This window comes from Equus asinus, chromosome 8 (genome assembly GCF_041296235.1).
Source record: "Equus asinus isolate D_3611 breed Donkey chromosome 8, EquAss-T2T_v2, whole genome shotgun sequence".
Taxonomy (NCBI): Eukaryota; Metazoa; Chordata; class Mammalia; order Perissodactyla; family Equidae; genus Equus; species Equus asinus.
Genome location: NC_091797.1, coordinates 52,940,408 through 53,012,496, shown reverse-complemented (window position 1 = coordinate 53,012,496; position 72,089 = coordinate 52,940,408). Strand labels below are relative to the sequence as shown.

The 72,089-nt window shown below is 39.0% G+C and overlaps 1 long non-coding RNA gene across 1 annotated transcript; it reads left to right on the top strand.

The window, feature by feature from the left end:
* Positions 1-43,735: 43,735 nt before the first annotated feature.
* On the top strand, positions 43,736-70,918 carry LOC139046089 (uncharacterized). The gene is made up of 4 exons (XR_011505642.1): positions 43,736-43,910; positions 48,553-48,674; positions 50,116-50,176; positions 69,705-70,918. It is a non-coding gene; the product is annotated as an uncharacterized lncRNA (long non-coding RNA).
* The last annotated feature ends 1,171 nt before the right edge of the window (positions 70,919-72,089 follow it).

Below are 72,089 nucleotides of genomic sequence, written 5' to 3'. Positions count from 1 at the left end.
ATATAGCAAGGAGCCCTAAAAAATAGAAAGCTTGAGGCCAGCCCCATGGAGTAGTGGTTAAGTTTGGTGTGCTCCGTTTTGGCAGCCCAGGTTTGTGGTTTTGGATACTGGGTGCAGACCTACACCACTCATCAGTCATGCTGTGGCAGCTACCCATATATAAAATAGAGGAAGATTGGCACAGATCTTAGTTCAGGGCCAATCTTCTTCAACACCACCAACAACAAAATAGAAAGCTTAATATTAATAACAGAAGTAAGACAAGGTTGTCAATTATGCCAATATATAAAGAGCAAAACTCATAGAAAGACAAAAGTTCTAGAAACATAAAAAAGAAAATTCAAAAGAATACTGTCCCCAAGAAATACATTTAAAACTAAAGAAAGTTAAAAGTAAAGTTATGGAAATCACAGGTAATTGTAAAATACAAAAATACTTTCCTATTGAATTTGCCTTTGGCTGGGCATGGAGAGGGTAAGGAAGGATGAAAATGTTCTAGCTGGAGTGCAAGAGGAAAGCGTTAATATTAAAGTTCTGATATGTGAATCTAGAAAGCTAAGCTATACTGGTAGGGAAAAGTATTACAATTTTTTAAAATTTCTACCTTTTACATAATGAGAGTTAGGCCTGGTGGGTCAGTTTTACCTTATTGTTGAGGTCTGTAGTAGAAGCCCATGGTAAAGAGAAAGTGAAAAATCAAAATCCCACCTCTTTTAGCTTTCCTGGAAAGGTGAGAAAATGAGCCAGTAATAAAAGGAACCAGTGGTCAGACATGCATCCTGATCAGCTCTTCCCAGGCTCAAGTTTCAGGTTGGGAAGGTATGTTAGATAGGTTAAGAAAGATGCTGATCCCAGATCACTTGACCCACTTGCCTTTTGAGATTGTGGAAAGTGATCATTCACTGGCTGTCCCCACTACAAGACGAGCGTGACCATATCAAGCTAAACTCAGTGGCATCATGTGGTTTGGCAGATAAAGGGCCTCAAGTTAGCTCCACAGGGACTCCTCAGTTGTGGATAAAATAAAGAATCTCTGGTGTGCCCATGGAGAAATGCTAAAGATAGCTAAGAGTGCTATCTGGAGAGCTTGCCAGTGGGGGCTTCTGTGCAGCAGTCCTATACTTTAGCATTGAGGGGCAGATGGTTCAGGCTTGGAGAAGAATGAGAGTCTTAGCCAGAGCACATGGGTTCCTTGGACCACTGAGAACTGAGATAGAGGGTACTCATCAAGAAGAGATAGCTATTGCTCCCTAGACACATTGCTTCAGCTCCAATAGAATAGACAGGAATGAGATCAGCTGAATCTCTGTTCACTAGTTCTGGCTAGTGGCCAGTAAGTATCCACTGATCGCTTGATCCACCCTCAGTCTTTCCTCTACAACCACAGGGATAGGAAAGACACACCACTACCTCAACACTCAGACATCATCTTGGAGAGAAGTAGGAGGGATCTAGTGACCAACCCTCACAGTTTGTGTGAAACTAAGGGGTTTCCCAGGATGCAGGACTTTTAGTGTTGATCACCCTAAGGGGGTGGGCAGAATGCTGAAAGATTAGATATTACTTTCCCATCCAAGCAAGGATTGAGCTACTTAAGGAGACAGATTAAACAGATGCAATGGAATGCTCAATCCAAATTGGGTTAAAATTTAGTCTCTGATCCTCGCCCTCTTCTGCTGTTCTTCAGCGCTGTGAGGTCAGGGCAATTACAGACCAATTTCATTGTACATCTGAATGTAATGAGATATATCATGAGAAAGAAAAACTACCACCACAATAACAAAACTAAATAAATAGCACAACCAAAATATAGTGGAAAAACTTTTGCTTCTGCTTATGAAGGATTAACCAGTACAAAATTTGCTCTCCTGCTATGACAACTAGAAAACCGTACAGATTATATGAAACAACTGTTTTCAGGCATTGGACAACAGGGAGTGCAGAACTGTGATCACGAGAGCAGGGAAACAAATGAGTGAGTCCTGACTGTTGCAGTTTATCACCTGGAGGTAGTTTCCAGGCCTCAGCACAGGTTGGGGAAACCCAAACACAACCAAGCAGGCTTGTTGAGTTAAGAAAGCCAGAGATTGAAATTCTTGGAGGATAAGGCAGCTAAATTTGTGGACAGATACTGGAGGAGACGGAGGGACACACAGAATGAATATGAATGTTCCAGAGATGTGTAGAGAGGACCCCTCAATTTTTTGGCAGAAAAAGTTTGGTAAAGAGCCACCAGAAAGAAGGCTGAAAAATTCCCAGTTCACACAGCTTGGGGAATAGATCACGTTCCCACCTGTCAGAGGGGAGAGGATTTGTAATGAGTGGGCATTGGGTACAGAGCTCAGAAAGGGCTCTCCCTGGCAGTGGGGCTAAATTAGTCCCAGACTAAAAGCTTCTCAGGCCTTGTCCTTACAAAGATTAAAAGCAAGCCTTGAAAGAATCGCAGGGATTTGAAGTTACTCAACTGCATGCCAGAACAAAGTCCCACACTAAATGAATACTGCACAATCCAGCACCCAAAGACATAAAGTTCACAATGTCCTGTATCTGATAAAAATATTAACAGGCATGCAAAGTAGCAGGAAAATATGACCCATAACAAGAATAAAAGATCAATCAATAGAAACAAACTCAGAAATAATAGGGATGCTGAAATCAGCAGATAAGGACCTTAAAGCAGCTATTATATAAATCTTACAAATATGGTCAAAGATGTTAAGGAAAACATGAACATGATGAGGAGAGGAATGAAAGATTTAAAAGGAAGTAAATAAAACTTCTATAAATGGAAAACACCATACCTAAATGGAAACTATAGTGAATAGGAATAACAGCAGATTGGACATTGCAGTGAACTTGGAAACGGAGTAATAGGAACTCATAAAGTAAAACATAGATTTGTTTTTTGAAGCCTGAAAGAAGTGAGCAGAGCATCAGTGACCAATGGGAAAATATCATGAAGTTTGGCGTACACATAATCAGAGTCCCAGAGGAGAAGTAAGAAAGAAGGAACAGGAGAATATTTAAAGAAATCTTGGCTAAATTTTTTCCAAACATGATGAAAAGCATAAACTTAGAGATCCAAAAAGCTCAATGAACCCAAGCAGAAGATACATGAAAAGAACTACACCAGGCACTGTATAAGCAAATTGCTTGCAACCAGCCATAAAGAGAAAACTCTAAAAGCAGCAAGAGGGAAAAAGACACATTACATGTGGAAGAATAAAATAAGGACAACAGCAGACTTCCTGTCAGAAACAATGCAAGCTAGACAACAGTAGAGCAACATCTTTAATGTACTGAAAAAACTTGTCAATCTAAAATTCTATACTCAGCAAAATATCTTTCCAAAATGAAGGCAAAATAAAGACTTTTCAAACAAACAAAAGCAAAGAGAAATTTTTGCCTGCAGAACTACACTACAAGAATTTTAAAGAAAGTCCTTTAGGTGTAAGGAAATTAATACTAGATGGAAATTTGTATCTATGCTCAAAAATAAAGGAATAAAGAGCAGAAGAAATGAAAAATTATGTGGATAATTATAAAAGGTGATGTTTTATTATTTTAAAGTGCTTTAAAAAGATAACGATTGTTTAAAGCAAAAGTAATAAAAATATATTTTGGAGCTGATAACATATATATAAGTCAAATGTATGACAACAGTGGTAAAGGACAGGAGGCTAGAAATGGAAGTATATTATTGTGAGGCTTTTAGAATATACATGAAGTGAGATTATTTGAAGACAGATTGTGATAAGTTAAAGATGTGTATCATAAACCTTAGAGCAAGCACTAAAGAAAAAAAAAAACAAAGGAAGATAGCAATTGTGGGAATAAAACAGAATCTTGAATAATACTGAGGTAATCCAAAAGAAGGCAGGAAAGGGAAAAGGGTAACCAAGAACATATGGGATAAATTAAAAAATAAATAGCAGGATGATAGATTTAAACCCAGTACAATGAAAATTACATTAAATTTAAATGGGCTAGACACTCCAGGAAAAAGAAACAGATTGTCAGACTGGATCATGAAACAAGGCCCAACCATATGTTATGTTTAAGAAACTCATTTTAAATATAAAAATGCATATAGGTTAAAAGTGAAAGCATAGGACAGATAGACCACACAAATACTGATTAAAGAAAAGTACATTGATGGGCTATATTAATATGTAACATAGTAAACTTCAGAACAAGGACTCTTATGAGGGATAAAGAAAAAAGAAAATATAATGACGAAGATGTCATTTCATCAAGGAAGACATAAGAATCCTAAATGTGTATGCACTTCATAATGGAGAAAAACACACAAAGTGAAAACTGAATGGAGAAATAGGCAAACCTGCAGTCAAAGTCAGGGATTCCAACACTTCTTTCTCAATAATTGATGGAACAAGTAGGCAGAAAATCTGTACGAGTTTAGAAGATTTGAACACTATTATTCAGCTTGACCTAACTGACATTTATAGAATGTGCCACCCTACAATGCCAGCAGAATCCATGTTCTTTTCAAGTGCACATGGAACATTCATTGAGATACACCATATCCTGGGCCATCACATGTGTCTTAATAAATTTTTAAAGGGTTGGGATCATATGAAGTATGTTCTCTGACTACAAAATACGTTCTCTGAAGTTCACCAAAATAGAATTTAACCTTCATACACTGACATTTTAAAATATATCTAGAAGTGCTCAAAAGAGTCAGAAACAGTTCCAACTAACTGAAGCAAAAAGGGAATGAATCGGCTTATGCAGCTGAAAAGAACTTTGGGGTAGCTCATAAGGTTGGAGAGAAGTCTTTAAGACAGGGATGTGGGGATTAACACTTGGGACTCAATGCCATAGGTCTCAGTGTTGTCCTGCTCTGTTTTTCTCTCATTTACACCAGTCTCCGTTTAGAGTCATTCTAAGGACAGTCTCAACCAACATGGTGGGAAGCTAGCTTAGCTTGGTATTGTATCTTTTAGCAATTCCAGTGTCTATGTATCAGTCCCAGGAGGGACTCTGATTAGCCAATCTTGGTTCACATGCCTACCCCTGGGGTCAGGAGGCAGGCTTTGAGGAGAAGAGGATAAAGGGGGAAATCTTGCTGGGAAGTTAGGAACCAACTGCTATCATTGTCTGCTACAGAGAGTTCTCTGAAAAAGAAGCTATACTTGATCTGAGTGTATTCTTTATTTGTTTTTAAAAAAGACATCTGTACTGTGGGTAAGATCATCATCTCAGTTTGCAAAGCTTGGATGCTCAAAGGCTCAGAAAAAATTCCAATAGGCCAACCAAAAAGTCATAATAGAGAGTAATCCCCTGTCTTCCCCAAGCATAGACCCCTATCAACAACTGGTGTCAAGGAGTGGATTTTTTCATTAAAGAGAGGAGGAGATAAAGAAAGGACCATAAAGACAGAGAGTGCTCTACAAAAGTGGTCAAAGAGCTCAAGGGGAGAGCTTTGTTTATTCTACATGGTTGATACATCTGGGTAAGAGATCATGTCTGCCTCATAACCCTCTTGTCTCTAAAAGGAACAGTGTGTATGGAACCTACTTCTCTTCCTAAAGTCTGATTTTGGAATTGTAGGAGGGCTACTCTCTATCCTCCCGCACAACCCCCTCTCCCCCACCAAAGCTGTACTTGAAAGAACCATTTGGTAAGATAGCTCCCTCTCCTTCGTCTGTAAAATGCCACGAAGAATACGGTTCATTTTTTCACATCTATGCTGAGCTCATTCTAAAATGATATTCAAGGAGCTGTTAGAAAGCCACTAATTACTATTTACGAGCTATGTTAGTTTCCCATGGCTGCTATAACGAATTACCACGAACTCAACTGCTTAAAACAAAGCAAATTTATTCTCTTACATTTCTCGAGGTCAGAAGTCTGAAATGGGTCTCAAGTCCATCTTTTTCTTATTCTTTGATTCTCCTGCCTCTCTCTTATAAGGACTCTTGTGACTTATCAGGCCCACTCAGATAATCCAGAATAATCTCTCAATCTCAAAATCCTTAATTTAATCACATGTGCTAAGTCCTTTTGCCATATAAAGTAACACTCACAGTTTCGAGGATGAAGATGTGGACATCTGTGGGGGTCATTTTCTTCTTACCACACTCACAATGCCTGCATAGTCGTGAAGAACATGCCAGTCTTTTTAGTTCCAGCCTTGAAGAACACTTTTCAGGGAATCCATGATTTTACCTTATCTGGTTTTCCACAACATCCAGAGAAAGCTCTCAGGATTTGAACGTGGTTTGCAACTGAGACTGTGCTTCTCTCTGAGTTTCATCTTTCTGTGTCATCCCTGGAATGTTCTGGAGGCTCGGACATAGAATGGATCCTATTTCTGGGGTTTAGTAATAAATTCCATAGATGGACTTGACTTTACAGTTATACTCTATTATTGATAGGCCTCTGCAACCAAGTAGACATTAGTTTTAGGGACTAATTGACTGCAAGAAACTAAACTCACGCAAGCTAGCTCCAACTCAAAAGGAAATCTTTTGGAAAAGATACAAAACTGCTAAGCCTGAGAGATAGAGCCAGGAGTTGGAATGTCAGGACTCAAGACTACTCTGTGAGTTTCTCAGTTTCTTTGTACCCTCATCCCCAGATCAACTTTCTGAGCATCTGCAACACAGGCTAAAACACAGATAGCTAGTCCCAACTTTCTGTCACCTAGTGGTTTAAGCACTCAACACAAACCAACTAAGTATCTTTGAACCTCAATTTCTAATTCCTGGGAGAAAGTATCTGATTGGCTTAGCTTGGGTTGATATCTAACTCTGTTCTATTAAACTGTGACAAGGAGCGGAAGGGGCAAGACACCGGATCCATTGACACTCAGCTGGGTCTATATGATCAGACTTTATTAGAAGGAGTGGATAGTTCTCTAAGAAGAAAGTGTGGGGATAGGGAAGAAACGATTGATATTTCCTGTGTAGGCCTTCTACACCTTGGGAGGAGGAACTAGAGTTTCCAATCAAATGAGAGATGACGCCAGTGCGAGGACTTCTGCAGACTGAAGGGACAAGGTGCTGAAGACACCTCACATTTCTAGTTTCGGATTCAACTTCTGCCTCTTCTGGCACTTTAAGTCTACAGAAAAATTCTATTTGGAATTGTATCCCCTGTGCCCATACTTCCTGTGGCAGAGTCAGCTCACTGCTCACAGAAAAATCTGTGTTCTTCTTTCCCGGTGTACCATTGTCACTAGGAAGTGGCTGCCCAGCCAGGGCTTGAGTTTTCCTGCTTCTCTGGATTTAGGTGCAGCCACATGGCTGAGCTCTCTGTAACGAAATGTGAGCAGGTCAGATCAACTAGAACCTTTCATGGGACCTCTCCATTCTCTTTTCCAATTGGCTGTTGTTTTCCAAGGACTCAGACTCTACTGATGGAAGGGCCATGATACAGAAGGAGTCTGGGTCCCTGAATCACCCACCATTGGAGGAAATCTTCATTGGACTGTTAAATGAGTAGCAATTAACTCCTATTGTGTTAAGCCACTGACATTTTATAATTTACTTATGACTGCTAATACTTGAAAGTACTTCGAATTCAACAAGAGATAGCTTCAGAGAATTATAAGAATTCTCTGTGTCTCCACCTAAGATTGAGCAAACATCCACTTCTGCTGAACTCTACAAGCCCAAGGAGTGGCAAATGACTGTGTAGAGATTGTTCAACCTGCAGAGGGTTAATTACTCCAATACTTTTGCCTGGGGAAAGCAGACTAAAATCCGGAAAGAAGTTGTCTCCATTTTCACCCTTCAAAAAAAAAAATGTACATATGCTTCAAGAGTAACCCTGCATTGCAAGGGATAAAGAGGACCATTTTGAAAATTTGCTCGGGGGCTTAAAATTCTTAGGTTGGTCACTGAGTCATCAATTTGCTATGTAATAAATAATCAGAGTGAGAAAAAAACCCAAGATTTCTCTGTGGTACAGGAACTGTTAATTGTCCTGTGAAGACATGCAAGTTTGAAGAATAGAGGGGACAGATTGTGATTCATATGCTCATAGGTGAGGATTTGAAAACTGCAAACTTTTACTTAGATTGGTAAAAGGCAGTTTGCAAGCCTTTGGGAAAGAACAGCTTACCGCAAAATTTTTGGGTAATTTCACAGGCTGGTAGTCGATTTCAAAGGAATGCAACCTACAATAGGAAGGAAATAGCCTGGAAAGAGGTGAGGGGCAGAATCCTTTATAGGAAGGAGAGAGGAATCCAATAGCATTACTCTGTGCCACTCAAGGGGCATCAGTAGCTTCAGTATTCTCAATTTACAAATGAGTTACATTTCAAGCTTCATTGTCATTTATTCGTTCTTTCATTCATTTATAAAATGCTTATAGTGCCTTATGTCCTAGCACGGTCATTGCTTTGGAGACAAAATGATAAATAAGATAACAGTCTTGCTGTGAGAACATGTATACTACCCTGGATGTATAAACAAATAATTGTGATACAAGAGAAATCTCTTAACAAAAGTATGAAAGTCAGTTGTTTGGAACAAAGAACACGTTTTCCTTAATAAATAATGTTATTAAAAATGGTTGGAATATAAAACCAATGGACCTAAGCCTGTTTGATCCATAATGTACCGAAAACGCAGTTAAAAAGGATTATTTCAGCTACATCTTGCTGTCTTTCATCTCACTGTCTTATTTTCACGAAATATTAAGACAGAGTAGGTAGTCCTGAACACGAGTAAGCTGTTATCATTTTATATTTTAATAAAATAAAATCTTTACACATCAGTTGCTTCTCCAATGCTTCCATATTGGAGAATGCCATTGTATTAAATGAACCATCCAACTTCTTCATTTTCTAGGTGACACCAAGCCTTCACTTGAGTGAGGGAGCTAAGCATTGTTGAACAAATCTAGATCAGTGGGTGGGAGGGTCTGGAGGCTGACAGTTTAGGACTGGGCCTTATGATACCTCTGAGTTCAGGGGGTTTGAACTCCAGTGTCCTCCCAGGTGATATAGTATACGAGAAGATGGTTTTTAGCAACTATGTCTGTCAGGCTTCTGGAAACAGCACACTCAACTTGGATTTTGAGAAATTTTATTGAAAGGACTATTTACAGAGGTGTGGTCGGGGCTAAAGGAACCCACAAGCAATGTTGAGACACCCAGAGGCTGTCAACAGTAGGAAGCTATTACCATTTCTAGATCTGAAAGGGTATATTAGTCAGAAGGAAAAATTAGCCAGAGAAACAGAACCAATAAGATATATATGTATGCGTGTATTACAAGGAATTGACTTACACAATTATGGAGGCTGAGAAGTCCCAAGATCTGCAGTCAGCAAGCTGGAGACCCAGGAGAGCCAATGGGTTCAAATTCCAGTCTGAGGCTGAGTCCAAAGGCAGGAAAAGATTGAGGTCTCACCTCAAAGACAGTCAAGAGAGAGAAAAGAACTCCTCTTACTCAGTCTTTTATTTTGTTTTTATTTTATTTTGTATGTACATATCTTATCTCTTCTTTGAGGCCGTCTGCTGTGGCGGGGAAGATTGTCTTAAGAGTTTTTTCCCCCAACAGTGCTTTGAATGTGGTAGGTGTTCTATAAGTATTTGCTAAAGACCTATTTCACCTTTTTTCTTTGAATCCAATAAGAGCTGATGAAATACAATGTAAAAAATCAAGAAAGTTCCCCTAGGTGTCATATGGAATCAGTCAAGGAGATTTTTAGCAAACAGGTGGCAAGCATGGAACTAAGTTGCTTATTTTAAGACTTCTTAGAGGTCATTCATTCAACAAATATTTATGGCACACTATGCTGTGCCAGACGCTGTGTTAGGCTCTTAAGATACAAAGATAATGTTTTGAAGGTAGAAATCTATTAAATGCACGAACGACTCATTTTCTTATGGCATGCAACTAGCCAATTACCACATAGCTGATTGGATCGGGCTTAGAGAGGTCTGAATCAGTTAAGCCAATGAAATGGGTTGGTATGATCCATTTATTTTAGTTAAGCAGGAACACCCTTCATTTTGCTGTCTGTAGCCCTACTGAAAGTTTATTCCTTGACAGAACTTGGGTAACACAGACACGGTGCTACAGATCATGACCACACAAGCTTAATAAAGCTATGTGCTGGACCGCTTAATCACAGCTACTCCCAAGACTTGGGCCTGGTGATGAGGGGGTCCTTGAAACTGAGGAGTTCAAATAAGAATAGTAGTCTCAGGACAGTTAGGCTTCCTTTAGCAATGACAAATGCCAGCACATCCCTTAGGGGAGCATCTTTTATATCTGCAGAGAAAACAATGTCCCCGCCCATCAATTTCAGCTGGCTTTCCCTTCTGGACCCTGAGGCATAAAAAGCTGCTACTTCGGAGCCAAGAATACTTAGTGAGTAGAGGACAGTCTCTTCAATAAATGGTGCTGGGAGAAATGGATAACCACCTGCAGAGGAAGAACCACCCCATCTTACACCAATCACAAAAATTAACTCAAAATCAATTAAAGACTGTGATATTGTGATTTATAGTGAGAAATATATATTTTTCTCCATCCTGTTCCTGGCACAGAGCTCCTAAAACCCTGGGAATTTCCTACGTGATGAGAGCCATTAAGGTGTCTTTTGGTATGTTAATGTGTTGACTTTTGTAAAGCCCCAGGGTAATCTAAGGATAGGGGCTGGTTTCTTAGGGAACTAGCCAAATGCTTAGAAAGTTGGAACTTTCAGTCCCACCCCCAGACCTCTGGGGAGGGGAGAGAGGCTGGAGATAGGGTTCAATCACCAATGGTCAGTGGTTTAATCAATCATACCTATGTAATGCAGCCTCCATAAAAGGGGAGCCAGCCTAGTGGCATAGTGGTTAAGTTCACACACTATGCTTTGACCCGGGGTTCAGATCCTGGGTGCAGATCTACACACTGCTCATCAAGCCATGCTATGTGGTGTCCCACATACAAAATAGAGGAAGACTGGCACAGATGTTAGCCCAGGAACAATCTTCCTCAAGCAAAAAGAGGAAGATTGGTGATAGATGTTAGCTCGCGGTGAACTTTCCTCACCTAAAAAAAAAAAGGATGGAGTTTTGAGAACTTCCAAGTTGGTGAACACATGGCAGTGCCAGGACAGCAACATGCTCTGAGAGGGCATGGAAGCTCTGAGCCCCTCTCCCCATCCCTTGCCCCATGCGTTTCTTCTGTCTGGCTGTTCCTGAGTTATATCCTTTAATAATAAACTGGTATCTAGTAAGTAAAATGTTTTGCTAAATTCTGTGAGCCACTCTATCAAATTAATCAAACCCAAGGAGGACGTCATGGGAACTGCTGATTTTAGCTGGTTGGTCAGAAGCACAGGTGACACTCAGTACTTGCAATTGGTGTCTGAAAATGGGGAAGCAGTCTTGTAGGACTGAGCCCTTAACCTGTGAGATCTGACACTATCTCCCTGGGGATAGAATTGAGTTGAATTATAGGACATCCAATTGGCGTGAGAGAATTGCTCGGTGGTGTGGAAAAGAACACACACACATTGGAAAGACTTAAAAATAAGAGCTGAAACCATAAAACTCCCAGAAGAAAACAAAGGGAAAATGCCCTTGACATTGGTCTTGGCTGTGACTTTTTTGGATATGACAACAAAAGCACAAGCAACAAAAGCAAAAATTAATAAGGATAAGTGGGACTACATCAAGCTAAAATGCTTCTGCTGAGCAAAAGCAACAATCAACAAAGTGAAATGGCAACCTATGGAATGGGAGAAAATATTTGCAAATCATACATCTGAGAAGGAGTTAATATCCAAAATATATAAAGAGCTCATACAACTCAATAGCAAAAAAGTAAAAAACAAAACAAAAAAACCCAATCTGATTAAAAAATAAGCAGAGGAACTGAATAGACATTTTTCCAAAGAAGACATACAGATGGCCAACAGATACATGAAAAGGTGCTCAACATCGCTAATCATCAGGGAAATGCAAATCAAAACCATAATAAGATATCGCCTCACACCTGTTAGAATGGCCATCATCAAAAAGACAAGAGATAACAAGTGTCGGTGAGGATGTGGAGAAATGTGCATTATTGGTGGGAATATAAATTAGTGCATCCACTATGGAGAACAGTATGAAGGTTCCTCCAAAAATAAAAAACAACATTACTATATGATCCAGCAATCCTACTTTTAGTTATATATCCAAGGGAAATGAAAACAGGGTATTGAAGCTATTCCATGTTCATTGCAACATTATTCACAATAGCCAAGATATGGAAACAACCTAAGAGTTCGTCAATGGATGAAAGGATAAAGAAGATGTGGTGTATTTATATATGTGTGTATACAATGGAATATTATTCAGCCATGAGAAAAAAGGAAATCCTGTCATTTGTGACAATATGGGTGGACCTTGATGGCATTATGCTAAGTGAAATAAATAAGACAGAGAAAGAGAAATACTGTATGATATCGCTTATATATGGAATGCAAAAAAATCTAAACTCATAGAACCAGAGAGTAGAACGGTGGTTACCAAGGGTTGTGGGATGAGATGTTGATCAAAGAGGACAAACTTCCAGTTATAAGATGAATAAGTTCTGGGGATCTAATGTTCAGCATGGAGATTATAGTTAATAATACTTTATTATATATTTAAAGTTGCTAAGACAGTAGATCGTAAATGTTCTCACCACAAAAAAGAAATGGTAATTTTGTGACATGAGGAAGGTGTCAGCTAATGCTATGGTGGTAATCATTTCACAACGTATAAGTGTATTAGTGCAACACATTATACACCTTAAACATACACGATATGTCAGTTATAATTCAATAAAGCTGGGGGGCGGGGGGACAAAAGCTATTGTTTACTTGAGTGGGTTCTCTCAGAGCAATAACAGCCCTGTCTTCCAGTTTCCTTTTCTAGAACCCTGTCTTGCTTCCGTAATGCTGTGAAAGTGGATCGGAGACCCCTGCTGTTGTGTCAAATAGCAATTCCTTTGTGTTGCTCGATTATAAATGCTGCTCAGACATTTTGAGTCAAAACTGTGAAATATCCCTTCTTGCCTTCCTATTATCCATTCTATTACTAGATTTAACACGTGAGCAATCCCATATGTGACCTTGGTTAGAGGATTCTTTCTTTAACCAGGACAAAAATCAACTGAGTGGTCTCTTCATGTAGGGTGTGCCAATCCTTGAACATCCTACATACTTTTTAAAGAGCTTTATTATTTGATCTCAAAATATTCTATAATAGGATGGAATTTATTTTCTCCAGAATTTAACTTTATGCTCATTATATCTATCATAGGCTCTGAGACATACATTAGAATATATGTTCTAATGTTTTATCTTGAGTAGTGTCAAGTGAATGGGAAATTTGTAAGCTTTCTTAATATGATCACTAGTACTATCTTTTAATTAACTTGCTGATAATCTCATTAGTTGCACTTCTGGTTTAGAAATAAGAATAATATGCATGATATTTCTTCCTTCTCTCCTTTTAGTTCTGTTGACTCAAATTAATGCAGCTTTAATTTTATAGATACTTGCACATATGTTTATAAGTCTTTTAAATTGAGAGATACTTTTAGATTTGTTTTTCCTCCCACAACCAGCCCCAGGTATACTAAATACTCTGCAAATATTTGTGGAATTAAATCAATATGATTTTTTTAAAAACCACAACATGCAGTAACAGGAATAAAGTATTCAATAAAAAGCTTAAAAGTAAATTTGAGGAAATCGCTCAGAAAGTACAATAAAAAGACATAGATATGGAATATAGAAGAGAAAAGAAAATTGGGGGATCTAACAGATTAATAAAAGTTCTGGTAAGAGAAAAAATAGAAAAATGAAAGGGAGATATTATCAAATAAATTATAAAACAAAAATTTCAAGAACTGAAAAATACTTATTTACAGATTTAAAGGGGCCATCGAAGGCTAAAATGAATTAAAAGGAAACACATATCTCCTCACATAATTGTGAAATTTCAGAACTTGGAATAAGGAGCAACCTTAATGGCTGCTAGCGGAAAAAGAAGATCAAAGACCAATGATTAGTAATCATGTGGAGCTGGATTTTTGAATGGCAAAATAAGTAGATATAAAACAACAAAATGGTACTTTGAAAATTCTGAGGAAAAATCAGTCCAATTTAGAATTCTATACAGCAAAGCTATTATTAATGAAGTGCCAGAAAAACTTAAAACATTTTGGGGCATTCTGGTTCTCAAAAATCTGCTTTCCACATATCTTTTCTTATGAAGTGACAGGAGGATGTGTTCCACCCAAGCAAGAAAGTAAACCAATAAAGAGGAAGATAGAAGATTCAGGCAACAGGAGTCAACACGGGATCAAAGGACTTCCTAGTGTTGTAATGAAGAGAGGGTCCAGGATGAAAGCTACATATCAGGTGAGGGGCTCAGACTTCAGATTAAATCAGGAAGTTAGAGTGTTCTAGGAGAGACATAGATGGGGCAAAAATAGAATGTATACATCCCTCATGGTTTGCTCATGCTAAGATGATTTATTTTACATCTGTATAAGGGTGCTTAGGGGGAAAAGTCATGGTATACAGAAAAATACATGAAAACAATAAGGCAATTATAAACTCTAGAAAAAACAAAAATTCGTATAAGAAAGTAAATATGCTTATATCACATTTTATATCTCAGTTTGAACAATTTAGCATAGTCATGAGGACCATTATTGGGAACATGAAGGAAGAGGAACCATGTATATGTATAAAGGAGAGAGCGTACGAGAGCTAAATTTTTATCTCCATAAAAGAAAGATAAAAATTAGTAGTTAAATTTAAAAATCATAAAATGGAGTATAAACCTATTATTTAAAAATATTGTGGTATGTATAAAAAGAAACAGAAGAGTTGCAAGTGGTTATCTCCTCAGGTGAGCAGAACTCACAGGTGGGGAATAGTGGAGCTGAGGATAAAATAAAAATTAAATTAAAAATTACATAATTTCCCCCCAAAATTCATGCAACCATATTCATATATTTATATTATATATATTTATATAGTTTTATACTTATAGATATAGTCTGGGCTGCTAAATTATAACCTTTAATAACAGAAATATTTGAAACTAGTATCAATTTTATCAATCAATTTTAAAGTTTATTTATATTTTTTCCTATTAATTTTCAAAAGTTATTGAAAAAGTTTAAACACTGAAAAAAGCCATTTTGAGATACAAAGTAGCTAAGTAAGACACAGAAACTAAGTTAGAGCTATGCTTGAGCATTAAATTGTGCTCGTAGCTACCCACAGAAAGTGAAAATTATTTATTTTTTAACCTGAGGAGAAGAAGCACACAAATCAAGATTGGAAGACAAATTTTTCCTGGCATGAAAGTTTGGGAAGTATATAGAAGGAAGACTTATCTTTCACATAAACTTGGAAACCCAAATCAGTCCTCCATTAATCTTTCTTAAATATTTTCTTGTCATTCCATCCCATATTATTGTCTTTAATTTACATTAATTTGATGGCCTCCTAATTAGATTTTATTTAATGAGTTAGAAAATATTTAAAGATACTGAAGTTCTAAGGAGAAAATGAGAAAGTTTCAGACCAAATCCAGAAGGCAAGAACCCAGAGATACAGAGAGTAAGCCTAAGAGTCAAAGATACTTTAGCTCTAAAGGCAATTGCTGATCTAGAAAAAAATGGATGTGAATTTTTTGTGGAAGCTTGACACACACATATACATATGTAATTAATATACACAACAAAAATAAGACATATATGTGAGGGGGATAAATAAAACTAAAGTATTCTAATATTCTTATACTCCTTAGAAAGAAGTGAATTGTACTAATTAACATTTGAATTTGATATATTTTAGGTTCTTAATGTAATTTCTAGGGAAATCATCAAAATAATAAAAACTAATAGTAGAGAGGAAAATGAAATAATAAAATAGAATCAATCAGTCCAAAATAAGGAAGGAGAGAGAAAATAAAACATAGAACAGGTGAGAAGAACATAAGATGATAGATTTGAACTCAAACCCAACATATATAAGCAATTACATTAAATGTAAATGGACTAAATGCTTCAACTAAAACTCTAAAAATTGTCAGACAGGATAAAACCCAAAATCCAAGTATATACTATTTATAAGAGAAACATACAAAACATAAAGGTATAAAAAAGCAAAACAAAAAAATATGAAAAACATACTATGTGAACATTAACTAAAAGAAGGGTATTAGGCAAACATTAACTATGTTATGTCAGATTGAGTAAATCTTAAGGCAAAATCACCGCAGGAAATAAAGAGCTTCAGTTCATTAGGAAAATTTAATAATTTTAAATTTATACTGATACATGCAAAATTATAAAAATACATAGAGAAAGCATTACACTTAATACCGTTATATTGAAAGCTTTCCTTTTTAGATTGGGAACAAGACAAGGAAGACCACTATCAACTTTGCTATTTACGGGGCCAGCCCGGTGGCGCAGCAGTTAAGTGCGCATGTTCCCCTTTGGCGGCCCAGGGTTCACCGGTTCAGATCCTGGATGCGGACATGGCACCACTTGGCAAAGCCATGCTGTGGTAGGCGTCCCACATATAAAGTAGAGGAAGATGGGCACAGATGTTAGCTCAGGGCCAGTCTTCCTCAGCAAAAAGAGGAGGATTGGCAGCAGTTAGCTGAGGGGTAATCTTCCTCAAAAAAAAAAAAAAAAAAAGAGGAACATAAAGGGCCAAACAATATGAAAAGGTGGTAAGCTTTAGTACAAAAAGAGAACTGCAAATTGGATCCACAATACAATCCTTCTATGCAGCCACCAGAATGGCAAAAATTACAAAGTCTGGGGGACTGGCTGGTGGCATAGTGATTCACGTGCTCCACTTTGGTGGCTCAGGGTTTGTGGGTTCAGATCCTGGGTGTGGACCTACACACTGTTCATCAAGCCATGCTGTGGCAGCATCTCACATACAAAAATAGAGGAAGATTGGCACAGATGTTAGCTCAGGGACAATCTTCCTCAAGAAAAAGAGGAAGATTAGCAACAGATGTTAGCTCAGGACTAATCTTACTCACCAAAACAAAAAATGAAATTGGAAAGTCTGACAAGACCAAGCGCTAGTGATGATATGGAGCAACAGTAACTCTCCTAAACAATCGGTGGGAAATAGTTTGGCAATACTAGTAAACCACTTTGGAAAACAGTTTGGCAATTCCTAGTACCACTGAAGATATTCTCTACGACCAAGCAATTTCACTTCCAGGTTTAATACTCTGGAAAAATTTGTGAACCCTGTGCCTTAGGATACGTGTGCAATACCATTCACAGCCCCATTGTTCTTATTGTTCTAAACTTAAAACTACCCAAATGTCCACCAAAAGTAGAATAGGTAAACTTCAGTGTATTTATACAATAAAATACTATACACAATTAAAAGGAATAAACTGAGGCTACACACTGGAATATGTGCAACTCAAAAACATAATGTTGGATGAAAGAAGTTTGCATGCTCCGCTTCAGTGGCCTGGGGTTTTTGGTTCAGATCCTGGGCACAGACCTACGCATGGCTCATCAAGCCATGCTATGGCAGCATCCCACATAGAGGAGCTAGAATGACCTACAGCTAGGATATACAACTACATACTGGGGCTTTGGAGAGAAAAACAAAAAAGAGGAAGATTGGCAACAGATGCTAGCTCAGGGCCAATCTTCCTCACCACACACACACACAAATTTGGTAATAGTACTTAACACGAGATGTACCCTTCTAATGAATTTTAAGTGTAGAATAGAGAATTGTTAACTACAGGTATTATGTTGTACAGTAGATTTCCAGAAGCTATTCATCTTATATAACTGAAACTTTATACCCGTTTAACAACAGCAACCCATTTCCTCCTCCCCCCAACCCCTAGCAACCAACACTGTACTCTACTTCTATAAATTTGACTATTTCAAGTACCTCATGTAAGTGGAATCATGCAGTATTTGTCCTGTCACTGGTTTATTTCATTTAGTGTAATGTCCTGCAGGTTCACTCATTTTGTCACATACGACAGGATTTCCTTTGTTTTAAAGGCTGAATATTATTCCATTGTATGTATACACCCCATTTTCTTTATCCATCCGTCTACTGATGTTCATTTGGGTTGTTTCCATATCTTGGCTGTTGTGAATAACGCTGCAGTGAACATGGGAGTACAGATAGCTCTTCGAGATTCTGATGTGAATTCTTTTGGCAATATATTCAGAAGTGAGATTGCTGGATCATATGTTAGTTCTATTTTTTATTTTTTGAGGAACCTCCATACTGCTTTCTATAGTGTCTGCACCATTTTACATTCCCACTCAGAGTGCACAGGAGTGAAAAAAATTAAAGAAGACATACATAAATGGAAGACATGCATGTTCATCAATTGGAAGAATTAATATTGTTAAAATGTTCATACTACCCAAAGCAATCTACAGCTTCAATGCCAGCCCCATCAAAATCCGTATGGCATTTTCTACAGAAATGGAAAGAACAATGCTGAAATTCATATGGAAGATCCCCAGTAGTCAAAGCAATCTTGAGAAATAAGAATGAAGCTGGAGACATCACATTCCTTTATTTCAAAATATAGTACAAAGCTACAATAACTAAAACAGCATGATGCTAGCATTAAGACAGACATATATGGAACAGAATAGAGAGAAATAAACTCACGCATAACTGATCTTCGACAAGCGTGCCAAGAATACACAATGAGGAAAGGATAGTCTCTTCAACAAATGGTGTTGGGAAAACTGGATGTCCATATGCAAAAAGAATGAATTGAACCCTTATCTTATGCCATACACAAAAGTCAACTCAAAATGGATTAAAGACTTAAACATAAGACCAGAAACTGTAAAACTCTTAGAAGAAAACACAGAGGAAAATCTTTTTGACATTGATTTTGGCAATGATTTCTTAGATATGACACCAAGATCATAGGAAACAAAAGCAAAAATAGACAAGTAGGACTACAGCAAACTAAAAAGCTTCTGCACAGCAAAGGAAACCATCAACCAAATGAAAAGGCAAGCTACGGAATGGTCCTCCCATTTTTGCAAACCCTATATCTCGTAAGGGGTTAATATCAACATAGAACTTCCTCGACTCACATACCTATGACCTCATCGTAAGTTGAAAATATCAGATGTTGAAATGCATTTATTACACCTAAACCACTGAATGTAGCTTAGTGTACCATACCTCAAACATGCTCAGAACACTTACATTAGCCTACAGTTGGGCAAAATCATCTAAAACAAAGCTTGTTTTATAGTAAATGTTGACTATCTCATGTAATTTATTGAATCCTGTACTGAAAGTGAAAAACAGAATGGTTGTCTGGGTACAGAACGGTTTTCAGTGTATCGGTTGTTTACCCTCACGATTGCATAGCTTACTGGGAGCTGTGGCTCACTGCCGCATCCTGTTACATGTCCCTAGGCAGGGAAAAGATCAAAATTCAAAATTCGAATATGGTTTCTACTGAACGCATATTGCTTTTGCATCATTATAAAGTCAAAAAATCGTAAGTAGAACCACGGTAAGTGGGGGAATGTCTGTACTATATTTTTATGCTGATTTAATGTTAACGATAATATTTGTGATAAACAGTAGTCCCCCCTTATTCTCATGGCATGTGTTCTGACACCCCTAGTGGATGCCTGAAACCACGGGTAGTACCGGACCCTATATAAACTATGATTTTTCTTATACATACATACCTATGATAAAATTTAATTTAGAAATTAGGCACAGTAAGACATTAACAACAACTTCTCTTTGACATATGCAAACTGCCAACATCGCTACTTTTGCACTTTGGGGCCATTACTAAGTAAAATAAGGGTTACTATAGAGTGTGGAAACCCTGGAGGAAGGGATGATTCATGTCCTGGGCAAGATGAAGCAGGGGCCTGGAGATTTCATGATGCTACTCAGAAAGTCAGACAATTTGAAACTTAAAAATTGCTTATTTCTGGAATTTTCCATGTAAAATTTTCAGACGCAGTTGACGTTGTTGAGACCAAAACCACAGAAAGCGAAATCACGGATAACAGGGGACTACCATATTGGGTTAAGTAAAATAAATAATTAAAATCTGTTTTACCTGTTACTTTTGCTTTTTGCTAAATGTGGCTACTAGGAAACTTAAAATTACCTATGTTGCTTACATTATATTTTTACTGACTCCTTGTTCCTTTAATGCAGGGACCATATTTTATCCATTTCTTTTTGTATATTTAGCATTGGGCCTAGAGCATTTTGAGTGATAAAGATCATTTGCTTAATGAAGTGATGAATGAGACAGTGATGATTAGGATTGCTATTGGTCAGGGCTGTCACTGCACGTAACAGAAAAATCTCAAAATAGCAGTGGTTTGAATAATTTAGAAGTTTATTTCTCACAAAAAAGAAGTACATAGATAGGCACTTGAGGGCTCTATGGTGGCACCGCAAATTTGCAAGGGACAGAGGTTCCTCCAGCTTTCTGCACCCCCATCTTTGCTTTTAAATATGCTCGTCAGATATAGAATTGCAAATGACGCCAAAAGAAACTACAAGTAAATATGTGTTTATCTCCACTATTTCCATCTTAGCGCAAAAGCTTCTGTGCGAGGCTCCGAGAGAGCATCCACATACATTGTTTTTGAAATATTTACACTTAAGAGGGAAATGTTTTAACTTAGGTACCTAAAGGAATGTGTAGTCAGCATGTCTTATAGTCTCTCCTTCAAATATCAGATGTTTCAAGCAAGCTTTTGCCAAGGGCTGGATCAGAGGCAGGACTGAAATCTCCGAGGAGTGCCTAAAGAGCCTATGTTTGGTGTTGTTGATTAAAGAGAGAGCCATATGCTTTAGATAACAGGTGTGCAGGTAGCAAAGCTGACATTCTGCTGTGCAAATTTAGTATCCTGACTTGCCTGCTAGCCCAGATGGGGGGCTACCCTATTTGTGCACAACAGTTGATAACAAGGTATCTTTGTAAAGCCGGATTTTACTCAAAAAAAGAGCTTTCAATCAATTCCAACACTTGAACAAGAATTTGGTTGAAAACCCTTACCCAAAGAAAGGATGAGAGTTTTGGACTGGGAAAAGGCAGGTGGAAGAATTTGGCAGTTTCAACCAGAAAGTAACCTAAGCGTAGTCTGGGTAGAAGAATGCATTTTTGAAGGGTGGAGCCTGAAGAGTTAGCTGTAAACATATTTCACGATTCTAAATATGTCAACCTGAGGCTAAGGGTTTTTGTCTGTTTGAGCTTGGGAGACTGTCTAAAAGCTACAGTGATTATAGTTTTTGTTTAGTTAATGTGTGGTAACCTGATAGCAAATTTTACTCACACTATAACTTAGATGTGTGGTATAAATTTGAGTCTTTTTCTTTGTTTCTTTTTGGTTTTTCCCCAGGTTCCCCCTGTTGTATCATCCTACCATAAAGCTTCTGGCCTGGGTGGAAAAGATGGAAGTGGTATCTTCTCTCCACTTGGAAGAACTCTGTGAACTAGATCCTTCGAGCTTGGCCAGTGCTACACTAAAGGGCAAGATAAAGAATTTGAAAAACCTTCTCTCAAGATAGTAGCTTGAATGGCTTGGTTCATACTTGGCTGCATAATCCCTTTGAATATCTAAAGCTGAATATTATTATTCTTTCTCTTTGAATTCTATTTGCAACATATTCTATGTCTTCAGATAGACGGATTCCTAGGGAGGTTAGATGAAGGTCATTTATTTGTTAAGGCAAGAAAGGAAATTATGTCGAACTTTTTAAAAACGTGACCACTCTTTCAGCTAATCTCTGCCTACTTGATTCCAGCAGTTGATTGTTGGCACGATCCTGGATGTCTAGTAGATTATAAACCTTCTGAGAGCAGAGATCATGTTGTTGTTGCACACCAAGCTCCTAGGACTCTACTTAAAGGATTCAGTAAATATTTTTTGAATGAACAAATAAACCATAAAAGATCTGGATTCTATACCCAGGTGGAACAGATTAACCCAGAGGTGACTCATGTTCATCTAAGTCCAAGAAAATTTGTCTTTCGTAACGTAGAGAAGAAAACTGATGGAGACCTGAAGAGATGAATAGTAAACCAATGATTCTTTAACTTGGGGCAGAACATTCCAGGTTAAATGTGGGGTTGATTGCACTTTGAAAATAACCTGAATAGACTACATCCAAGGAAAAAATTAGGGCAAAAAAATTGGAGTCCACCAACAAAATGATGTAGAATCTAATACACACACAATCTGAATAAGATAAGCGGATTGTATCCAAGTCAGTATCCTGGTTGGGATATTAGACTATAGTGTTGCAAAATGTTATCATTGAGGGAAACTGGGCAAAGTGTACAGGGAATCTCTCTATATCATTTTTTTTATCTGCACGCAAACCTATAATTATCTCAATAAAATTCCAATAAAAGTAAAATTAATAATAATAAAGAGGGAGAGAGAGACAATTGTGAGAGTGCTCATCAAAACTGTCAAGGTTACCAAAAATTGGGGACCACCGAATTAAGATGGGACTAAAGCAATTTTCTGATTACTTCTGAGAGCTTTTTCAGCTTTAGATGATGGAGCAGATGCTTAAAACAAATATTTTTTCCAGAGTCAAAACTGGGACCTACAAAATGTTAAGAGATTGTGGGAGATTTAAAGCCAAGAGAAAGACTTCACAAAGTCCAGAAAGTCTGATGCGCCTGGAATTCTTTTTGCAGAAGGCACCCCAGAGCCAGCTACTCTTCATATCTCCGTTTATTGTTGGCCCTCACAGCTAAAGTTAATACTTACTTTTGAGGTCCTTACAATCCAGTTTTGTAAAAAGATGTTTTTCTTTTTAACCTTGCCAGTTTTTTCCTTTTTCCTATTAAAAGTCTGTATTAAACTAAAATATAGGATGGTCTGCTTATCCAAAGGGCTCAGTCGAGTTTCAGCTTCTATATAATTTTTGGTTAGTTTGGTTGAGGTAGATATCTTGAGAGCATGCTTTAAATCTTTTGATCATCCCTTGTGATATTATTAGCTTTCTTAGCTCATCATCCTACATATCTAGTTTTGTGTATGATCAGATTCATTCATTTTTAGAGCGTTGTTTTGTTGCAATGAGTTTTAGGTATAACAAGATGGAAAATGCCTTCAGTTTGATTATATAACAAAATCAATGTTTTAATTTGCCTATGTTATCTTTTAAAGTTGTCAATGTGTATATTCAACTTTTATGTATTTGTAGCAATATTATAGCTATAATGTTTAATTACTCATTTCACTTAGCTTTATAACACGAGGATTTTCTATTCTTGTTCCTAGATTCATTCATTCATCTTTTATTCATTCAATTAACATTTTTAATTAATAAGCACCTGCCACTGTGGTCAGGGTAAGCTTAATGGGGGAACTAATGTCTTTCAACTAGTTTAAAATATTCATTTTGAAAATAGAGAAAAACTAAAAAGTGATGATTAGTTCATAGTCAGTAATATTCATACTTGATTAGAGATATAAACAAAGTTCATAAGAAACTCACCCGATACACCATCAGTGAGTCATCATGATATTCATTTAGTCCTTGTTGATTCATGCAGACATCCCTGGTGAAATGATCCATAGGGATAAATCTTCACTGTTCTTATTTTCTGTACATGAAAATTTAAAGAACCATTGCCAAACCTGTCATTCAATTTTCCAACAAGTGTTCAGTAAGCTAATGTATGCTGAAAACTGTCACAGTTATTCCACACATTAATAGAATCTGTGTGCCCATTAGTAGGTAGAATTGATATATGATGATAGACCAGGCTGATCCCATCACGAAGCTGGACCAGAATGAGGAGGAGTACATTCTTGATATCTGTACGAACTGAATAACGTTCACCTGATATTCCACAAGCTGACCCTGTAATGACAGCAAAAGCCAATGTAGACAGAGCCTTTGCTTCCACTGGGATTCCCCTGCCTTGAAGCTTGAGCAGAATACAAGGAGGAAGTGAAATTCAGATAAGGACGAATTTTCTGAAACATGGGGCATTCTGTAAATGGATGATACTAAAGTCTAAAAGAAACATTATAAGTCAGAATGTTTGTCTTTGCTCTCCCACTTTACCTTTTTGAAGGAAAAGATGAATTGTCACCAGAAGACACTTTCTTAGACACTCTCAGTGTCAGAAAAAAAGGGCAATGTTTCTCTTTGAGGACTTGACCTTAAATGGCTCTGCAGTTGCTGACCTGTGGTTGGGTAGGGCCTAACTTATCAGGGTGCAGCATAGTAGTAAAGGGAAGGATTTGGGCCTATTGGTCCATCTGCAGAGAGAAGATCTTGCAAAGGAGTCACGCAGATATCGAACAGGATATTGTTCTGTGACTGCTGAGAAAGAGATTGGCTGAGGGTTAGTGTTAAGCTTCCTGGGGAGAGATGAGCAGAACAATTTGCCCGAGAGTTTCTACTGATGAAAATATTATCACACAAGATTCTGCCTCATGAGGAGAATCTTGGTTAAAGTCTTGACCCTTTCATTCAGTTTGCTTTCGAGGAGTGTGATAGCCTTTTGCTCATCCTTGGGAAGACGTGTAGAAGACCTTGCCATTCCCTACCTGGGCTCTTTGACTCAACTTCTTTTCTCGGGAGATGAGCCTAGCACTACTCGGGTTGTGTACAGAGTCTCAGTCCTTGAAGGGTTGCAGAATTGTGGTCAGGTTCTGGTTGTGAAAGAAAGTTATGGGTCTTTTGTAAAGAAGGGTACATCAGCCGGCCTTGTCTACCTCAACCTTTAAGATCCTGTGGGGGCTGCCTTCATTCCTAGCTAGCTTCTCGTTGCTTTTCATGCTGAGAGAAGGGTAGAGAAATTAGTATACAAGACTTTTGAAGTCTAGGTTTTGGGAGAAGGGATTCAGTTTACCCAGATTTGTGTTTTAAAGGTTGACAGCTGTTAAAAGGATTCTAATAGTGTTGTGATCTGTTCTCTGAGACTGAGGAGCATGGATTCATTTCTAAAATAAAATCTGTGGAATGCTCATATTGGTAAGTGCTTCCTGGGTGTGAATTTGCATATACTTCTTTCTAAAGTCATGACATGGGTTTACTGGGAAGCATAGATGATGCCAAAAAAGTATATATATATAGTATTTTGAGTTTTTGTGTACCCTTTCTTCAGGTAAGGGCTGATAGTCCTAAGTTATAAAAGCAGTATTTTTCCAAGAGCTCATCTAAGCGACCATTGCAGCTGCGCTCTCGTTCTCCTTGTAAGATATTTTTGGCCTATAATTTTTCTTGCTAGGAGCTGTGATTTTAGACATGGCGGTATTAGCCCTCCCCAGGGGACTATCTCTATGATCAGGAGCATCTTTTAGATCTGTTATGAATGACCTGACTCTTTGGAGCTGCTACAACAACCAAACAAATCCTATATTCACTGAAACAGCTAAAAGCTAGTAACAAATGGGCCCAACCACTAATGAGAACAAGTTCCCTTTGATTTAAAGCCAACAATCAAACAAACAAACACCTAATTCTGGAAAGGACAGGTCTAAGCCATAAACTGAAGTCCTTGGCTGGGTTTTCAGTGATCTCCAAGGGGCCTGGCGATGCAGCTGATGGATCTGAATAAAAGCTAGAATGTAGTAAACCTGCAAGAGGAAGGTAAGATACAGCCTGGAGTGAGGTCCCGCATGGGCCGCTAATTCAGCTAATCTGTCAGGCCTGCTGCATTCAGAATTTGGACCAAGCAAATAGGCACTTTTTTCCTTTTCACTGAGATCTTCATCCCCGTCCCCCTCTACTCCATAGGACCATGAAGTGCTTTATTTTGACTTGTTTTATAGACTCAAGGTTATGCAGTGAGAGCTTATTGATCTTATTTCCAACAAAACATCTTTCATTTTCATTAAACAAGATGCCTAAAATCTGTTCTGTCGCAAGTAATAAATTTGTACTTTGCATCTTTACAATATGCTAAACATGCAGTAAGAACGAAGCCAACTTCTCAAGCTCCATTAGAGGCTATATGAATTATTTGAGTCTAACTATAAGGTAAATTCATATGTTAAAAAAAAATCCTCAATAAAGTGAAGTGATTAATTTCGGGTTACACCATTCTTGATTGGAAGGGTCAATACTCAGCCCAGGCCTGGCTCTAATGACCTGGTCTCTGTTGCCTCACAGATGAAGAGAGTGGGGAATTGAAACCTAGGTGTCCTAGGGGGACTAGGTAACCAGAAGAGCAAAGGAAGTCTCTATCAATGGATTTGCGCTTGTGGGAGAATGGAAGGCCCTAACATGGTATCTGTAGCTGGAGTGGGTTTCATGGTGCCGTTTCTAGGGGACAAAAATAAAGCTGTTTTCTATCTTTTTAAAAAAAATTTTAATTGAGGTCATGTTAGTTTATAACATTATATAAATTTCAAGTGTACATCACTTTGTTTCGACTTCTGTGTAAACTGCTTTGTGTTTACCACCAAAATTCTAGTTGCCATCTGTCACCATACACATATGCCCTTTTACCCTTTCATCCTCCCCTCACCCCCCTCCCCTCTGGGTAACCACCAATCTGTTTTCCGTATCTATGTGTTTGTTTTTTTATCTTGTACATGTGAGTGAAGTCCTATGGTGTTTGTCTTTCTCTGTCTGACTTATTTCGCTCAGCATAATACCCTCAAAGTCCATCCATGTTACCACAAATGGCAAGATTTCGTCTTTTTTAAGGCTGAGTAGTATTCCATTGTATATATATATACACACCATGCCTTCTTTACCAATTCATTCATTTGTTGGGCACTTAGGTTGCTTCCAAGTTTTGGCTATTGTGAATAATGTTGCAATGAACATAGCAGTGCATTTATCTTTCAAATTAATGTTTTTGTGTTCTTTGGATGACTACTCAGAAGTGGAATAGCTGGATCATATGGTATTTCTATTTTTAATTTTTTGAGGACTCTCTGTACTATTTTCTATAGTGGCTGCATGAATTTACATTCCCACCAGCAGTGTACGAGGGTTCCTTTTTCTCCAAATCGTCTCCAACACTTGTTGTTTCTTGTCTTGTTAATAATAGCCATTCTGACAGGCATGAGGTAATGTCTCATTGTAGTTTTGAATCGCGTTTCCCTAATAATTAGTGATGTTGAACATCTTTTCATGTGCCTGTTGGCCACCTGTACATCTTCTTTGGAAAAATGTATGTTCAGATTCTCTGCCCATTTTTTGATCAGGTTGTTTTTTTGTTGTTGAGTTGTATGAGTTCTTTACATGCTTTGGATACTAACCCCCTATTGCATATATGATTTGCAAGTATCTGCCCCCAGTTGGTAAGGTTTTTTTTTTCCAGTTTGTTGATGGTTTCCTTTACCTTGAAGAAGCCTTTTAGTTTGATGTAGTCCATTTGTAATTTTTTCTTATGTTTCCGTTGTCTGAGGAGATACAATATTCAAAAAGATACTGCTAAGACTGATGTCAAAGAGTTTACTGCCCACGTTTTCTTCTAGGAGTTTTATGCTTTCAGGTCTTACATTCAAGCCTTTAATCCATTTTGAGTTAATTTTTGTGTATTTTGTAAGATAACAGTCTACTTTCATTCTTTTGCATGTAGCCGTCCAGTTTTTGTAACACCATTTATTGAAGAGACTTCCCTTTCTCTATTGTGTATTCTTGGCTCCTTTGTCTGTCCATAGATGTGTGGGTTTATTTCTGGGCTCTCAGTTCTGTTCCATTGACCTGTGTGTCTGTTTTTGCGCCAGTACCATGATGTTTTGGTTACCATAGCTTTGCAGTATAATTTGAATTCCAGGAGCGTGAGGCCTCCATCTTTGTTCTTTTTTCTCAGGATTGCTTTGGCTACTTGGGGTCTTTTTTGGTCCATATAAATTTTAGGAGTTTTTGTTTTATCTCTGTGAAAAATATCAATGGGATTCTGATTTGGATTGCATTGAATCTGTAGATTGTTTTAGGTAATATGTATTTTTTTTTTTAAAGATTGGCGCCTGAGGTAACATCTGTTACCGATCTTTTTTTTCTCTTCTTCTCCCCAGTACATAGTTGTATATTCTAGTTGTGAATGCCTCTGGTTGTGCAATGTGGGACACCACCTCAGCATGGCCTGATGAGTGGTGCCATGTCCATGCCCAGGATCCAAACCAGCGAAATCCCAGGCCACCGAGCAGAGCACAAACTTAATCACTCGGCCACGGGGCTGGCCCTGGACATTTTAACTATGTTAATTCTTGCAATCCATGAGCATGAAATATCTTTCTATTTCTTTATGTCTTCTTCAGTTTCTTTCAACAATGTCTTATAGTTTTCAGTGTACAGGTCTTTCACCTCCTTGATTAAATTCATTCCTAAGTGTTTTATTTTATTTTATTTTTGCAACTGTAAATGGAATTATATTTTCGATTTCTCTCTCTGTTAGTTTTTTGTTAATGTATAGAAATACAACTGTTTTTTGTATGTTGAATTAGTACCCTGTAACTTTACTGAATTTTTAAATTATTTCTAATAGTGTTTTGGTGGATTCTTTAGGGTTTTCTATACATATATAATCATGTCATCCACAAATAGTGACAGTTTTACTTCTTCCTTTCCAATTTGCATATCTTTTATTTCTTTTTCTTCCCTAGTTTCTCTGACTAGAGCTTCCAATACTACGTTGAATAAGAGTGACAAGAGTGGGCATCCGTGTCTTGTTCCTGTTCTTAGAGGAATAGCTTTCAGTTTTTCACAGTTGAGTATGATTTGGTTGTGGGTTTGTCATATATGGCCTTTATTATGTTAAGGCACTTTCCTTCTGGGCCTATTTTATTGAGAGTTTTTAATCATAAATGGATGTTGACAACTAGCATTTTAAACAGTCATTATGATGAAATGACTTAATATGAATAAAGTCTCTAGGCTTGAATCTCTTCCCCCGTGGCCAAAAAAAATCTTCAGAAAATTCACGTCTAGGATTCCCAAATCTTCACGAGGCTGAAATTGTTATTTTTTATATTCTTTCTGATTCTAAGAGTATTATGTCATAATTGTAAATAATTTAGAATTTTAGGAAAGGATAAATAAGAGTGTAAAACTCAGTAGCACCAAAAAGAATGAAATACTTAGGAATAAATTTAACAAAAGAAGTGTAAGACTTATGTACTGACAATTACAAAACATTGTTGAAAGAAGTTAAAGGAGACCTAACCAAATGAAAAAACATCCCATGTTTATGGGTCAGAAGACTTAGTATTACTAAGGTGGTAATACTCTTCATTTTTATCCACAGATTCAATGCAGTCTGTATTAGAGTCCCAGCTGCTTTTTGGGGGACAGAAACTGATAAGCTGATCCTAAAATTCATATGGAAATTCAAGGAACTCACAATAGCCAAAACTCTGGTCTTGAGAAAGAAGAATGAAGTTAAAAGATTCAGACTTCCTCATTTCAAAATTCGCTAGAAAACTACAATAATCAAGACAGTGAGATCCTGGTATAAGGCTAGACATAGAGATTAATGAAATAGAATTGAGAGTACAGAATTAAATCCTTACATTTATCATCAACCGATTTTCAACAATGGTGCCAAGACCATTGAATGGGGAAAGGACTGTCTTTTCAACAAATGGTGCTTGGACAACTGGATATCCACGTAAAAAAGAATGAAACTGGACCCCTTCCTCAAACAATATATAAAAATTAACTTAAAATTGATCATAGGCCTAAATATAAGAGCTAAAGGTGTAAAACTCCTTGGGGAAAACATAGGCGTAAGTCTTTGCAACATTAGATTAGGCAATGGATTCTTACATATGATACCCAAACCACAAGAATAAAAGAAAATATAATTGCACTTAATTAAAATTTAAGACTTTTTTGTTTTAAAGGACACGACCAAGAAAATGAAAAGACAACTCAAAAAATGGCAGAATATTTGAAATCATATGTCTGATAAGGGAGTTGTATCTAGAATATATATAGAATTCTCACAATTCAATAATAAAAAGACAAAAAACCTGATTGAAAACCAGGCAAAAGATTTGAGTAGACATTTATCCTAAGAAGATACACAAATGCCTAATAAACACATGAAAAGATGCTCAACATCCTTAGTTATTTGGGAAATGTAAATCAAAACCACAGTGAGATACCATTTCACATCCACTGGGATGACTAAAATCAAAATGACAGACAGTAACAGATGTCGGCGAGGATGTGGAGAAATTGGAATCCTAATACACTGTTAGTGGGATTATAAAATGGTGTAACTACTTTTGAAAACAATTTGGCAGTTCTTTAAACTGTTAAACGCAGAGTTACACAATTCAGCAATTCTACTCCTGGGTACAGACTCCAGACAATTGAAAACATACGTCCCCATATAACTTGTACACAAATGTTCTTAGCAGAATTATTCGTAATAACCAAAAAGTAGAAATAGCAAAAACGTCTATCAACCAATGAATGCATAAATAAAAATGCGGTATATCCAGGCAGTGGAGAGCTATTCTACGATAAAAATGATTGAAGTTCTAAAACGTGCTACAACACAGAAGAAGCTTGAAAACATTACGCCAAATGAAAGAAGCCAGTCATAAAAGGCTATATATTGTATGATTCCACTTATATGTAATGTCCAGAACAGGCAAATCCATAGAGACAGAAGGTAGGCTAGTGATTGCCAGGGTTTGGGTGTAGAGGGCAATAGGGGAGTACTAATGGGTAGAGAGTTTCTTTTTGGGGTGATGAAAATGTTCTAATATTAGATATTGCTAATGGTATATATACAACTCTGTGTTGCATATGCTAAAAAACACTGCATTTCATATGAAAAGGGTGAATTTTCTAGTATGTGAATTCTATCTGAATAAAGTTGTTATAAAAAATAGATGAGTTAATCACTTTTAAATAAAGATGACACTTGTAAAAAAAGTACATAACTCAATCTGAAACCCTATAACATATATTAGAGCTAATTGCTATTAACATATTGGGGAACATATGTACCTTTTTCAACACACACATTATTTTCACAAAATTTTGATCAAACAGTACATTCTGTGTTTGCTTTTTTTTTCAGGTAACAGCATAGCCTTTTCCTCAGAAACGCCAAATTCTCTTCTAAAGTGGTGTTTCTCCAAAAGGTGGGAAGAGTACTGGGGATACTCAGAACGATTTTAGCTGATACTTAGTTGAAAATTTTTTTATTTTAATAGTTATCTGTTTGTCTTAATGTGTACTGAAAAATACAATTAGTACATCAAACTCATGTCATAGATATCTTTGCTTAGGGTGAGGATAAGGTAGGAATATATGTTTTAAAAACTCAGTACATTTAGAGAAATATATTAAGTATATAACAGTAGAGCTGAACACAGCGCAAAAGGCCTGAAGTAGTACTGAAATAACGGTAGTTTGAAAAACAAACTATTCCAAAATATGATTTTTAATCATATCCCAGTATTCTGTTGCATGGATATGCCATCATTCAATCTCTATTGATGGGCCACTGGGTTTTTTACAACTGGGAATTGTTTTCTGGTGAATGTCTCTACGGCCCAGTTGGTACCCTCCTTGCCCTGGCTGGCCAGGGGTGGGTCACTGAGAAGAGGAAGCAGTTAGTGAAAGCCTTTCTATCGATCCTCAAAAGCAGATTCTCTTGGTAAAGGTTTGCTCGTGTAAGTTCAGAACATAAATTTACCTGCTGGATGCACCGCAGTATATTTGAAAGGAGAAAAAAGGGATTGCAAATAGCTATGATGGGTTAAACCACTTCTCTTCCCCTCTGTTCTCCTTGCCCCCATGCCCTGCCTTCTCCAGGACTCATAACGCGATGGGTCCTGAAACAGAGATCAGGAAACCTTGGGGCTCTTCCCACAAGAGACTTCTCTCTCATTGCAATCACTTCCTTCCGTTCCCTCCCCATTCTCTTCCAAGCAAACGGGCTCAGAACAGCCAGCTCACTTTGTAAAACCAGCTCTGGGAAGGCCAAAACGCCTGATCTGTGTTTAAAAGGCAACATCATGTATTTAGAAATAACCTGCTTTCAGGAAATTCAGAACAATCTTCTTAAAGTTATGCTGGAGGCAGCCAATTTCTCTTTTAGGGTCACTTGTTTGTATTAATAGAAATCCATCTGCATAAAGTGACAGTCTGCGTTCCTGTTCCCCCGCCTGTCACCAGATGGAGACTTGGTCAATGTGGGATGCTGTCTTTCACACAGATGCCAGCATATATAAAAAGACAAGTTATTGGTGGAAATTATAATAGATGGAGATTAGGACCATTCTAAAACAGACTTGGATCTCTGCTTTTGACACAGGAAATGTTGTTTACACCATTTCAGTGGGATTGCCTAAAATATACCAGTTCCACACTAAAGATAATTACTTACACTACTTACTAACAGATAATGCATTCTTCTGAGTAAGTTTAAAAAAAATTTTAAAAGAGACTCTTCCAGTTAACACTTATTTGTTTATCCATTTTACTCACCTTTCCTTGACTATGATGATTTTTTAAAAACTAATAAAAGTAATGGAAGTGAGCAGGAGATGGCAGGCTGTTCTATAGCATAGTAACTGGAGGGTGGCTCTTCCTCTCTTCCCCTCTTCCCCTCCACTCCCAACCCCAGGCTATTGGCTCTGCTAAACCAAACAGCTACTGACACCCATGCGCAGCTGGATGTAAATGGAGCCTGAAGCTCTGTTAGAATCCTGGCAGAGAAATGGAGGAAATGGTGCACAGATTTCATCACCTCAGATGGGCTAAGCACCTGGGAAACAGGATCAATCCCACAGGCTGAGGATCACAATGCAGTTGATTCTGGGAAGCGTATAGAACTTTCTTCCCATCCCATTTTATACCACAGCCAGAAGCCACCCTGCCTTTTGTTTCCTGCAGGATCCTGCTCTACAAAAACAGACCAATGATTTTCAGGTGCGTCCTGGATACCTGAGCACATGCCAATATGTAACCTCCCTATATTTGCCCAGTTCATTGCGTGGCTTGTCTTGGAGTTTCCTGGTCCATTTTCCAGACTCCCCAAACTTCAGGATCACAGTTCACTTGTCCAGAGCCCTCGTGACCCATCTAGAATCTTGACAGCCCTTTGTTTCCTGTATCTCAAACCACTGTTGGAGGATCCAAAATTCGTTAGGATTACCTTTGACCACAGAAACCTGATTATAGCAGCTTAGCCAAACAAAAGGCCGTTCTCCTCATATAACAAAAATTCGACAGGAAGAAATCAGCCTGGGCCTCTGAAACCACCGTAGGTCATCAAAGATGACCTGTTCTACCGTCTTCATTGTCGGATATTCATCTTTGTGGTTATAAGACGGCCTTTCCACCTCCAGACTTCAAATCTATTTGCAGGCAGGTTGAAAGATGAAGGGGTGAAGGAGTAAGTCGCCTGAGTCCGTCTTTTTTACTTTATCAAGAAAAGAATAATTTTCAGAAAGTGTCACCCAAAAGACTTTTGCTTTCAATCTATTGGCCAATACTGAATAAGATGGCCACCTCTAATATTAAAAAAGTCTGAGGAAGGGAGTGTTTTTAACTGGACACTTTGTAGCTCCCCCCAAAGTTCAGGTTCTGTTATAAGGAAGAAGGGGAGAACCGATGTTGGGTAACACTGCAACCAGCCGTGACCACCACAAACCAAGTCCAAGGAAAAAGTTGGACAGCTTGTGATGATGATGCTCCCGTGCGCTTGACTTTCTGTGTCACCTCTACCCAGCAGCTCCTACATCCACCCCTGATCGGGTCTTTCCTGATATTGCTGGTGACTGGAATACCTCATCCCTCTAGACACTACATGTTGGTCTGTTGGCTGCAGCCCTCAGCCGTCAACCCCATAGCTAGTTAAGTTCTGTGACATCTACCTTCTTTTCTCTTCCAACCATCTCACACGAGTCTCATGCAAGCTTGTGGCCAGGGCTGTATGAGTTATGACAATACAAGGTCTCAAACGCGGTGGAAAGTTATGAGGATTGGAGGAATCAAAGAGAGTTTAATTCATAGAAGGTGACATAGAAATACTGGCAGTTAAGAAATATGAGTGACAAGTAAAAGTCTCCATTTTTCCCTAACCCTCTATCTCAAACCCCAGAGGCAATTTTTTGGTTTGTTTGTTTCTAGTATATTCTGCCAAAAATTTTCTAACCCCTTACAAGTATATGTGGTAGAATTTTTCTAAATGTGACACAAATGGGAGTATACTAAACATCTGTTCTGTAACCTGATATTTTTCAACAAACACTACATCTTGGATATTTTTCCGTACCAGTACATAGAGATCTACCTGATTCTGCTTGGTGTTATGTTATACAGATGTATTGAAATATCTTAAACTAGTCCTCTACTGAAAGGCATTTAACTTGTTTCCAGTTGTTTACCACTACCCATAATGCTGCAGTGAAGAGCTTTCTACAATGGACCTTAATCACCTATGTGAGCATGTGTGTTGGACAATTTCCTACAAGTGTAATAGAAATTCACATTTATTGAAAAGAATGAAATTGGGATTGTCCCAGAAAATCTTGGTTGCTTAGGCAGAATAATTAAAACTATTTTCTGCTCACAAATAGCCATGTAGATCTAAGTGAGAGCTGATTTTCCCATTCACTAGAAGCTTCAATTGAAAACTCAGAGGAAAATTCCCCTCTCTTCTGGTTTCTCTTTAGGGAATACGTAAATGACATTCTTGCTCTGGAAAAATCCACAAGTTAATAAAAAGTTATAAGATTTCTGAGTATTATGCTTTTGCAAAGTGCAGAGCATTTACTGGGCGTGGAGATTTGAATAATTCAAAAGAGAAAACAAAACAAAACAAAATGCTTTGCCTTAAAATAGCCATAAGATTGAACCAAAAGTGTTGTGGGCTTTCTTTCTTTCTTGTATGCTACCAAAGGATGCCATTCTACAAAGAAATCTTGGGGGAAAATGTTACTTTAATGTTAAAATAAACCTGTATATACCATGATGTGTAAATTTCAAATTTACCTAAGTTTTTAGATAAACAGGAGATTTTGAAGAATTTTATTCTTGCTACAGGTTAGTCTATGACTCTTTTATACATTTATCTCTATAATTAGGGGTTCATCTATGTCAAGTTTTCACTGGATGAACAGATTAATTTTTCCTTCCAATCCTCATTTTGTAAAAACGTATACCTGTGTGTGTGCACAGACAGCTTTAAAAGAACACTACAAAGGCAATTATATTCAGGTACCAATGGGAGAGCTCATAAGCTCATGGAATCGGTAACGTTAGCTATTTGTTTGAGTCATGCACTGTTGTGTGTTGAAGTTAATAAATATTAAGGTCTAGGGTAGTAACATTAGAAGTAAGCTTCTAAAGTTGTGGATTGTTTGACCCTGACTGATCTTAAGTCCAGGTAGAGGGTAGACTGTAAGATTTTGAAATATTTTTTAAGAATTTAAAAGAAATGGTGAACAAAATTTTCTGTCCCTATCAAAAGGACTTTCATGATGTCTCCAAGCATTTGTTGAAACCAGAAGTATAGCGTTTCATAGGATGTTTCCTAAAGCTTTAAATTTCTGTCATGCTCAGGGCCTGCGGAATTATAGCTATTTCTTTTACCTGTCCCGGCGTTATGTAAAAGTAAACCCTTCACCTTGTTTGTCTTTGTTCCATGTCTCTTTTCATAAAGATGAATGATGACCTTGTGACTTCTGAACACCAGAGATAGGTTATTTCAGGACTTTTTTTTCTCAATAGAGCTGCCTTTTTTTTGTTTTAGCCTTTTATCTATTTTGGAGTTAAGCCCTGGCGGTACTACCCTGGCCCTCTTACTTTGGGAATGACTAAGAAAAAATCAGCTTCTTAAAAGGATTATCTTTTTAGTTTTTCTTTTTTATACTTAAAACTCTTCATACTTCTCCAGCTTTTTGTTTCTATTTGCATCTGAAATCTATTTTATTTGGTGGTTGGTTGATGTGCATTCCATTTCTGTTTCCAGGGTTACTGGCATCTTCAACATCTTTTCACAAGTAGGGACACTGAGGCCCCAAAGGCAGTCAGGGGTTTGGCAGCGTCCTCAACTCTGTTTTTGATAGACTTGAGATCAGGTGCAAAGCTTTTCTTTCCAACTATGCTTTTCCCCTTGTTTCATAACTGACACCCTCTGAATTCTCTGGTACTTCAAGAAATGGGGTTGTAAACAATGAGTAGAATGACTGGCTGGTAAGGTGGTGGTTGTGTTCAGGCCTAGACACTCAGAGGACGCTAACCGAACACTGGGATAACTTTCACATAGCTCTTTAGTCTTGTGGGAGGAGATGACCAGCCTCTTCAGTGATGTTAACCAACCATCCAGGTTCACTCAACCAATCTCTGGTCTTCTAGTCTTTCAGTGAACCTCTACGTTGCAGCACTGAGTTAGAAGAAGCATGAAGCTCAGAGGGAGCCCTGAAAAGACCTGGATTCTAATCTGGTTCAATTACTGTGAGATTTGAGGCAGCCTCTTAACCTCTCCATGTTCTACTTTGTAAAACAAGTGTTTGGTCTTTCCTTTTCAAGTTCCCTTCCAGACCTATCTACATTCTGTGATTCTTCCGAGGATGACTAAATGGCAAAGAATTGTGAGAAATAATTCCAGGAAATATGTGTTCATTTTTTTTCTGGTTTTTTAATCACTTGCTAATTAAAGAATTATTTTATCAAGGAATTTTTTAAAAATATAAGCAATTCATGCTACTCGTAATGACTGGTAGTGTTTTAGTTGGTTTAGGGGGGAAAAGGTTATCCACTCACTTCGTTCATTAAAAGTACTAAACAATGAGTATCTTTAAGTTACCATAATAGATCCTGTTGGTAAGACAAAGATGAGTAACACACAGTCTCTATCCTCAAGTGATATACAATGTACATGCATATGGCTAACTCTAACAGAAAAGTGTAAGATTAGTACATTGAATTGGTATGACAATTCAGAGGATGGGAAAATTGCTTTCAGCGGGAAGATCTGGGAAGTCTTTATGGAGAAGTTCAGCTCCTGGTACATAGTAGGTATTCAGTAAGTTTTTCCTACAGAATGAATGAAGTTTCATGTGAACTAGATCATCGAGGATAAGCAGGAATTAGTCATACTGAGTTGAGAAAGTAGGAGATGGAGGCAGAGGCAATTGTGTGGACAAAAGACATTTTGGACATGTACAGAAAAGAGCTAATGTCTAAGAAGGTCTGACAGCCCCAAGAGCCTTCCTTTCCTGCAGCTGTGGCCATTTGACCTCTACTCTTAGTTTATTGATGATCTCTTGGACCCTGTGTGTATGTGTGTGTGGGGTGTGTGTGTGTGTGTGTGTGTGTGTGTGTGTGTGTGAGATCTGACATTCAGGTTGCCAGTGAAGCCTTGATTGTCAACTGGGCTTTTTCTTGTTTGAGCCCAACCACAATACTAATCTCTAGATTTCTGTCCCATTTCCTGGACCTAAACTCATATTTAGTAATCAGCCTTTGCTCCAGTCCCTCTCAGATATAAGCCCAGCCCCATTCTTGGTCTTTCAGCCCTTTAAGGACATTCCTCCTGTGTCTTCTGCCCTCTGTCGTTTCCAACAAGATGCTCACAGTCCTTTGGATCATCAACCCCCTCTATGTAATGTGTCATTTTTCCCTAGCAGCTTTCAAGATTTTTCTTAAATCTTTGGTTTTCTGTAGTTTGATTTGATGTGTCTGGTGTGGTTTACTTTGAGTTGATCATGCTTGGGTTTCCCTGAGCTGCTTTAATCTAGAAATTTATGTCTTTCTCCAATTTTAGAAGTTTTTGGCTCCAATTTCTTTTTCTTCTCTTTCTGGAATTCCAACGACATGTATGTTAGACCTTTTGATATTGTTCGACAGGTCCCTGAGACTCTATTTTCATTTTATTTTTCCTCTCTCTGTTCTTTATATTGGGTAACTTTTACTAATTTATCTTCAAGTTCACTGATTTTTTTTCTGTCATCTCCATTCTGCTATTAAGCCCATCCAATGAACTAAAAAAATTTCAGATATTGCGTTTTTCACTTCTATACTTTCTAGTTGGTTCCCTTTTATAGTTTCTATTTTTTCTTTCCATTCGTTGCAAGTATTTTTACCTTTATCTCATGGATCATAGTTATAACAGCTGCTTTAAAGTCTCTGCCTGAGCACGTCAACATCCAGGTCATCTTAGGGTTGACACATGTTGCTTGAGAATTAGTCACATTTTTCTGGTTCTATGTATGTTTGAGTAATTTTGCACTGTATCCAGGCCATCATGAATATTATCTTATTTGGAGTCTTATTATAATTCTCTGGAAAGTGTTGACTTTTTTGTTTGATTCTTCAGATAGCCAACCTAGTTAGGTTCAGACTGATGGCTCTGTTTTGCCTTCTGTGGGCAGTGATTCTAATCTCAGTTCAGCTTTTAAAGCCTTTAGTATACTGCTTTGAGTAGTCCCATGTGTGTGCCACTCAAGGATTACTTTGAGTTGGGCTGTGGTTTAAATATCAGTTCAGTTCTCAAAGTCTTTACTATGTTGGTTTGGGTCTGATCCACGCATGCACTTACTTAGGTTCATGAACAGAATTATGGATTCCCCCTTTACAGCTCTCTCTTCTCCACACTCTCTGGCCTCCATGGACTCCCTTGCCAGCTCTCAGTCCAGAAAGTTGGGGATGTTATCTCAGTTTTAGCAGGCTGCGGTGCTGACCCCTCGCCAGCTCTCTGCTTGGGGTCATCCTCAGGGCAAAGCCATGAGAACAGGAAAAAAAAAGACCTGGGAAATTCATTGTCTCGTAGGCCACTTTTCCAAGTTTCATCTCCCATCTCTCATCTGCCTGCTTTGGCTTAATTTTCAGAGTCCTCAGATAGTTGTTTTTTGTATTTCGTCCAGAGTTTTCTGTTGCAATCAGTGGGAGAGGTAGGCTGCGGGGGCTCATCCTGCTGTGCGAGAAATGGAGTTTAAGTTCATGTGGGAAAAGACAATTTCAAAGATCGTGGTGAGAAAAAAAGATGAGAGCAGGAAAGAACGTTGGTGAGGAGAGAAGATGAAGAAAAGATGTTTTAGAAAGGGGCAGCTTGCTTGAAGGCCACGAGTCGAGACCTAGAGGAGAGGTGAAAATAGTAAAGATGACCTGCCTCAGTCAAAGATGCAAAGATGCTAAACAGACTCTGAAAATCAGGTACATGCAGGCAGATTGTGGGAGGAAGTTGAAACTTGGAGAAGAGATCCCTAAGGGAATGAATTTCCCTGGTTTCTTTTTCTTTAGTTCCTTTTCCCCAGCTTAAACCTCTGATGAGCCTCGAGCACAGAACTGTGTAGGGGGTCGGATATGCAGGCTGCCGGAACTCAGATAATAACCCATCTTTCTGAAGTGAAAGGCTGGGTAAAGGGGTCCTTATGGGCCAGAGAGTGTGGGGAGGAGAGAACTATGGAAGGGGATCCATACTTCTGTTTATGAACCCACACAGAGCATGCATGCTCAGATTGCAAACCAACAAGGAGGAGATGGAATTCAGGATATAAATGGTGGGTGTGGCTTGGAGTAGAGGAAGAATAGGAGGAAGGAAGGCAAAGATGGATGAGGATCCCCAGAACTTTTGGGATGAAGAAAAAGGAAGCTGAGTTAGCTGATATGGTATATTCTGCTGAGATCACCTGCCAAGGGTGAGGGGCTTGGGCTGATCAAAACCTCCTGAAGTTTAAAGAGATTGGAATCCAGTTGGCATGCTATTATCGCTTCATCTCCGACTGAGGCAGGTGAGCTTTGTTACATCCTAGAAACCACCACTGTTCCAGTAGGAGCTTAATGTTGGGGCAGAACTTGTCAGAACTAGATCTAAACTCGGGTAACACGTGCACTGCATATTCTCTCCATTTCTAGAGTTGAAAATGGCTTTGGAAAAGAAAATTCATACAATTATAATATGTGGACCACAGAAGAAAGAAGAAAAGTTAGCAATGTTCTGGGAATCATGCCCAGCTCTTTTATGATTCTGAGTAGTAAAGTTACAACATGCCACATGCAAACTTGTTTGGCAGCGTGTGTGCTGCAGCCATGCTCAGTCAAACTCGCACTCATCTATTTCATTTTTTTTTGCCAGTATTACCATTATTACTGAATAGCCACTGAGCCTCACGGCAGGTTTGAGTTAGTTCTGATGTAATTGTCCATGATCTCTCTTGTAATCAGTTTCTTGTAGTTCAGATTCCTCCCTTCTGTTTCCTGAAATCTGACCCCCCACTCTCTGGTTCTCGGTGAACCAAAATGCCAAGTCACTTTAGATCAGGTTTCTTCTGCCTTTCTCTTCTCAGTAATAAACAGTGTGCCTCTCCCACTTGCAGAAAAAAGTCATTTAGAGATTTAGCGTTGATTCAATTTCTATTAACCATGGTACACTATCAACATTTTCCTCCAGGCAAAGGTACAAATGACACATTTTTTCCACGTGTGGTTTGTGCGTGTGTGTGTGCTCTAAGACTGTTTTTATTAAACAAAGCGAGATCTACTTCCTGTGAGAATCAGTGCCTCGTTAAATGATGGGGTTTTATGTTTCTATGTCAGAGTTCCCCTGGCTGAGGGGGACCCCAGGGGTGGGTCCTGACTAAAGATTTCCCCAAGAGTGTCAGTTAAAGTGGTCTCAAGTGAAGCTGAGGGAAAGGGAAGGAGAAGAATGCTTTAGAGGATGAAAAATGACGTGAAAATGGACTATCAACCACAAACTGCCAAGCTGATTAGTTTAAAATTAATAATGTGCTGAGCGATGATCTCCTCTTGACTTTGGTGGGGAATTAATATATGTTTCAATCACCCAGGTAATCTTGATTTTTTTTAAAGTGAATTCCACTGTCAAACTAAATAGGACACTCTTCTCATTAATGAGTTTTTGTCTCCTAAGTCTGAATCCCACGGATGGGTTTATGAACTCTAGGAGGAAACTAAGCTGTAGACGCCTAGATACTTAGGGCTAGAAAAAAATATTTTGAAATCATCTAGTCCAACTTCTTTATTTTATAACCAGAAATTGAAACATAAGAGAAGTTAAGCAACTTGCTAAAGGTCACACAGCTGGTTGCTGAGGTAGCCAAAACTCAGCCATGCGTGTGTATTCACTCCCTGTCTTTGTGTTTTCCACTGTACCGTGAAGATTCGTGTTTGTCTTGCTGTCTTTGCTTTGTCTCTTTCAATTGAAGAGTTGAATGTAGTGGGGTGTGGCAGGAAGGGGAGAGCATATAGAGAGAAAGTCCTCCCAGAAGAACTCAGTTTCTCAGAAGAGAATGGCTTCAATATGTTGTTGCTAATGTATTAAAAGATTTTCTCTGAGATTCTCACTCCTAAGAGGACTCCAAGGATTTAGACATTCCTAAGACCCTCCAACATCAGCAATGATGCCAGACCAGTGGCTTCCTTGAACTCAAAGCACAAACGGTTATTGGTGTTTCCCGCCTGTGCACCCTCCACCCCAGTGAGGCAATACTGTGATTGCTCATTGTCTGATTATGGCGGACATATTGTAAACAGTTAAGATGTTGTAGACGACCTTAGACTTGGTTAGCACGAGAAGTTTCCCTTGAAAACAATCTCCAAAGGAATGCTTTATGAAAAAATGCTGATGACTTCCATGCAACTTAGAAAATGAAGATTTTAGTTAAGTTATCAACAGCCAATCTCTCTTCTACATACATAGTGACTGTTATCAACACGGGCCAGTCCAATGGAGACAAAAACCAGGTAAGAATAGTTTCTCAGGAAGTAGGATTCCCCAGTGTTGTGAAATCAGAACGAGCAGACATTTTCCAAGTCAGAGTTAGGGAAGCCAGACCATTCAGATGACCCTAGAAATTCCATCTCAAGGCCCAGCAATTGAATTGAATTAGCCTGTCCCAAACACTCATAGCTACCAGCCAGGCTGCTGGGATGAAGCAAATATCCTGATTGAAGCTGCAGACAATATTTTCTGGGATGCTCTGAGCACCATGCCTCATCTCTACTCCAAATTCCTCTTCTTCCTTCTTCTATTGCAGGAACCAGACACAGGCCACTCGGGCAGTAACTCAGGGAAAGAAGTTAGCTTAGCCATGCTAAACAAGACCCAAGGCTCATTCACATACAGGCATCCAGCCGGGAACACACCTCTGGTCCCAGCTGGGAATGCCCTTCCTTCCACCCATGATACCCCCGTGACTGCTCTTCAACTTCTTTTTTAACCAAGTCAGACACATTACCTTAGGGAAAGAACAGGAGTTTTAAAATCAGGAGTCCCAAGGCCGGGTCCCAGTTCCAGTGGGAACAAAACCACAACTGGTTGTAGGGCCTTAGGAAGGTCACTTTAACCTCTTTCTGTCCAAGGGTTTCCTCCTCCAAAAAAAAGGTCTACAGTCATTTGCAGTTTAAAATTCTATGTTTATTACCCTGTCAAGGCTGCATGTTGCAGTCGTTATACCATCTTCCACCTGGACCTGAACACCGCATATAGTTGGCACTGCGTGCTGTGCCTTGTTACTCAAGGGGTGGCCCATGGACCACAGTCAGTGGAAGTTTGAAGAAATGCAAATCTCAGCCCTGCCCCAGACCTACTGAATCAGAATCGACATTTGAATAAGATTCCAGGTGATTGGTGGGGAAAAGAAAGCTTTAGAAGGATTGCTCTATTGCACTCTCAGAAAACCAGCTGTGAACCTGAAGAATTTCATCAGTCCTATTGATTTTGGGTGTCTATATAGACAAAAACAAACTAAAAAAATCTGTTATTTGTTACATATGTACATATAACAAACACACCGTAAGTATGTGTATATATATATTTACATTTTAGATATTTGCACTTGTATATTCATATAATCCATTTTTTGCACAGAGATGCATCCTAGCAAGTTGCTAAATAAGATTACCTCTGCAATTGAGTTCTCGTGTCCTCCTATAACTGGTATGGAGCACACCCTATTTGAAGCCCCGTGCTGGAAATTGGCTACACAGTGATAAGCAAAACATCTACACTTTCTGTCCTCCTGGAATTGACAGTCCAGTAAGAAGTTCTCACAGTGACTAGAAAATAGAGACCATACCTTTTACATCTCTGTGTCTTCCAAAGTGTTTAGAACTAGAACAATACAGCAAATGTTCAATAAGCTTTGCTCAAAAGCAAATGATAATAGCAGAAGGCCTGGAAATTACCTGAATAATATTTTGCAATTGTTCAAGCTGTTTGGACAAAACCCATCAGGAAGCTGAGAAGAATGTGGTTTACCTTTTAATTTATTCTGTTTCTTCTCATATTATCAAACTTGGAACCGTTTGTCAGGTTGTGTTTGTAACATCTAACTTTCCAAATGCAATATAACCATGTTTCTCATTACACATAAGTAATATTTGGTTAAATATTGCCTAAGCGGTGTCTACATGACAGGGGAAAAAAGATTTCAGCAGAAAATAAAGCAATATGTTTGGTTGGAACTTGGTGTACATTCGTTTTTTCCATATTGGTTTCCACCTTTGTTTCAAAATGTTTGTGTCAGAGAGGAGATTTCCAGACCACAGCCTTTGGTTGAGTGACAGCGAGTCAAGTCTCCACCCTGTCTTATCTTTAATACTTTCTTTGCAAATTAAACAATAGAAAGATGAAAAGATATTTTGGCTTCATCAGTACAGGATGATTTGAAAACACCAGCCTAGAAAAAAAATTTGCTGGAAAATAGAAGCATAGGGAAAATCACAGAGCTGGAAGAAACCTCGGATAAAGTCTCATCAGGTGGGAGGGAGGGGGGAGTGGGGGCAGCCCCCAGCCCCTCATTTTTGCAGATGAGGAAAAGGAGATGCAGGAGGGAGAAATGACTTGCCTAAAGTCAGTTATATTTTAGGGGAACAAATGGAAATGCTTTTAGAAGGATGCTTTTAGTTTTATATGAAAAGTTCTCTAGTGAAAACTCTAAATGGATTTTCATTTTTATAACCCCGGTGTAGCAAACGAACTGTGAGGTAGGTGATATTTGCCTGTAAGATTCCAAGCTCCTTTCTTCTTCCGTTTCTCATTTTAATGTTACTCTTGCTGATTTTAATTTGTCTCCTTGTTTTATCAATTACTGAGAGAGATGTTGAAATCTTCAACTATGACTATGGATGTGTCTATTTTTCCTTTCAATTCTGCCAGTTTTTGCTTTGTGTGTTTTGAAATCTGTTATAAGGTGCACACACATTTAGGATTGTTATGTCTTCTTCGTGAATTGATCTTTCTATCATTTTCTAATGTCCCTTTTTATCCCTAACAATTTTCTGTTCTCTGAAGTCTGCTTTGTCTGATTGTTAATATAGCTATTCAGCTTTCTTTTGATAGGTTTGCACAATTTACCTTTTCTCATCCTTTTACTTTTAACCTACCTTCATCATATTTGAAGTGAGCTTCTTATAGACTGGTTATAGATGGACCATGGATTTTCTTTTTAGTCTGACAATTGGTGTGCTTAGACTATTTACATTTAAGATAACTATTGCTATATTCAGATTTAGGTCCACATTTTATTATTTGTTTTCTGTTTTATCCCTGTTTTCATCCCTCTGTTTCCCCATCCCTGCCTTCTTTGGGATTATTTAAATGTTTTTTAGTATTCCATTTTAATCTTTCGATTGTATATTTGGCTATATCTCTTTGTACAGTTTTTTTTTAGTGATTTCTCTAGAGATTACAAACAAAATTTAACTTTTTTACAGTCCACTTAGGGTGAGTATTTTACCACTTCAAGTGGAATATAGACACCTTGCCACTATATACATTCCTTTGCCTTCTCCCATTAACGTTGTAGTTGTCGTATGTATTACATTTATATATTTTGAAACCCAATCAGACACATAATTTTTGCTTTCGATCATCCCACATACTTTAAAGAACTAAAGATGAGTAGTCTACCATATTTTCCTATATATCTAACATTTCTGTGGCTCTTCCTTCATTCTTGATACTACAAATTTCCATTTGATATCATTTCTATTCTGTCTGAACTTTTTTGAAGGTTTTTTCTTTTGGTAGGTCTGCTGATTAAGAATTCTCTTCATTCTCCTTCTTCTGAGGATATCTTTAGTTTTCCTTCATTCCTAAAAATTATTTTTGCTGAATATAGAATTCTAGATTGATAGTCCTTTTCTTTTGGCACTTAAAAAAAATATCATGCTATTTCCTTCTGCCTTCATGGTTTTTTAGGAGAGATCCACAGTGAACTGAAACATTACTCCTTGTAAGAAATGTGTCATTTTTGCTTTGGATGCTTTTAATATTTTTTTATCTTTATTTTTTAGCAATTCAATTATGATATGTCTTGGCATAGACTTTTCTGTGGGTTTTTCTGCCCTGTTTGGAGTTCCCTGAGCTTCTTCTTGAATCTGCAGCTCTGTATCTTTCACAAAATTCAAGAGATTTTCAGCAATCGTCTCTTCAAATATTTTTTTCTGCACTTCATTTTCTCTTCTCCTTCTAGGACTCCGATAATGTGAATATTAGATATTTTGGTATTGTCACAAAGGTCCCTACAGCTCTGATTATGTTTTCTTTACTATTTTTTTCACTCAGTTGTTCAGATTGGGTAATTCCTATTGATATGTCTTCAGTTTACTGATTCTTTTCTTTGTCATCTCCATTCTGCTGTTGAGCTCATCTAAAGAGTTTTTATTTGAGTTATTCTGTTTTTTAGGTCTAAATTTTTTATTTGGTTCCTCTTTATAGTTTCTATTTCTTTGATGAGAAATCTATCATTCTATCCTTCCAGCCATTTCAAGAGGATTTACTCTTATTTCTTGGAGCATGTTTGTAATAGCTGCTTTAAACTCTTCATCAAATAATTCCAACATCTACATCATCTCAGTGTTGACATTTGTTGGTTGCCTTTTTTCATGCAAGTTGGGATTTTACTAGTTCTTCATATGCTGAGTCATTTTGGGTTTTATCCTGGCCATTTTGAATCATGTTGTGAGACTCTGGATCTTATTTAAGTCTACAGAGAATTTTGAAGACAACCTGGCTGGATTCAGGCCACAAGTTCCAAACAGCCTTCTGTAGTTTTGATGTCTGTTCCATCTTCAAAGCCTAGCATTGCTATTCAGATCAGTCCAACATTTGCATCATCCAGTGGCCATTCTGGGACCTGGGCTGTAATCTATCACCTAGTCCAGCTCTCAAAGCCTATGGGATGCTGATTAGGATCAAATTTATACTGCTACAGCTCATGGGACTAGAAGTCTATAAACACTTTCATGGGGTCACTTTCTTGAGCTTCTCCTTCTCTGCATCTCCATGATATATTCCAGTTCCCTGAGGCTTCCCTTTTTGGTCTTCTGGCCAGAAAACTAGGGCTTTATTTGTCCACTCTGCCATGTACTTTCTACTATGTGCCCATATCCAGGGCCAAGAAGTGGAAGACAGAGAAAGAAAAATAAGTATTGAGGCTTCCCTCACCCACTTGGGAGGAAAGACCCCTCCCTCAGAGTTTTAGATGCCTAGAGGCCACTGGAGCCTGGGAAGCAAGAGAACAGAAAGAAAAGAAAAATTTATGGAAACAGGGATTTCCCCCACTCTCTCTGTGTATTAGGAGACCCATTTTCTTCTCCTTGTGCTAGAAATAGACAGCTTCTCCTGGAGATCTTTCTGTCTGTGCCGATGGTCACTTCTGGGTTTCAAGATGCCTTGAGTCCAGGCCAAAAAAAAGAGGTACACTCACTAATGGCTTAATGGGACTAGGAATTCTTGTGTTCTTCCTCAATCTATCGGCTTTTTTACTTATTACTTTTTACTTTTCAGAGACCTCAAATAGCTGTTCCATGCAATCTGTTCAAGTTTACAACTGCATTTGGTGGGAGTGATGGGGTGGAACGTGCTTCTCCATCTTACTGGGAATCAGAACTCCAGAAGCTTTAAAAATACAAAATAAAACAGATACCTGGGTCTCCACCCCAAAGATTCTGATTCAGTGTGTATGGGATGGGATATGAGCAAAAGTTGTTTGCTTGTTTACAATAGCCCTTATGATTTGAATATAACCAAAGTTGAGAACCTCTGTCATAAACAAAGCTGGCTAAGGGCAAGTTTTATTTTAAAATCCACAGCTACGTTTTGTTATTATCTTGACCAGACATTCTACTGGATATTTTAAGGGTTATTTAACTTTATTTGAATATGGTTAAGAGTTCATACTCTAGAATGGGTTGTACCTGGTCTTGAATTCCTACTAGGACACTCGTTAGTTGTACGATCTTCAACAATTGGCTTAACCTCCAGGCCTCAGCTTTGCATCTGGGAAATGGGGATAATAATAAACCTCCATGAAAGGGTTGTTGGAGGATTAAGTGAGATAATGAAGGTAAAGCACACAGCACAGTGCGTGAATATAGCAAATCTTCAATAAATATTAGCTATTAGTACCACTCACATTTTACAGGTGAGAAATTTGAAACTCAAAAACATGTTTTTGAGAAACTCAGAAACCTGACATGTGATGAGGCCCTCTTTGGTGATTGAAATGCTTCAGATATTTTTTGAAAATATCTTTTTTTGGTTTTGCCTTTTTGAAAAAGAAGTGTCCAATTCATTTAAATATTCATGTGTGACAATTAAGAGGATGTGGCTTTTTCCAGGAAGCCCAAGTGGTAATAACTTGTGGGCAGTGTCACAAGTGGAGAACACTTTTTTTTCTAGAAAATTTCAGAGACCTTTTCTTTCACATGTGCAAATGCTTAAGCTTTTGCACGGTGATAGAGCATAAAGAAATCTCAGACCTGTAATTTCCTCTCCTGTCACTTCGAGCCCAGGAACAATGGTTTTTTTTTTTTTAAAGTTCTTGAGCAAGATGCATACAGATTTAGGATGGTGTTCAGAAGCATCAAGTAGATGATTGCTAGACATATAATCCATGTAGATACATAGTATACAGTATGATACAGTATTTGTAATTAGTGGATGGTGTTTTATTATCTAGTGAATTTTAAATTAACAAGGAACTTCTCCCAAGTTTTCTAAATTAAAGCCTTCGAGTGATATTTTAACTTATTTGCTTCTCAAAATGTATGTTTAATTTTAATTTTCCCTTCTAGTTCTTCCCTTCTTACAGTTCTTAAAGCAGAACAACATGTTTTTCTTCTAGGCAGACTAGGTCCTGGTACTCTCCTAGGAGAAGTTCTATCATTATAATATGATTCCCTTTTTAAGAATCAGGAGTGGTGGCTCACTCTTACATTTTATCTGCCAATTTATTAATAGGAATAGCTCTTTCGAGATCTTTATTCCATCACGTAACATTACCCACGTCAGAAACACAACATCTAGAATAAATTTAAGGTACCTTTTAAAACCACACTGTTGAAATATTCACAAGCTGTAAATGTTTTCTTGGTCTGTCTGTGTAGGTGGAGGGAGGCGGGGTGTGGTAATAAAATGGGAGGACCAGGTAAGAGCGGCTAAATATATAGGGGAAATGACTCTCCTGCTTGTCTGATGGTAAAGGTCAACATTTTCCCAAATCCAGATTTGACATTCAGAACAAATCTAACTTCTTCACATCTTCATGGAACAATGACGAGTTCTTTACCTCGTGATTTCTATTCCTCAACCTTCTAACGGCATCTTTTGCTTCTTTGTCAGCCATTCATGGTAACTCTCAGTCTTGAGGATTCAGCTTTGGCAGACAAGGGTCTCACATTAACAACTGCATTTTGCTAAAGTCATGGTACATGGGAACAAGGAGTTGTTGGCAGTATGGCCCAGTAAGTATCTCTCTCTTTTTTTTCTTTTTTAAAGATTGGTAGCTGAGCTAACATCTGTTGCCAATCTTTTTTTATTTCCTTTCCCCAAAGCCCTCCCAGCACGTAGTTGTATGTTTTAGTTGCAGGTCCTTCTGGTTGTGCTATGTGGGACACTGCCTCAGCATGGCCTGATGAGCGGTGCTAGGTCTGCGCTCAGGATCCAAACCAGCAAAACCCTAGGCTGCTGAAGCAGAGTGCACAAATTTAACCCTTTGGCCACAGGGCCGGCCCCACTATCTCTCTCTCATGCAGAATCTAGAATAAGTGCCACGGACAATAGCTTGAATGGGGAATCTTAGAAATAATCCATGACATAACTGTAGTGAGTCAAAGGCTTTTTTGGAAAAGGTTGAGTGTTTATGAAGCAGGATTGGGAATCCTTGGCTCTGAATTGCCCCTACTATGTGTACAGAAAGGGCAGGTGGCTTTTAAGATATTAGCACCTCTGCTAATGAAGCCTCTTTGAACAGAAGTTGAAATAGGATGCACAGGCTTATATGAGTACTAAGTTGTTTTAGAAAGAACACAAATGTGTCAAGTTAGGTTTTTGCTTTTCATTTTCTAACACTATGGCCCGATGGTTTAGGAGTAGTTGTGTCTGAAAAGGAAAAGACAGATGTCCACGCTGATCCCAGCCATACCCCTTGTTGATGTCCCACTCTGTGGCATTTGTCCTGACAGTTCTTCTCTTTTCAGCAGGCAATATGGAGGAGGTGCATAAATTTGGATTTAACTAGATTGAGTCTTGGGACTGCTATTTAAAGCTATCAATGGGGTGTATCTCTTCTCTGAGCCTCAGTTTCCTCATCCATAAAATAGGAGCAAAAACAATAATGACCCACTAAGTTATGATGATGATTAGAAGAGATAGCAGTTAAAACTAACTTTGAGGGCCAGCCCTGGTGGCCTAGGTTAAGTTCAACATGCTCTACTTTGGTGGCCTGGGTTTGGTTCCTGGGCGCGGACCTATATTGATCTGTTAGCAGCCATGCTGTGCTGGTGGCTCACATACTAAAAAATAGAAGAATACTGGCATGGATGTTAGCTCAGGGCAAATCGTTCTCCCCCAAAAAAATTTTTTTTAAAAAGATAAAATAAAAATAACCTTGAAAACCATGAAGCTTTAAACAAATGCTAATAATAACAATGGCAATAATAAACATTTATTGAACATGTACAAAGTGCCAGGGGCTGCACTGAACACTTCTCATTGGTCTTCTCCCTTGATCCTCATAGCAACCGAAGAATCGGGTGCCAAACACGACACTTGGCACCAAGCAAGGACTCAATAAATGTTTTTTAAAGGATTTTCAGAGGAGAAAACAGGTTTACTCAGTTTGGCGAGCCATTCTTTCTTTCTTTCATTCATTTAATGTCCAAATTCATGCATTTAATTCTGCAGAGAAAGACTTCAAGCTCCTTGAAGGAAGGCCACACATCTCTCCAGTTCACCAGGATGCCTGGTACGAATGTTCGAATATGTTTAGATCATTTGTTCTCAACAAGGGGTGCTTTTGCCACCTAGGGGACATTTGGCAATGTCCAGAGACCGTTATTACTTGTCGCAATGTGGAGGGGCTACTGGCATCTATTGGGTAGAGGTCAGGGATGCTGTTAAACATCCAACAATGCACAGGACTGCCCCTTACAACAAAGAATTATCCTGCCCCAAATGTCAATAGTGCTGAGGTTGAGAGATGTTGATTTAGATAAATGAAAAAATGGATGAATAAATGATTGCATGTGCTGAACCACCTCCTAGAACATAATTTGTCATGCAAACTCTATCTAGACATGAAAAGATTGCAAGCTTTTTCCGATTCTGGCCCTCAACATCATTTCTTCCTGCTGCTCATTCCTCCTTTTGTGTTTGGGGAGCCTTCTCCCAGCAGAGATGACTATGCTTCATTCACTTCGATGATACAACAACTAAATAGAAACCAGAGAGAAATCCAGACAATCTTTTCTCCAAAGACGATTGTCCCCCCATGCTACCTCCACAAAAGGGATTTTGCTAAAACAATCTCTTTGACTAGATCTGATCAGCCAAAATGAGAAGAAGAGCCAATTTCAGCAAGTTTAAAACATGATTTGTTCTTGGTACTTTTTAACTTTCCGTCTGTATTTTTCATTTTACTCAACTTCTCACCTGCTTTGAATTTATTTTATCTTTCCAAATTATTCATATTTTTGTGAGCAACACAATAATTTCTGGCATGAGGCAGGGAATAAACAAATGAACTAAATAGCAAAGAGAAGTATTCCAATGTAGCATTTCTCAAACATTTTCATTTTCTCCACAAGTATTTCTTGGGCAGGGTTAGGGAAATTCTTTTTTCTGTTAAGAATCACTAACCTTCTGTATAAAGTTACAAATAAAAATGAAGCAACCAATAACCAACCTATGGGGAGGGGATGGGGAGCGATACCAATGGTGGGAGATATAGAATATATTTGATTTGCTTTAAAATTTTGAGGAAAAAATATACAACTTTGACTTATAAATACAAAAATATAAAGATGCTTCAAGTACATATGATCAAAGGAAATCAGATAATGCATAAGAGAAAGAGGCTGAGAGAAAGAGGAAGAAGAAGGGAAATACAAAGAGAAACAGTACTCGTGCGCAGAAAGAAGAGAAGATCAGAGGGATAGATAAAGGCCAGTGTCTTCTAACCACTGATTGTCTGCAACCTTCAGCCCCTTGTCTTTCTTCCTCACAGTTTGACTCTCCTGTCAGGTAAAACCTCCAGAGAGTATTGGTCCACATAGATTTCATGGTGGGACTTAGGAAATATAAAATGAAAATAATCATTTTTCACCTTTTCACTGTTCTATTAACCATTTTTTGCCTCAGAAAGCAGGAAGACTATTCCTTAATTATTTGTTCAGCAGTCTCCTTTTGTCCCGCCCTCCCTCCAAAGCCACCAATAATCCTCTTTCCCTTTACAGAATGAACTAGAATGACACAGGGCTTGGTCTCCTACCACTTACATTCTCTAAGAGAAATAAACAAAACACACACACAAAAGCCAACTAAGGGGAAGTCAGGAAAATTTGTTCAAGTATAAGCAAAAAATTTGTAATTTTCTTTTCGTTGCAATATTGCAATACTCTTCTACAATTTTCAATTCTGAGTGGAAAAATGGTTGGCAATTTTACACATACCTCCCTTCACACACACACACACACACACACACACACTCACACTCCAATAATTACTTTGTTGGCTGAGCTGACCGACATTTGAAATAATAAGCATATTTTTTTTTAGTCATGAATGATGGCACTTGGAGGTTAGTTATCCTGTGTAAAAATTCCTGGCAGATTAATTGCTCTGCCGTTTGACTGTTCAACATTAAATATTTGATCTCCCATAATTTCAATATTAAAGCCTTTTCTAATTTGTTGTGTTTACATCACGAAAGCAAAATGTCTTTGACTAACCAAAGACATGTTTAGCTCTTTCAAGATTCCAATAATAAACAAATCCAAGATAAAACATAAATTTACCCTACTATGAGTATACAATTGACAAAACAATTTTGTGAAAGGATGTTACAGAAATCAGGCGGTTCTTTGAGGGAAAAGAATGGTATTTGTATCTTATAATCATGGTATAGGAAATTTTGAAGTACTTGAAAAGTATTACTCATTTTCCTATGAAAGTAAGGATGTTTCTTCATTCCCTTGTTCCTAATCCTCCCTAATAACCTAAGAATGAGTAAACAATATCACAGGAAATCATCTAGAAATTTTATAAGCCACAATTATCTGATTTACAGCTGCGGTTGCTATCTGTGCCCCCCATCTCTGAAAATGTCACGGTGTCTTAGGCTGGTGGATGGTCCAAGACTTTGTTGGAAAAGGGTCACCCAGGTCCTCAACACTGCTTCCAGACTTTTCTCACTGCTGCTTTAATTTCCCATTAGATGTTCATTATAAATCGATGTTTCCGAGAGGGCCCTTCTTTCCAAAGTATTGCCTGTTTCTAATTGCTATGATATTGAAATGTCATTACTAGTAATTCATTCACACATTTCATACTTATTGAATGCTTCCTGGGCACAGGAGAAGACAGATTACAATCTCTCCCCTCAAGAGTTTGTAGATTTGGTGTTTGAACTAAGGCAATAATGGATTTTAAAAGTCCACTAGTAGGCTACATACTGTATGATTCCAACTGTGTGACATTCTGGAAAAGGCAAAACTATGGAGACATGAAGAAGATCAGTGGTTTTCAGGGGCCAGGGGGAGGGAGAGATGAACAGGTGGAGCATAGCGGGTTATTAGGGCAGTGAAATTACTCTGTATGTCACTGTAATGGTGGATATATGTCATTATATATTTATCAGAACCCAAAGAATCTACAATGCCAAGACTGAACCCTACTGTAAACCATGGACTTTGGGTGATTTTTATGTGTCAGTGTAGGTTCATCAATTGTAGCAAATGCACCACTCTGGGGTGGGGGTGGGGTATTGATATTGGGGGAGGCTATGCATGTGTGGGAGCAGGGAGTATATGGGAAACTGCTGTACCTTCCTCTCAATTTTGCTGTGAATCTAAAACTGCTCTAAAAAACTAAGGTGTATTAAAAAAAAAAAAAGTCCACCAGTAAAATGTAATATATCTTGGAAAGGGCAAAACCTTCCATCAATGAGCTGTTCTGAATTCTAAGTACCTACCAGTTTATTCAGCGCTTTTGCAGTGCCAATAGCAAAGAGCTGGATATTTGAAAGGGCTTTGATGAGAGAAGATTTTAGTAGGGAGACTTTTAGGAAGATATCTCTGGAGAATGGAGCACTATCCAGAGAAAGAAGGCCAGCTGGACCATTGTAGGAAGATAGAGAGCAGGCAACATTTGTTTGAGGAGGTTGGGATATGGGGTTTGGGAGGGTGACATGTGAATTAGAGTCCCACAGAAGGCAAGGTGATTCAAAAGACAATGTGACTCAGAATGGATCGAAGACTGAACTATAAGAGCTGAAACTGTGAAACTCTCAGAAGAAAACAGAGGGGTAAATTTTCCTGACCTTGGATTTGGCAATTGTTTCTTAGATATGGCAACAAAAGCACAAGCAACAAAAGAAAAAAATAGATAAATTGGATTTTGTTAGAACGGAAAATTTTTGTGCATAAAAGGAAACCACTGAGAGAGAAAATATAACTCACAAAATGAGAGAAAATACTTGCAAATCATGTATCTGATAAGGTTCTAGTAACCAGAATATCTAAAGAACTCTTACCACACAACAACAAACAGACAAATAATTCAAAAAATGGGCAAAGGACTTGAATAGACATTTCTCCAAAGAAAATATACAAAAGGCCAACAAGCATATGAAAAGATATTCAAAGTTGTTACAAATTAGAAAATGCAAATCAAAGCCACAAGAAATACCACTCCACATCCACAGAGATGGCTATAACCAAAAGAAAAAAAAGGAAAATAACAACTGTTGGCAAGAATGTGGAGAATTTGGAACCCTTTATACGTTGCTGGTGGGAATGTAAAATGGTACAGCTGCTGTGGAAAAAAATTTAGTGGTTCATCAATAAGTTAAACATAGAATTACCATATGACCCAGCAATTCCACTCCTAGGTATGTACAACCCTCCCCCCCCCCAAATTAAAAGCAGTTGTTCAAACAGAAACTTGTGCATGAATATTCCTAGCGGTACTATTCACAATAGCAAAGAAGTGGAAACAACCCAAATGTCCATCAACTGCTGAATTAATAAACAAAATGTGGTATATCCATACAATGGGATTCATTCATCCATAAAGAGGAATGAAGTACTGATACATACCAGAACATGGATGAACCTTAAAAACATTATACTAAGTAAAAAAGCCAGACACAAAGGGCCACGTATTATATAATTCCATTTATATGAAATGTACAGAATAGTGAAATTCACAGAGATGGAAGGCAGATTAGCGGTTGCCAGGAGTAGAAGGATGGGAGAAATGGGAAGCAACTGATTAATGAGTATGGGATTTCTGGGAGGGGAGTGATAAAAATGTTCTGGAACTTGATATAATGGTGATGGTTGCACAGCATTATGAATGTACTAAATTCCACTGAATTTTACTGTTTAAAATGGTTAAAATTGTGAATTTTATTTTATGTCTATTTTACCACAATTGGAAAAAAGTTGGCTTATGGTCAAACAAACTGGAGTCAAGCAATGTCTCCACAAACAGAATAAATTAGTAAATTGATATAGGTGTTGGGAGCTTTTCATTGGAACGATATCATTTTCCTGTCGCTATGTCACTTTGCACGTGTATAATCTAGAATACAGCATCATACTTGCACAGAGCCTCAACTAGCGTGTAGTGCCTGTATGACTACACAGATGATCTTAAGTAGTGTTTAATAAGTTAATGAAAGTAGTTCACCAAATGTAATAAAAAATGGCGATGTGATTCCATTTACTATTTTGCCTGACTTTCGACTAATAGGCTAGACATCCCAGCACCATGGCTGCACTGAGAGATTGGTTTGTAGATTACAGAATTGTCTAGTTTCTTCTTGAATTGGGGAACATACAAGTCTCCAACACGTCCTTATTGTCAAACAGGCAAAGAGGAATAGGGTCATGTACTATCCTGATCTTACATAAACCATAGACGGCTGTAATAGTACCTCCAGCTGAGGAAATTGCGCCCTGGAAAAGTTAAGATACTTCCAGGATCTCCCTATAGGATGTGGAGGAGTCAGGCTCAAACCTACCTTTGCCCGGTTCCTAAGCCTTTCCCCTTCTCCACGCGACAGTCCAAACATTTCAGCCAGATGTTCAAGCTCTTCACAATCTGTCACCACCTGTTTAAACACCTAATTTGAAGCTTCATAACTTCAGTTTCCCACTGAATCAGGCTGATCTTCTCCTTATCTCATGAACATGGCTTTGCATTTCTAGCTTCCAGCCCTGCGCTGCTTGCCCTTCTTCACTCCTATCGTCCTCCTTACTGTCTCGCATGTACAATCCTTCACGGGCTTCAGAAAGCAATTCCAGTCCCACGTCATTTGTGAAAAATTCTCTAACCACTCCAGCTTCTGCCTAATTGTCTTTCTTTAAAAACAAAACAAAACTAAAACCACTTTGAGACTCATTATTTGTACAACTAATCTAGGCCCCTTGCCATTGTTGGACACAACGGTTTGGTTTGTCAGTTTCTATTTCACCCTCTTTCCATAGCAGGGTTTCTCCACCTGAGGGCTATTGATATCTTGAGCCAGATAATTCTTTGTCATGGGGAGCTGTCTTGGGTATTGTAGGATATTTATCAACATCCCCGGCCTCTACCCTCTAGATGCCAATAGCACCCATCCCCGAGTTGTGACAACCAACAATGTCTCCAGACATTGCCAAATGTCTCTGGGGCAGGAGGAGGGGAGTAAAATCACCTCCAGTTTACAACCGCTTTTAGGGTACCTCCTGAACCTCAGAGGTGAGAAAGCTGAAAACTACATTTCGCAGACTCTTGCAGCTGGGGTTCAGGACAGGAATTAGGTTCTGGCAAGTAGATGAACTGGCGCTAGATTTGAAAGGCTACAGTAAGATGGAGACCATCTTCCTTTACCTTTGACTGTTTTCGAAAGGTAAAAAGGGTAGTGGAGACACAAAATACTTCTGCAGCAATATTCCATGTCCATCCTCCTGGGTGTTGAGAGAGAGTTGCGCCCAGGTGTAGGGGGAATGGGGTGGGGTGAGGCCTGGCTGGTCTCAGTGTTCCAGATCCCATTCTCTAGTTTTATGAATGTCGAGAGGCAATTTCCATAAGAGCACAGCGCAGGCAGCTTCCTGATCCCTGAACAGCAGTTGTCAAAGTGAGTTCTTGAATTCAGCAGATCCGGTGGTGCCTTCAGAGTTACCAGTTCTCTGGGTGGTCAGTTCTGTAATGTTATAGGGGGCCAGTTGACAGTGAGCTCTTGAACCCTTCCACAATTTTTTATATACCCAGTTCACATCATCAACCTTTTCTGAATAAAATAAGTGGTTTCTCTTTCCTGCACTGAACCCATATAATGCCTTACCTATGGTTATTTGACTCTTTCATTAATTTCCTTTCTTTCTGAATTAAGTTTCCTACAGGGAGGACTCACATTTATTTCTCTCATCTGCCTCCCATAATTTCTATCCAGAGCCATGCTCAGAGTGGGAACAAGGAAAGCAATTTGACTAATTTGTGCTTGGCATTCAGTTAAAGCTTGCTCAGTGAATAAAAACTTGGAAGAAAGGATGGAAAGAAAGAGACTCCCTAGTCTTCAGCATGTTATAGAATCTGGACCTGCACATCTCATCCAGGAGAGAGAAATTGCTTCTAGTGAGAAACCATTGCGAGACTTTCTTATTAATGAACTCAGTCACATCATCCATTCCAGGCAAATGGTCATGTAAAATATCCAGAACACACTCCCTAGAATAATATCATCCAGGCTTTTGGCTCTCGATAACTATTAGCTGATGACTCCCAGGTTTACTTCCCCAGGCATGGCCTCTCTCCTTGTATACAAATGCCTATTGGACATCTCCATTTGGGTCACTAACATTCACATTAAATGTAACATATCCAAAGCCAAACTCTTCTCCTAGCCCACTCTGCTTCTTTCTCTGTCTTCTGCTTCTTAGCAAATGCCACCACCATCCTTGCATGCCAAAAAACCTAGAAATCAACATTAGTTTCTCCCTTTTCCTCAAGCTCTACTGTCAAAGTATCAGCAATCCTGTGTTTTAACTTAAAAATTGATCTAAAATGCATCCACTTCACTCCATCTCTGCTGCTTCCACCTTAGTTCAAGCCACTATCACCTTCCTTACTGGTCTCACCACTTTCATTCTTCCCCCACATTTTAAAACATAAATTGGACCATGACTTTGCTCTGTTTAGATCTGGTCTATAGCTTCTCATTAGAATAAAATCGACACCCTTTAATCCAGTGAACAAAGCCTAACATGATATAGCCACTGCCTAGCTCTCCAAACTCATCCTATCTCATCCTTCTCTTATTCTCTTTTTTGTTCTTTTGCTAGAAAAGACTCGCCCTGAGCTAACATTTGTTGCCAATCTTCCTCTTCTTTTTCCCTTCCCAAAGCCCCAGTGCGTGGTTGTATAGCTTAGTTGTAAGTCCTTTTAGTTCTTCTACGTGTGCTGCTGCCAGAGCACGGCAACTGACAGACGGGTGCTGTGGTTCTGCAGCTGGGAAACGAACTCGGGCCACCAAAGTGGTGAGAGCGCCAAACTTTAACCACTAGGCCATCAGGGCTGGATCCTCCTCTTATTCTTTATCCGCAGCCCCAGCTCTTCTTTCTGTGCCTTGAATTCTCTAAGCTCCTTACTACTTCAGGGCCTTTGCACTTGCTTATCTCCTCATACTCTGGCTCTTTGCATGTCTAGTTCTTTTCATCTTTCGGATCTTAGCTCACATGTCACCTTCCAGATGTGCTGTGCTAGATCAGCTCATCTTAAGTAAACCCCACCCTCTAAGTCATTTGCTACCATATCACCCCGTTAATTTCCCTCAGCACTCAGTACCCTCAGTACCTTGCCCACCTCTCCGTTTGCTTGTTTATTGCCTGTGTCCCTCCACTAGAAGGTAACCCTCACTGGGGCAGGACCACCTATTTTTCTCCCTGCTGGTATTCCTCACCTGAAACAGTGATTGGCACATTGCAGGTCCCAGGAAATAGTCATTGAATGAATGAATAGTAGACTACATTCTTATCTATGTTGTTTTATTATGGCAAAATACATATAATATAAAATATGCCATCTTAACCATTTTTAAGTGTTTAGTTTAGTTGTATTAATTACATTCACATTGTTGTGCAATCATCACCAGCCTCCATGTCCAGAACTCTCCTCATTTTTCAAAATGTAACCTCTCTACCCATTAAACAATAACTCCCTGTCCCTTCCTCCCCCAACCCCTGGCATGCACCATTCTACTTTCTTTCTCTATGAATTTGACTACACTAGGTAGTCAAATAGAGTCATATAAACATAATCATACAGTGTTTGTCCTTTTGTGACTCGTTTATTTCACTTAGCACAATGTTCTCAAGGTTCATCCATGTTGTAGCATTGCCAGAATTTGCTTCTTTTTTAGGGCTCAGTAATATTCCATTGTATGTATATACCACATTTTGTTTATCCATTCACTCACTTAGGGATACTTGGGTTACTTCCACCTTCTGGCTATTGTGAATAATTCTGCTATGAACGTGAGTGTGCAAATACCTCTTTGAGACACTGCTTTCAATTCTTTGCGGGTATATATACATATCCAGAAACATAATTGCCAGATCATATGGTAATTCTATTTTTAACTTTTTGGGGAACCGCCAGACTGTTTTCCATAGCGGTGCATCACTTTACATTCCCACCAACGGTGCACAAAGGTTCCGATTTCTCCACATCCTCACTAACACTTGTTATTTCCTGTTTTGTTTTGTCTTGTTTTTTATAGTAACCATCCTAATGGGTGTGAGGTGATATCTCGTTGGGGTTTTGATCTACATTTCCCTAATGATTAGTGATGGTGAGCATCTTCTCATGTGCTTTTTGGCCATTTATATATCTTCTTTGGAGAAATATCTATTCAAGTCCTTTGCCCATTTTCTAATTAAATTTGTTGTTGTTGCTGTTGTTGAGTTGTAGGAGTTCTTTAGATATTCTGGTAACTAGATACCTAATCAGATATATGATTTGCAAATATTCCCTCCAATTCTATGGGTTGTCTTGTCGTTCTGTGGATTGTATCCTCTGATGCACAGAGTTTTTAATTTTGATGTAGCCCAACTGTTTTTTTTTCTTTTGTTGCCTGAGCTTTTGGTGTCATATCGAAGAAATTATCGCTAAATCCAATGTCATAAAGATTTCCCCCTATATTTTCTTCTGAGAGCTTTATAGTTTTAGCTCTTATGCTTAGATCTTTGATCTATTTTGAAGTAATTTTGGTATATGGTGTAAGATAAGGCTCCAATTTCATTCTTTAGCATGTGGATATCCAGTTTCCCCAGCAGCATTTGTTGAAAAGACTGTCCTTTCCTCATTGAATGGTCTTGACATCTTGTCAAAAAGCATTTGACCATATCTGTGAGGGTTTATTCTGGGCTCTCTATTCTATTTAATTCGCCTATATATCTGTCTTTATGCCAGTACAACACTGTTTTGATTACTATGGCTTTGTAATAAGTTTTGGAATGAGGCAGTCTAAGATCTCCAGCTTTCTTCTTTTTCAAGATTGTTTTGGCTATTCAGGGTCCCTTGAGATTCCATACAAATTTTAGAATGGATTTTTCTATTTCTGCACCAAAAAAAAAAAAAAAATCATTGGGATTTTGATAAGGATTGCATTGAATCTGTATACCACTTTCGGTAGTATCGATATCTTAATGATACTGTCTTCTGTTGAATTCTGTATCATAGTATTTTCTTAAGAATTTTTTCATCAATATTCATCAGGGCTATTGGTCTGTGTTTTTCTTTTCTTGTAGTGTCTTTGTAGTGTCTGGCTTTAGTATTAGGGTAATGCTGGCCTCCTAAAATGATTTTGGGAGCGTTCCCTCCTCTTCAATTTTTGGAAGAGTTTGGGAGGATTAGTGTAATTCTTCTTTAAATGTTTGGTGGAATTCGCCAGTGAAGCCATCTGGTCCTGGGCTTTTCTTTATTGGGAAGTTTTTGATTAAATCTTTTGATTAAATCTCCTTACTAGTTATAGGTCTGTTCAAATTTTCTGTTTCTCCATGATTGAGTCTTCATAAATTGTGTGTTTCTAGGAATTTGTCCATTTCATCTATGTTATTCAATTTCTTGGCATACAATTGATCACAGTGCTCTCTTATAATTCATTTTATTTCTGGAAAATCCGAAGTCATGATGCCTTTTTCTTGTGTGATTTTAGTTATTTGAGTCTTCTCTCTTTTCTTAGTCAGCCTAGCTAGAGGTTTGTCAATTTTCTTGATCTTTTTGAAGAACCAATTCCTGCTCTTCTCCAAGGGAAGGGGGATTAAAAGAAAATAAACACCTTTAAGATAATTATAAACTTGGCTGTGTAGGAAAGGAGAGACTTGTTGAACTAAAAGTGACATTGTCACTGCTTAGGTATGAAGTTGGCACTATTTCTGGAAAAGTATTTTGGAATTCTTCATTCCAGACACAGTTAAGCCTGAAAAGGGGGGACCTTATTGTGTGCTTTGTGCAAAATAGATAATTAAAAAAATAACAATGAACAACTTATATTTACACATGCTTACTATGCAGCAGGCGCTGCTCCAAGCACTTTACATCTATTAACTCATTTAATTCTCATAGTAACCCAGTGAGGTAGGTACTAATAATAGTCCCATTTTCCAGATGAGTAAACTGAGGCAGAAGGTTTAAGTCACGGCTAGTAAACATCAGAACTGTGATTTTCCCATTCAGGGAGTCTGGCTGCAGAGATGCTATGCTGCCGCTACTAGTAAATGCATCCTTTCGATGGTGGTGTTGGGGATGGATGAATCACACATGCAAAATGGTCTTTCCTTTAAAGTTTGCCAGTAGGCCTGAATGTTACTTAGAAGCTGCCAATGAGATGGCCTTGAAACATGTTTGCCCAGCCCAGAAAGCTGGCTTTTGAGTCCAGGTCTTCACTATTCCAAGCTGGGCTCTATGTTAGCTTTCTTCTCAGTGTCTGGACATCCTTTTGAATCTCTGTGATGGACATACTCACCTGCCAATAAGTTAACAATCACTCTAACTCAACCATTGTCAGCATCATGGTCTGCACTGCCAACGTGACACTATGCTGGGCACTTGGGCATGCGTGATTGGTATTACCTTAGGTAGCTACACTTCTGCCCCTCCCACTCCTGCTAGCATCTGCCCCATTTTCAGACCCACTGTGCTCCCTTCATACTGTTGCTTTGGGCTCATCAAATTTCTCACATAAAACCTGACTGCTGCCTCTACTTTAAGGCTGGCCAATTTGACAGGGCCTGTTTTAAAAGGTCAATCTTGTTACTCCTAGAGAACAAGAGCAGCCAAAGCAGAACAGAGTCGAAGCATCAGCGCCCTGGTCAGAAACTTCCCAGGGATTAGGGGAGAGGAGGGTGGATGGAAACCTTCCTTGACACAACGCTGGGCCGCAGCCCTGACGCAATAATCTGTAAACACACACGCATATGCGCAGTAGTCACAGATTTCTTCTCTCTCCTGCTGGAATAGTGAGTCGGGGAAAAATATTGAGCCTGAGCTGGGACGTTGCTAGCGAAGCAGAGATTTCAGGTGAGAAGTAAATGTGCAGAGCCGATGCAGTGACCTTTCTTATTCGCAGTGTTTTCATTCTGCAGCTTGCGCGGCAGGGACCCTGACATCAGAAGCTCTCATGGCCCGAGGCTGTGTTGAAGAGGAAATAAATGAGCCTGCCCTACTTCCAGAGGCTCTAGTAATCTGTGTGCGGCACAGAACCCGGGCTGGGCAAGATGTGTGTGGACGAGCGACCTCTAGTGGCTGAAAATGGGAGCTGCATCGCCTGCTCTGAAAGGCAGAGGAAGGCAGAGGGGGACCCTGAGTCAAACTACAGGGTCTGTTGAGAAGATCCTGTTTGTCCAACACTGTCCTGGGTGTTAGGGAGGATTCAAAGGAATTACAAGCAGGCAATCTTAAGGAGCTTATCCTCCGGCCTGGGGAAATCAAAAGAGCATGTGGTTTCTCTATTGACTTGATGCCACAGGAGTTTCGAGAAAGGAGAGGACCACATGGATCAGCGTAATCCAGGAAGCTGAACCCAGAAGGACAATTGGACTTTAGATGAAAAGAGGGAGGGCATTTCGAGGTGGGAGAATAGCACGAACCAAGCAGGCAGGAAGAAAAAACCTTGATGACACACAGCAGAGATTTCTAATGAAAAAAATCTGATGGTCTGTGTTGTGTTGGGATGACTGAAAACTAAGCCATGTGGCCAGAAACCCAAGAATAGACCATCCAGCCCTCATGAGCTCTTTGCACAGGATCCTTCTCAGGTCTCCACTGGAAACCGCCTCACACCCAGCCTTGGCGGCTCTTTCAGTCAGAATGGAGCAAAGGGATTGCTCTTTCTGCCCCAGTGCATGGCAGGGGATGGGCTTATGAGGACATGACCAGTGGTTGCAAACTCAAACGCTGCCCCGGCCAAATAGTTAACGTAAATGCATGAAACAGACTGGGTGGAGGATTCTGGCATTTCAGAGATGTCAACTTTGGTTTTAAATTTTGCAGTGACATTTAGCTAGCCTAGAGTCATGAATGCAACTGGAAGTAGTGGAGGCTGTGACAAAAAAAGGGAGGGCTGGGACCTTCTTACAATGGGCAGCAGTGACTCAGCTCTGGCCAGTTGTTACTGTCAGGAATGCAGGTCTGCTTGCCAAGTATTCCACGCCTGCAAAAGAAGTACATTATCTCAAGTTGTATGTGAAATCTGTGTTTAAATGTTGGATCTCCTTTTTAAAACATGGTACAGGTCAAACAAAACATTTGGCTTGCAGGTTGTCACTTTATGAATCGGGGCTCCGATTAATCAAGTTTATTCTGAAAACTGTTCTAAGACTGAATTAAATAGACAAATTTTACTATAATTCTTATGATTTGGGGGAAAACGGTTGAGTGTGGGGACCACCTTACTTTCTTTTTGATGAAGGAGGGAAGTATTTTTTCTTTGATGGCTGCCTTGAAAGGAGCTTGCACGGAGTTCCAGGAGCCCTTTGCTCCTCTCTCCATACCCCTCGTTGGCAAGTCGGGGTCACCTTTCTGAGCCTCTGTTTTCTTTTGTTTATTGAGACATAATTGACATATGTTAGTTTCAGGTGTACAACAGAATGATTTTGTGTTTGTGTATTTTGTGAAATGATCACCACAATAAGTCTAGTTAATATCCATCACCACACATGGTTACAATGTTTTTTTCTTGTGATGAGAACTTTTAAGGTTTACTCTCTTAGAAACTTTCAAATGTGCAGTAGAGTATTATTAACTATGGTCACCAGGCTGTACATGACATCCTCGTGACTTACTCATTTTATAACTGGAAGTTTGTACCTTTTAACCACTTTCACCCATTCCACGCCCCCCGCCCCTGACCCTGTGCCTCTAGCAACTACCATCTGTTCTCTGTATCTATGAATTCAGTTTTGTTTGTTTTTTGTTTTTAGATTCCAGATATATGTGAGATCCTATGGTGTTTGAGCCTCTGTCTTCTCATCAGTAAAATTGGCAATCTAATTAGAGGTCCTTTTAGCTCAACAATCTCTCATTCCTAAGGTGCCATCTGTGTTTAAAATTCCATGATTCTTATTCCAAGGTGGAAGAAGATGTGTTTTCCAGTTGATTTCACCTTACAGAAAGCTCAGAGAGAGTTTCATTTTGTGTGCTAGGCTCCTGTCATTCTTCTTTTTTTTTGAGGAAGATTAGCCCTGAGCTAAGTAATGCCAATCCTCCTCTTTTTTTTTGCTGAGGAAGACTGGCCCTGAGCTAACATCTGTGCCCATCTTCCTCTACTTTATATTTGGGACGCCTACCCCAGCATGGCTTGCCAAGCGGTGCCATGTCCACACCCAGGATCTGAACCGGTGATGCCGGCGACACGGAAGCAGAACATGCAAACTTAACTGCTGCGCCACCGGGCCGGCCCTCCTGTCATTCTTTAAGGGAGGCAGTGCAGTACAGCAAGGTCATTGTCAACCTTGGCCGCACATTAGAATAAACTGGAGAGTATTGCAACAAACCCAATGCCAGGACCCTTTCTGAGCCACTCAGACGAATTGAAGGGGACTCTGGCAATGGGTCCCAGGCATGGGGATGTTTTCACGGCTCCCCAGGTGATTGTAATGTGCAGCCATGATTGAGAACCACTGGTGGAGGCAGAGGTAGGCTTTCAACCCAGGTTCTGGAATCCGGCAAACCAGGGCAGTGGTGAGCCACAATGGCACCTGAGGCAACAGGAAAAACGTGGCCCCTATATACACTTATCAAAACACCCTCCCCTAGTTTGGACAAGGTGGGAAAAGATAATAAAATCTCTACAGAAATCATGACGACTATAAGGTCTGTGTTGCCCAATCTGTTCTTGCACTATTGTCAGCCTTTGTCAACCTGGTGGGGACTTGATGGTCGGCAAGGGTGGGAACCGAGAGCTGATCGGAAAGGATTGTTCCTGCTGTGCAATAATGCAGAGTTGTAAAACGAACCGCCAGCAACAATAGCCTGTGTTTAGTTAACATTGTGATAGTTTGCTCATCATGGATATTTTTGCATTAATTTAGACTTTTAAAAGATATTGACTTCAAATGGTGTTTATCTTGATTACTCAGTTTTTTGCCCCTGCCTTAAATTCTGCACCCGAGTAGAAAGCTTTACTCATCCCACCCTAATCCCAGTTCTGAACCTGGGTTCAAATCTTGCCTCTACTCGGGTAAGTGACTTAATCAATCTAAGCCTCACTTCCTCCTGTGTAAGATGCGGTCAATGCTAGCACCTCCTTTACAGCGCTGTGAATTTTAATGAGGTGATGTAGCACAAAGTGGGACTTGTCTAGGACGCGCTAATATGGGTTGGCCAATATTACATAGGGAGATTGTGTAACACCACGGAGACCATGGTTCTAAATCTGCCTCCTTATTCTACGAAAGTTGGCTTACCAGGGTTTGCCAGCTCTCTTTGGGTGTAGGATTGAGGTTGTTCAACATTATAAACTGTCTCCAAGCAAGGGGTTCTAGATTAGAGGTGTTCAGACTCTTCCAGAGAACCCTAGGGATCCAGGAATATTTATAGGACAATATAAATTACCGGATGGGCATAATTATTTTAATCTGTTTTATATATTTGACTCTATGCAAATTTTATTTAAATCAATTTAAAGAAAGAGTTTCATTGATTGAAAATGTTTGAGAACTACTCTTCTGGATTATGTTTCTCCACAAAAAATTCTGCTGGGGGCCGTGTGAAACTTTGGATTATGATCCAGCAGGTGTGGGGTGGGGCCTGAGGTTCTGCTTTTGTAACAAGCTCCCAAGCAGGATTGGGTACAAAATTTGTGGGGCTCAGCACAAATGAAAACACAGGACCTTTTTTTCAAAAGTTAACAATTTCAAGATGGTGATGACAAAGCATTAAACCAGGTGCAGAGCCCTTCTAAGCATGGGGCCTGTGCCACTCTACAGGCCACAGGCCCAGGAAGCCCACTCGGCTCCCAGGTTATACCCATGCTGCTGACCCACGACCACACTTTGAGTAGCACGGGTCTAGTCAGTGGCGTCCGATAGAACTCATTGTGATAATGAAAATGTTCTAGATGTATGCTCTTCAATACAGCAGTCACTCAGCCACATGGGGTTATTGAGTACTTGGAAGGTGGCTAGCGTGACTAAACCTCAAGTTTTATTGAATTTCAGTTAAATGTAAACAGCTCCATGTGTCTAGTGGCTACCATATTGGACAGTGCAATTTTGAAATTTGATTGTTAACTTTCCCCAGCAGGGCAGCTTCTCATTCTTAGCAAATTGTCAGTCTTCAAGTTGACTACAGAACATTATAGTTAAGGGAAGTCAGGCCAGGTGATTTTCTTTGTGCTTTAACAGATCTTTCTAATCTTTTTTCTATTTTAATCTGACAGGTAATGCAATTCCAAATATTCTCACGGCAAAGACCTGGCCTCATCTGGGAAATAATAATTTTTTACATTAAAAAAATTCTATTTAATTTACTGTGGAAAATATTGGCAATTCATATGTTAAACCTTTCTTGTCTCTTTTCATAGGAAATGATTGACAGCCTTTAAGTGCTGTCTGTGTCTTTTAAAACTAACGTGAGTGACACTCTTCAGGCAGAACACACTTTCCTGAGGCTGGAAATGTGACTTGATCTCCTTGATGTGAAGATGGTGTTCAGGTGTCTGGGCTGGTCCTCAGGCTTTTAGCTCTCTGTGGTCAGACATCTTGTTTCTGGTAATTAGACTGAGCCTGCACACAGAGTAAGGACGAGGAGGACTCGCATGAGTGCCACCAGGCTTGCTATTATGAAACAAAGAGGCACTTCAATTCTGAAGGATTTTTTTTTCCTTTTAGCTTGGGCTGAATGAAATCTCCAAATTGCTAAATTGCTGATCTCCAGAGAGGTTTTCTCATTTCCAAACTCTGTTCAAGACTTTAAACTTTCTTTTTGAAACAGGATTAATTGGGCACTCAATGAGAGAGAGAGAAGATAAAAATCTAATTTCTTGAGTTAAAGAAATGGAAGAAGATGCTACCTGATGTCAGAAGACCAGGAAGGAGAGAAAGAATGTGAGAAGGGGCTCGTTTAAAAATAACAGCCAAAAAGCCAAGCTCCATTCAAATAGGAATTTACAAGCACCAGGAAAAAAACAGCTCTCGGTTTCTGTGACTTTTTTCTTTGGATCTGTAGTTAGTTCTTGGCTCTTGACATCAAAGCACAAAGCACAGGAAGGATTAAACATTCTCCAAACGGGTTACTGCTTCGAAGCCCCAAGATACACTGTTTAGAAACCTAACACCTCAAAACAGACCCAGGCATTTATAAGAAGTTAGTAAATGAGAGAATGACAATGGGGGAAAAGGTGGTATTATTCTAAAGTGTTAAGTCAACTGGCCAAACATTTGGGCGAAATAAATATTGCTTAATACTTATACTCTAGAACAAAATAAATCCCAGATGGATTAAATATTTATGCGCTAAAAATAAACAAAAACCCAAACTATAGAAGTGCTGGTAGAAGAGTGAAATTTCAGGGTCAGCAGTGTGTGTGTACTTAATTTGACCACAGTTTACTCTCCCTCTGGCAGTGCGGGAGTGGTTGCGTGTCTGTAAATCCACACCAATACCTGACATTACCTGGCTTCTGGTTTTTGCCATTCTAATAAGGCATAAGTTTGTTTTAAAATGCATTTTTTGTATTACTAATGAATTTGAACATCTCTTCAAATAATTGTTAGTGTTTTGGGGATCCCATTTTCATAAAATGCCTGCTTATATCCTTTGCTCAATTTCCTTTGGGATTTCTGTATTTTTCTTCTTGATTTGAGAAGGTGCCTTGTGAATTCTAGATATTAATCTCCTGTCAGTTTGGACACTGCAAATACCATTTTCCTCTTCGTCATCTATTAACTTTATTTAAGTTAGTCTTTGTTGCACAGAAGTTCTTCATTTTGATGGAATGAAATCCATCTCACACCGATCCATAAGTGGATGCAGTGTGTCTGTGATGGGAGCTGGAGGCAATTAGAGTGTCCGTTGCTGGGAGAAGGAGGACTGAGTGAAAATTAGAAGCAATGAACCAAATGCACACAGAACATCAAGGATGGACCTTAAAAATATAGTGCCTCATGAAACAAGTAGGGAACAGAATGAGATATAAAACACAATATCATTTCTGTCAATTAAACGTGTGAACATTATATAATACATATTTAGCAAAACATATGCAAATGAAAAAGATACATATTTAGCCCATTAGAATGGTTGTAGGGGGGAGGTTGAAATAGCAAATGAGGATTAAAGGGAATAAATAAATAATAGAGGAGCCTAGGAAGGCTCAAGCACTGATAGTGTCTTATGAAATGAAGAATATAACTAACTGAGTCGACTGCACCCATCTATCCTTCACTCAAATACTGAAAGAGAAAATACTGGTAAATATTTTTATCGTGTTAAGGTAAGAAAAGACTTTCTAAACATGATGCTAAGGACAAAGACTATACAGGAATAGGATGATAAAGCTAATGACAAAATATTTTTTAAATTGTGGTAAAATATAAATAACATAAAATTTACCCTCTTAACCATTTTTAAGTGTACAGTTCAGTCACCTAAAGGACATTCAGATTGTTGTGCAACCAATCTCCAGAACTCTTTTCATCTTACAAAACTAAAATTCTGTACCCATTAAACAACCTCTTCTCATTTCCGCCTCCTCTCAGCCCCTGGCAACTACCATTCTACTTTCTCTCTTTATAAATTTGTCTACTCAAAGTATCTCAGATAAGTGGAACTGTACAGCATTTGTCCTTTTGTGACTGGCTTATTTCACACAGCATAATGTCCTCAAGGTCATCCATGTTGTAGCAAGTGTTAGAATTTCCTTCCTTTTTCAGGCCGAAGAATATCCCATTATATATACATACTACATTTTGTTTATCCATTCATCTATTGATGGACGCTTGGGTTAGTTCCACGTTTTGTCTACTGTGAATATTTGTCTATTGCTGCTATGAACAGGAACATACAAATACCTCTTTGAGATCCTGTTTTCAATTCCTTTGGGTATAGATCCAGAAGTGGAATTGCTGAATCATACGGTAATTCTATTTTTAATTTTTTGAGGAACTGTCATATTATTTTCCATAGTGCTGCATCGTTTTACATTCCCACCAACAGTGCACAAGAGTTGGAGTTTCTCCATATCCTTGCCAACAGTTGTTATTTTCTGGGTTGTTTTTTTAGTAGCCATCATAATGGGTGTGAGGAACATAAAATATATTTTTAAAAAACATACATGAAATTTTAAAAACATCTAAAAACCTGTGGAAAATGTTAGCAAGATACATGGTTTATATTTCTAATAAATAAAAGACTCAATAAGAAAAAGATGAATAGGAATTAAAAATAGACCATGGATATAAATGGCAACTTATTAGAGAAGAGCACAAATAGACTACAAGTAGCTCATAAACATGCATACATGTTCCTCCTTTTCAGTAATTAGAGAAACGTAAATTAAAACAAGATGATGCCATTTAGAGCATGTCAGTTGGCAAAGATGGAAAAAAATGGTAATACTCAGTGATGCTGAGCATGTGGGGAGCAGGTGCTCTCAGACAACACTGGTTGAGGAGAGAAGAGAAACTCTAGTCGTCTTCAAATGTTCATTCTCCCCATTTTCCTTGGTAGTTGAATCCATTATTTTTTTTTTTTTAAAGATTTTATTCTTTTCCTTTTTCTCCCCAAAGCCCCCAGGTACACAGCTGTACACTCTTCATTGTGGGTCCCTCCAGCTGCGGCACGTGGGACGCCGCCTCAGCGTGGCCCGACGAGCAGCACCATGTCCGCACCCAGGATCCGAACCAACGGAACACTGGGCCGCCTGCAGCAGAGCGCGCAAACCCAACCACTCAGCCACGGGGCCAGCCGCCTGAATCCATTGCTTTTTAAGCCAACTACACTGTTGCTTGGAACAGAGACAAGATCCCAGGTTCTAGCTGTGACCGGTTTTGGCTGATGAGATAAAAGTGAAAGTGTTGTGTAGGAATTCTGGGAAGCTTCCTTAAAAGAAAGGAGAAGGGTGTCTATTTTTGCTCTTCTGCTTCTTCCCACTGCTTTAATGGAATATAACTGTGATGGCAGTCACTCCAGTAGCCATCTTGGGCCACAAGGTAACTTTGAGGATGGAAATAGGGTGGTACTGGTGCTAGGAAAGAGAGACCTTGGGCATAGATTTAGGTGTCTGAAACTTGGCCTCCTGGCTCCTATATAGCCACCTACAACCAGAGGTCTCCATTCAGCCACAAACTGGCAGTGGAAAACTCCCATTAAAGACAGGTGAGCAGGGGCAGTCACATATCTCTAAGGGGACCCCTGACCTTTATAAGCCTCCATCCCCTCTGAAGATGACCAATGTTGCCTGAAACAAATATTATAATAAAAAAGTATTATCAAAAGTTCATAAAATGCAATATGTGTAATAGAAATTTAAATGATTTAGCTTTCCACTGCTCTGTTTTGTAAAATTTTAGCAAATAGACTTCTGAAGTTATTAAAGCTTAAAGCTGCACTAAGACTTGTGGAACGCCTCATGTGACAGGTAGCACTTCCTTTGACATTAGTTTCACTTTAGCTACTCGTGCACATGTGTGGGTGATATACTTTCCGTTTCTTCCGAAAGCCTTTCTGTTCCTTTTTAACTGGTGCTCTATGCACGTAGAGAGCTGCTAACGTGAACTCACTCCCTGCTCTCCAAAGTCATACTATTTCCAGGAAGTTATGAATGAGGTTGTTGAATCAAAGCAAAGGCATGGGAAGAGGTTTAAAAATGGGGGGACTGGTGGGTTCATTTGGCCTGGAGAAGACGAAACTCAGCACAGGATAGCGTCTTTAAATTCCTGAGGGGCTCGAGAAGCAGAGATTACATAAGGAAGTGCTTTCTATGAATAAAAGCTGTCCATCCAAGAACAGGGCTCTCTTGAGAATTCATGAATTCCCTGCTTCTCCTGTAGAGGACGTTGCTCCAGTGGACTGCACCAGGTCAAGGTCCCATGATGCACTGGGGTTTTGTGACTGACTAAACACACAACTGCCTTATCAAAGGATGAGAAGAAGATCTCAGTGGGAATTGAGTGTCTGAGGAGGAAGCTTTGCAGCACACTCCTGGCAGCATGTGGGGAGTAAGTCTGGGGTGTGAGCTCAATTTCCTTAATGCCCTACTTTCCAGTTGACCATCAGCGCCGGCTGGACTGCTCTACCCATTGTCTTCCAGTCCCTCTCTGCCATCTAAACTGCCTTCCTCTGCCTACTCAACCTAACCATTTTCCAACGCCTCTTTCTCCACAGAACCTTCTCTTCAAACTTCATCCTGCAGTTCTCCCCTGCAGCAGTTACTGCGGGTCTGCTTCCACATTACTGGTAGACATCCCCGGGCTCTACACACCTGCCCACTCGCCACAGAGCAGTAAGACATAAAAGTTAAGAGAATGGCCTTTGGAGTAAGACCAAAGCTGAACTCAGGTCCTACCAATAGGTGGTTATGGGTTACCATTACTCAGCTTTGGTTTCCTCATCTGTCAATTGGGGAGGATGATGCAAATGATAGCTCATGTTTGCACCAGGCGCTAAGTGCATCAGATGGATACTCTCTCCTAAAAGGTAGGCACTCTTCATTCTCTTCACCTGACCACCCATAGGATTGCCGTGAGGCGTGTGGAGTGCTTCATCCCATGTACTCTCAGCATCATATAAATGCTACCTGTTGTTATTACAAGGCAGGTCATGGGCTCAGACACCGTTACAGCACTGGTAGCCTAACTCCACTCCTTTCTCCCTACTGGTCGTAACAACCTTCCATGACATGATGGCAAAGTTGAGAACAGCTGGTCTGTACAGTAATTCAGCACTTATTCAAATTCATCCTGGACTGTTATTACTGGGCTGCTCACGTGTCTATGTGTGTCTTGTCTCTGGAGGATAAGAACCATTGTGACACTTCCGGGTACCTCCTCCAGAGACTGATGAGCATCCTGAGTCTACACAGTGAGGATGAATGGAGAATGAGTGTTGGAGGAGGTGAATCCCAGCTTGGGCAATTCCTCCAAGTCAGGTTGGGGAAGCGAGCCTTCCCAGGC